At 46.5% G+C, this 71,834-nt stretch overlaps 2 protein-coding genes across 4 annotated transcripts; both read left to right on the top strand.

The window, feature by feature from the left end:
• Positions 1–17,012: 17,012 nt before the first annotated feature.
• Positions 17,013–50,907, top strand: LOC140206974 (NACHT, LRR and PYD domains-containing protein 12-like). 3 transcript variants are annotated; one of them, XM_072275286.1, is made up of 12 exons: positions 17,013–17,095; positions 27,627–27,719; positions 29,245–29,399; positions 31,439–31,610; positions 31,710–31,760; positions 40,000–41,737; positions 44,238–44,324; positions 44,480–44,650; positions 44,806–44,976; positions 45,130–45,297; positions 49,229–49,273; positions 49,967–50,907. In XM_072275286.1, the coding sequence occupies exons 2-12, from the start codon at positions 27,659–27,661 to the stop codon at positions 50,052–50,054; spliced, it is 2,907 nt and encodes a 968-aa protein (XP_072131387.1). In that variant the 5' UTR covers positions 17,013–17,095; positions 27,627–27,658; the 3' UTR covers positions 50,055–50,907. The 3 variants fall into 3 exon arrangements, with proteins under 3 accessions (XP_072131387.1, XP_072131388.1, XP_072131389.1); XM_072275287.1 differs by lacking the exon at positions 17,013–17,095 and adding an exon at positions 17,991–18,114; XM_072275288.1 differs by lacking the exons at positions 17,013–17,095; positions 29,245–29,399 and having other exon boundaries at positions 27,630–27,719.
• A 16,688-nt stretch (positions 50,908–67,595) lies between these two features.
• LOC140207683 (probable G-protein coupled receptor 139) lies at positions 67,596–70,757 on the top strand. The gene is made up of 2 exons (XM_072276242.1): positions 67,596–67,794; positions 69,151–70,757. Exons 1-2 carry the CDS (start codon positions 67,644–67,646, stop codon positions 70,059–70,061), a joined length of 1,062 nt encoding a protein of 353 aa, XP_072132343.1. The 5' UTR covers positions 67,596–67,643; the 3' UTR covers positions 70,062–70,757.
• Positions 70,758–71,834: the final 1,077 nt, after the last annotated feature.

The following is a 71,834-nucleotide window of genomic DNA, read 5'->3' as shown; positions in this document are numbered from 1 at the left end:
CAACTTCCTGTCCCAGAGCGTCTTAGACTTCGATATCCAGTATTCTCTGTATTCTAGACACAGTAACAAGATCGTCTTCTTAGTCTGCTATTGACTTCTCTGACCTGGGCACCGCTAATAAAGTCAGCATTTACAATAGATATGGGGTTTCACCGCTGACAGGCGCCGGGTCTCCGACCATCCGGGATGCGTAGAGGAGGCAGTGGATCTGATACCTCACCTGCGACAAGGATTGTACCCGTGGAATTCAGGACCCTCGTCCCGGGGTTCGGCTAGAATGGCGGAAGAGCCACTTGTCCATTTCCATTGCGGCCTCTCGGAGCAATTAATAGATGAGCTGGTTGCACGGGAGTTGCCCACCGACCTCTAAAACCACATGAGACTGGCTCTCCGTATTGACCGCGATCTTATGGAACTAGCCTCATCACCAATGGCTCCAGACCCCACGCGGGTAGAGAGAGATTCATTAACCTCCTCAGGAGACCGAGCGTCGGTGGAGGAAACAAAAACCTGCGTAGCCAATACGGTGAAGCCGACCACCAAGGCATCGAATATCAACTGAGTCGCCTCGCACCAGCCCCTCGTTCCATTGCCATAGCCCATCTCTCTCCCGCTGTCCTTCTCCACAATCTGTCGGTGGAGGAAACAAAAACCTGCGTAGCCAATAGGGTGAAGCCGATCACCAACGCATCGAATATCAACTGAGTCGCCTCTCCCCAGCCCCTCGTTCCATTACCATAGCCCGTCTCTCTCCCGCTTTCCTTCTCCACAATCCGTCGGCTCTACACGCCTGGGAGGCTTTGGTGGATTCCGGCGCAGCAGAGTACTTTCTGAATGGGACTATGAGTGTGCAGCTTGGACGCCAAACCGAATCTTTTTCTCACGCCACCGACATCGTGGCCTCTGACGACCCGCCCTTGGGATCTTGTGACAGCCTGGCGCCCACTCGGTTCGTGCGCCACCAGTCCATTCAATTCTTTTCACTTTGGGTTACTCTTGACTCCCAACTCAAGGCTGTCGCTTCGCCTGGTCGTCCAGTGCATTGCGGAGATGGAGACCCAGCTGCCGGGCTACCGGCCTGCAACCTCAGCTGATTTCACCCCATAAATCCGTGGAGACGGATGGGACTGTGGCCCGCACCAAACCTACACGGGACTGTCCCAACTTAGCTCTCGCCTGCAGTGATAGAGAAATAAACATCCTGTCACCTCACAGACATGACTGTGTAATCTAAATCTTTCGGGGCACCTCCCCGTTCCGTGGCACTTTGTTCTCCCTCAACCCGGCAAAGTTGTGTTTCAGAATAAACTCTTTGAGTTGCTAGGACTCAGCTCTCTTGTCGCACTCTGGTTCCCCCAATCTGAAACATCTAATGACTAAATACAAGACAGTTCCTCGTGATCTTGACCACTGAATGCCGGCGTTAAGCAGGCACGGGAGATATTGAATGATGTCATCAACAAACAAAAAACCGTCCAGCTCGAATTCTTCCAAATAATTTTGGTGACTTTAATCAGTCTTTAAAACCATTGACGCGAAACTTCAATCAGGCTTATTTGAAGAAATCTCTGCCCATACCCTTTCTCTTCACCATTTGCACCTTGGACTTCAACTACTGCAGAGAGTCTTGTCATCTTCAGAAGTTTTCAGATGACTCTGCCGTAGTTGGATGCATCAGCAAGGGAGATGAGGCTGAGTACAGGGCTACGGTAGGAATCTTTGTCATATGGGGTGAGCAGAATTATCTGCAGCTTAATGTGAAAAAGACTAAGGAGCTGGTGGTAGACCTGTGGAGAGCTAAGGTACCAGTGACCCCTGTTTCCATCCAGGGGGTCAGTGTGGGCATGGTGGAGGATTACAAATACCTGGGGATACGAATTGACAATAAACTGGACTGGTCAAAGAGCACTGAGGCTGTCTACAAGAAGGATCAGAGCCGTCTCTACTTCCTGAGGCGACTGAGGTCCTTTAACATCTGCCGGACGATGCTGAGGATGTTCTACGAGTCTGTGGTGGCCAGTGCTATCATGTTTGCTGTTGTGTGCTGGGGCAGCAGGCTGAGGGTAGCAGACACCAACAGGATGAACAAACTCATTCGTAAGGCCAGTGATGTTGTGGGGATGAAACTGGACTCTCTCACGGTGGTGTCTGAAAAGAGGATGCTGTCTAAGTTGCATGCCTTCTTGGACAATGTCTCCCATCCACTACATAATGTACTGGGTGGGCTCAGGAGTACATTCAGCCAGAGACTCATTCCACCGAGATGCAGCACTGAGCGTCATAGGAAGTCATTCCTGCCTGTGGCCATCAAACTTTACAACTCTTTCCTTGGAGGGTCAGACACCCTGAGCCAATAGGCTGGTCCTGGACTTATTTCCTGGCACAATTTACATATTACTATTTAACTATTTACGGTTTTATTAATATTTATTATTTATGGTGCAACTGTAACGGAAACCAATTTCCCCTGGGATCAATAAAGTATGACTATGACTACTACTATACGATGGGAGGCAGGGGGCGGCTATAGGATTGTTTCTAGTTCGCGAACCTGGTCCTGCTAAGGACTCATCGGAGGGTCTGAATGGTTGTCACGGACTTTACAAAAACAGTCGTAGGAGAGCGTTTGCCCATCAAGTCATTCAGAGTTTTCTCCATTCAGAATCCCTGGCTGAACCGTTTGCTGAGGGCCACACCTGAATCACTGACAAATGCTCGACAGCGCTGGCAGGGCTTGAATGCTGTCGCTTCTTATAAAGTGAAGCCAAGCGACCGAGGTAATCACAATGCCCTCTAAGCTTGCACTAGCCGTCAGACAAGGAGCACCTTCAAGAGCTCCGACAGCTTCCGATGACCCGATGATTTCAGTCTCATGCCCGACATGACAGCGTCATTCAGGAGGGTGAAAGGACGGTAAGCATTCGGTCCAGACTGAGTACGTGGCCGAGTACTAATGACCCGAGCTGATCAACTGTCTGGGGTTTTCACTGAGGTCTTTAATATATCGCACAGACAGTCTGAGGCAACTACCTGGCTCATGCAGGCTTTAATTATACTGGTGACTGAGAAGACTGTAGACATCAGCCTCAAGTACTCTCGGCTAGTCGCAATTACATCCACTATGATGAAATGCTTTTGTTAGGAAGCATATCAACTCCTGCCTGAGAAGAAACTTAGATCCGCTCCAGTTTACCTATGGTCACAACAGGTCCACAGCAGAGGCAATTTAATTAGCTCTTCAGTGAGCGCTGCAACACTGGGACAGGGAAGACGCATGCATCGGGATGTTCTTCATCCACTGCAATTCGACATCCAATACTGTCATCCCACACGTCTAATGAACAAGCTTCAGGACCTTGGCGTTACTATCTCCTTGTGCAATTAGATCTTCGAGTTCCTTATCTGCAGTCCCCGGTCAGTTCAGATTCGCAAAAACATCCCCTCCATAACCTGCATTAGCACAGGTGCGCCGCAGGTTTGTGTGCTTCGCCCCTGCTCTACTTACGTTATGTTGATGACTGAGGCTAATCACAGCTTCAATGCTATGTTTAACCCTACTGTATACACGACTGCCGTTTAACGAATGAATGGCCTTGATAAATCAGTATATAGGAGAAAGGTTGAAAATCTGTCTGAGTAGTTCTACGACAGCAACTCTCACTCAATGTCAGCAAGAAGGTGGAGCTGATTAGTGACTTCAAGAACAGGACACCGAAGATCGATGAGCTAGTATTTGTCGGAGGGTCAGAGGTGGAGAGGGTCATCACACTTAACGTCCTATTTTCATTTAGGAGGATCTGTCCTTTGTCCAGCATGTCTTCAAAAGTTATCGAAGAAAACCTGAAACATTGTCAAACTTCCATCAGTTATTTAATATATATTATTTCTGTTTTGCACGATTATTCATCTATTCGATAAACGTACACTGTAATTGATTTAAGTATTTATTATTATTTTTGTTTTTTTTTCTCTTCTATATCATTTGTTGCATTGAACTGTTACTGCTAAGTTACCAAATTTCAGGTGATAATAAAGTTGATTCTGATGCAGACCTGATTTTCCGAATTCCTTTCTATATTTGCCCTCCATTAACAATTTTTTTAACCCTTGAAGTTTTTTTTTTTTTTAACTCCACAAACATGGATTCGACATTCTCTGACCATATTGCACCTCTTGCTAATGATGTAATTCCATTTCTTACGAATGGAGACACACCACCGCCTATACGTTACTGACCTTCCTTTCGATATTCAGTATTTCCTTTAAACTTCCAACTATATCCTTCTTTCAGCCAAGACTCAGCCATGCCGTCAACATCATAAGGACCAGTCTCTAATGCGCCACAAGATCGTCGACCTTAATCCGAATGATAGGTGCATTTAAATACAGCACCTCCAGTCCTGCCTTCCTTGCACATATAATTTTTGCCTTTGTGGTACATCTTAACTCTTTGTTCTTTCTGCAGTTGGTCATATGGTAGCAACCGACAAAGTTTTAGCAAACCCATGGACTGTGCCGTGGCGTGTAGACCACAGTCAGAGCAGTTGTCTCCGTGAATATTGCGGATTTGGATCTCAGCTTAAAAAGCAATGGAAGCACAGGGCGAGGAAACATCTCCATTCAGCAGAAGTATTTTGGAGGGGAGGATGCAGGGATTGAAAGAAGCGACGTTTATAGATGCAAAATATGAGAGCCTGGGTCATGAACTGAGATGTACAACGCTTGAACAGAGTTTTGCCCATTAGACCACTCATCATTACAATTTCACAATTAGAAGAGCCGCAGTGACATAATCATTTGCAGAATTTTAACCGTTGAAGTTTTCATACCCACAATGCGCGACAACAGCATACATTTCAAATGGGTGCTACACATTCGAATGAAAGCAAAAGTTAAATATCGTTATATAAATGATCTTTGGAGAGGGACTCACCAGGAAGAGCAGTGATAGCGACGACGGGGTAAATCACTTGAATGATTTTTATTGACTGTGGCTCTGACTGTGGTCTACATGCCACGGCCACAGTCCACAGGTTTACTAAAGCTTTGTCTGTTCCTACCATATGACCAACTGCAGAACGAACAAAGAGTTAAGATGTACCACAAAGACAAAACGTATAAGTGCAAGGAAGGCAGGACTGGAGGTGCTGCATTTAAATGCACGTAGCATCTTTGTAGACCCATCACACCCTGCACATCTCCTGTTTCAACTCGTTCCTTCTGGTAGGCGCTTTAGATCACTGTATGCTAGGACAAATAGGTACAAGAACAGTTTCTTTCCGAATGCCTTCAGTTTTATGAACACTTGAATTTTAGTCTATTATAAACCAAGTCCACCTGTACATGCGCAGGTACACCTCATTGCACATAGTGCAGGACCGGCTGCTCACACAAATATTGTGAGAACTCATTGACGGGCGCTTGACCGCCGACGTTATCCATCCGGGCATGGATAGTTGTTATTGTTGAGGAGCACACCCGGACGGATAATGGTGATCTGATGCCCTCCACCAGGCAGTCCAAGTATAAGCCTTGCCCTTCACACAAACGGCCCACCGGCTCCGCCCGCTCGCTACCCGATGGCTGCGGTGGGCTGTCATGGGCCCTGCTGCGGGCTGTCGTGGGCCACCTCGATGCACAGGCAGCGGAGATCGCTCTGTAGCAGGCCGTGCGGCTTGCGAGGCACTGGTCGTACAAGTCGCACGGGCTCTTTCTCGTCAGTTTCCTCCTCCGCCTCGGAGACAGGAGCTCGGGTTTGCGGCGTGCGTGGCGACGCTGGAACGCCGTTAGGGCTGGGGGAGTTAAAGTAGCTCTACCATCTCCGCCTCGGCCATCGTTAATGTGATGTCGTGCGAAGATGCTGCAGAAAGCATTCCGTCGTCAGGGCCTTTACAAAGGCGGGGAGGGCAAGCTCTTCCTGGGCCTCAACAGGGAACTGCGAATAGCCATGCGAGCACAGTGGCGGATATCTTCTGCGAAAGTCCCCAGACTTTCTCCCAGACGACGCCGTCTACTGCCCAGCTTTTCTCTCGTTTCTTCCTCCAATGGCCTCTGCCCGAAACTCCGCTCCAGTCAGCGGTAGGCTGAGGAGGGATCGCAAGGTATCCCAGTCCAGGACATGGTGCACCGCAGTTTCGGTGAAGGTCCACCCGTTATACCATGAAGAAAATTTGACTTGCACGAGGCAAGGCTCCATTGAGGATGATACCATTGTACCTGGGGATTTTCTGGGTGGCGTTAACTTCTGATGCCCGTTGGGATTTTCTTGCTCCGGCGGCGTCTGTGGTCCGTACCATGTTGCCCGTGCTCCAATGGCTGCGGCGTATGGGGTTCCCCAGTTCGAAGCACGAGAGAGGCGGGTGATGCGCTCCATTGTGTCCTCCGGGTTGGAGAGCCCAGGTGGCTTGCCCTGTCGGGGTTCATTGGGAAGGCACGATGCTCAGTTCCCAAGTCTTCCGTCGGTTCGGCGTCCCCTGTACGGGATCCCGGCCCCAGGGTGTAAGAGAGGCATACTGTGCAGTTCCTCGACTTATTTCCCCGGTCTTCAGGTGCTCTCTCCGACGTTGCAGCCTCACCGTTAATTTCTGTTCCCACTCCTGACATGAATGTGGCGAGTAACATATTAACAGACGAGAAAGCTCCGTTGAGGTCAACTGCCGTTTTCATTGTGATCAGCACAGAAAGAGCTCAGGCTTGATGACCTGCGGAGAGAAATGTTCAGTCTCATATTGACTGGAGAGTTTACAGTCAGTGTTACCTGCGAACACGCAAGCGAATAACGGTGTTACACAAGATGAAATGTAACAATAAATGACCGAGAACTTCCCACCATAATTCCACGAACGCATTTTAAAACAGGAACAATAAATTGTTGCATCTTGACTCGGAGCAGCACATGAAGCGGTAATCGGCCCAGCAATACTCATCTGGACACAAAACGACAAAACCAAACCGCGACAGACAATTTGTGTCCTGATTCAGAGTACCGGCAAACGGCCAGCAATACTCATCTGGGCACGAAACAACGAAACAAAACAACAAAAGATAATTCGTATCTTGACTCGGAGTAGCGGGAAACGGCCGGCTATAGTCTGCTGCACAAGAAAACGTCAGAATTCCCGAAGCAACCCCAGGCACTGATAAAACTGAGAATCCAGTATTCTCGGCGACCTGGAACGTGCATTGTCGCACCGGCTCTGGTGACCGTCCCGCGCTGAGTCGATGTCCGCCGGAGTTTTTATGCTGCCGGTTCAGATGAGAAGCAGGTGCCTTAATCAAGGAACCCCGTAGAACACAGGGAAAAGGGAATTAGAATAAAATGAGGAGTCAATGGCCCAGACCGCGATTGTACCCCCGCCCCCATAGGAGCCTTCAGGCGTACCAACAGGCTTGACCGGACTGTTGACAACTCGGGCGGGTGGATGGGGTTTGGCAGGAGGGTATAACGTCTGATAGATACCGGTCTCTCTTTTGTGCAAATCAGTGAACGCTTTTCTTGCTCAATTACAGACAAATGTTCAGGACTGCTTACTTTTCTTAGCTGCACGAGTGGTTGGTTTGTTTTGGCTACTTACATCACTGGTCAGATTTCTTGCTTTATCTTCAGTAGAGAGTCACCGCATTCTGCTAATCACTCTGGAGATTTACTTGACGACTGAGCCATTCTTGTGACCGCATTACTATTAAGGAAACGGCCCCAAACCTTATGTAACACAGCCACAAAAACAGCGTCATTGTTGAAAGCTGACATCACTAATGCATTATTCTTTTTGTGACTTTCAGAATGGTCTGTACATACATTTTGGGATCATTCAGAGCCCCTTCTCCATACTTCTCAACGGCAGCCAATCCCTGGTTATAGGCATGTGTTTCCAGAAGTTTCTTCAGCTCCTCGCGGCCATCTTGGATTCGAGACACGAAGTTATACATTTATCCAAGTTCTCAGTTCTATCAGCATCTACTAAGTTCCTGAATTTCGTATGAAAAATCTCTAGATGTTACTCCATAAGTACTTGTTCATATTTATGAGCCACCTCATCCTTCATTTATTTACTATCCTTAAGAAGATTTCACAATTCTCTGGTTTCAATAGCACAATCATGTGGAGGCAGGGAAAGAGCCCGTTGTTTGCTGAACACATCTCCCAGATCGTGGTACACTGCAGGAACCTTGGAAAAGTCGGGGTGATTGAAGACAAGTGGAGTGACAGAACGGCTATCTTCCCAGTGGACCAATCAAAGTGGGATTTGTGGTGGCTTAACCGGGATACCCAAGAACGATAGGAGCTTGCGGAGAGGAAATCACGTTATATTTTACCTGATCCCGATGGCTCCCAGGCAGAATAAGAAACAGTGGTGGTGTGCAGTGAGTGACTCGGGCCAGAAGTCTAACGTCCAGTGACTGGGCTTCCAGAGGGGTACTCAACGGTTCCCGAGAAAGTCCGGCCTGGGAAGCTATATCTTCATTCAGAAGGTATCCCTCAGCAGTGGAGTCCACTGCAGCTCACAGAGGCAGGGATTGTTTGTTGTAACATAAAGTAGCCAGGATCTGCATCGGAGTTCTGGGAACGGAAGGGGCTATCGTCTGGATCACCAGTGTCCCCCTTTCTACTGGTGAACCTTCATTCTTTGGCCGATGGGGCCAAGTAGCATAGAAGTGGCCGGACTGGCTGCAATATATACACTCACCCGCTCTCAATCTCCGGAGTCGCCTAGCGGGAGAGAGGCGCTTCCGGCTCAGCTGCATGGGTTCACCTCTCCCGGGGTGGTGGAAACGGCCGGGCTGGGAGCCACCCGAGGAGTAGGAGGAGGAGAGAGGTTTGTTCTTGCGGGAGGCGGAAATGAGTGCCGTGGAGTGTCCAAACGTGGTGGACAATCAGATCTTTCCCTTTGGCTTTCTCGGAGACGATTGTTCAACCTGGTAGCTAGGGAGATCAACGCATCTAGGTTGTTGGTTTAATCTCTTGCCACCAACTTGTCTTTCACCCTGTCGCTGAGACCATCCCGAAATACCCCTTGGAGTGCCTTGTCGTTCTATCCCGAGTCGGCCGCTAACGTTCGGAACTCCGTGGAATACTCGGTAGCTCTGCGTGTGCCCTGACGGAGAGAGAGTAAACGCTTAGCGGCATCTTTACCACGGACGATGTGGGCAAACACGTTTCTCATTTCCATGATGAAGCTGCGGAAGGAAGAGCAGATCTCCGGTGGATTATCCCAGACAGCTGTAGCCCACGCTAAGGCACTTCTCCGCTCCTTCATATTGGAGTCTTCCCTCATCCGTGATTTCTATCGGGCTCACCCGGTCAAGCCTGGTGGCTCGCCTGGAGGCTCCCGTTCTTGGGGGGGGGGGGCGTATAGTCATGGTCCCGATCGTTAATCCCCTATCTTACTCCTAATTTCCTTTGATTATGCCTTGATTCCGACCATTAATTTCACATGTATTGCTAATTCGCTGAGATGACAGCACACCTGGTTTCTACCAAGAACTGCAGTATAAGAAGCCCGGCGTCACAACCACTAGACGCCAGTTCGTTTGTCTTTTTTCCTGTGAGATAATTACGTTCCCCGATCGCTCAGAACCGTTCGTTCTAAATCTAGCTCCTGTTTCGAGGTTTAACTATGGGACTCCGTTTCTGTGAGTCAAGACTCCGTGTCAAGACTCTAAATCAAGGCTCCGTGTCAATGTTCCGTGTCAGGGCTCCGTGTAAACATTCCTCCTGTTTGCTCTTCGACGTTTACGCCTGTGTAAGCATCTAGACTCAAGCTCCGTGTATGCACTTGGGTTCGCTGCCTACGTTCTTGTAACATAAATAGCGCTGGCCGCCGGGAATGCTGGGCCGAGTTTTCGACCCCGACCCTTGGAGAGGTACATAATATATTCATAATTTATTTAGAAAGGATTCGGTAGAATTAGCTAAAAAATAAAACTGGGTGAAATTCTAAACAAATAATTAAATAAAACCGTGCAGATTCTCTCATCAAGTTCGTGTAAAGGACAGAAAATGATAAAGTTTGAAAAGTTAACTTTGACTCCAGTACGTTAGGTACGTACGTGGGGAAGAACACATTTTGATGACGCAGGCACGCAGCGGAACAGAGAGACAGAGAAAGGGAGTAGGGGAAAGAAAGACAGAGAGAGAGAGTTTGTCCATCATGTCAGGAAACCTATGGGAGAGAGTTTTTAAACTGGTAAAACCGTTGTTCTGCGATAGGTCCATTCGCTCCACGTCATAAGTTCGGTCCAGTGGTATGAACAAGCGACTGAAGTTGTGGTCTTCGTTGGTTGCAGTGGATGCCCATGAGGCCGGGTCATTCCCCGCGCTTTGTACAGAGAGTTGAGGTACCGCCTTCCTGGACGTTGGAGTCACTGATGTGCCGACTTTCTGGGCATCATTGGTCCCGTCCTCCTAAAGGGTCCTTCCCTCATTTTCCCGCCATGCTCCAATTTCCTTCAAATCCTTACAAGAGAAAATCCGCAGATGCTGAGAATCAAAATAATACACAAAATGCTGGAGGAACTCAGCACATCAGGAACCATCTATAGAAAAGAGAAAACAGTCGACATTTAGGCCGAGACCCTTCATGAGGATTGGAAATGAAAAAGAAAGAAGTCTGCGTAAGAAGGTGGGGAGGAGAGAACGAAGTACAAGGTAGTAGCTTAAAGGTGAAATAGAGAGCGCGGCTGGTGAGGAAAAGAACTGGCAAGTCGATAAGTGAAAAAGTCAGTAGATGACAGGTCATGACGAAAGGGAAAGAGGAGGAGCGCAGTGGCAGCTGATCGGCAGGTAAGGAGATAAGGTGTGAGAAAGTAATGGGAGCGGGGAATGCTGAGGGAGAGGGGGCGGGCCAGTCACCGGAAATTCTACAGATCGGTTTGGAAACCTCCCAGACGAATTACAAGACGTTGCATATCCAACTTGAGCGTAGCCTCATCGCGGCAGTATGGAATGCGATAGACTGACATGTATGACTGTGAATGGGAAATAGAATTGAAATGGATGCCACCGGAAGATTCCACTTTTTCTGGTGGATGGAGCGTGTGTGCTCGGCGAAGCGGTCTTCCAAACTACGTTGGGTCTCACCCATATACAGGAGGCCACACCGGAAGCCCAAATACAATATATGTCTTCTATAGACCCACAGGTGAAGTGTCACCTCAGCTAGAAGGACTGTTTAGGGCCCTGAATGCTTGTGAGACAGGAGGGTGCAGGGGCAGGTTTGGCACATGTGAAGTTCACAATGAAAACCACAAGAAAGGCGTTCAACGGGGAGGGCAGAATGGATAAGGGAGTCGCGTAGGAGCGCTCCCTGCGGAAAACAGAAAGTGTGGAGGTAGGGGTGAGGGAAAGATGTGTTCGGTGCTGGGACCTGGTTCGAGATGGCGAAAGTTACGTAGAATTATGTGCTGGGCGCAGGAGCTGGTGGTGTGATAGATGAGGACCAGAGGGAACCTTTCCCTTGTGGGGCCGCAGGTGGATGGGCTGAGGGCAGATGGAAGATGGGTGGAAGAAATGCGGATAAGGGCAGCATTGCTGGTGAAGAAAGGAAGAAGGAGGACGTATCATTAGTTCTGAAATAAAAAGCCTCATCCTGAGAACAGATGCAGTGGAGACGGAGGAACTGAGAGAAGGGATGGAATAGGTATAGTCCAGGTAGCTGTGATAATCAATGGGTTTATATAAGGTATCAGTGGATATACAGCCTCCTGAGATGCAGGCAGATAGATCGAGAAAGGGGTTCAACGTGTCAGTAAATGGACTAAGTAAATTTGACCCCAGGTGCAGAAAACAGCACCAATGCAGCCATCAGTGCAGTGTCAGAGGAGTTGGGGAGCGATACCGGTGTAGGCTTGGAACATGGACTGTTCCACATTCCCGAAAGTGGGAAATGGGTAGGTCCAAGGTTCATTGTGCTTATTGCAAATGTTATTGTGTATCGGAGTGACATGACTTCAACACTTGTTTGGGCTTTGTTGAGATGTACCTGGAATATGGTGTAAAATCCCGCTCCCCACACTAACACGGGTTATACAGACCAAAGAACAAACTGCCGGAGGAGATCAGTGGGTCGGGCAGCATCTGTGGAGGGAAATGGACCGTCAACATTTCGGGCCGAGACCCTCCCTCTGGACTGAGAGTGGACGGGAAATAGTCAGAGAAAAGAGGTGAGGGGTGGGGATGGGGCAAGAGCTGGGGAGTGAGAGGTGGATCCAGGTGAGGGGGAGTTGGGAAGGTGGAAATAGTGACAGGGGTGGGAGGTGAGTGGTTGGGGCAACACGGGGCTGCAAATGATGGTGTCGACCCATTGTCTACTCTTGTGCCAAAATGAGGCCACCCTCGCAGTGGAGGTGCAGTTCCTTAACTTCTGGCTGGATGCCCTCAACTCATGGTATGAATATCGTTTTCTCCTTCCGGTGATCAAAACTTCCAGTCCCCACACTTGCCCAATTCACCAGTCTGACCATTTACTTCGTCCCACCTGCCTATTACTTCCCCCTGGATACTCTCCAACTTTTCTTCAGTCCTGAAGAAGGGTCACAACCAGAAATATCGGCTGCTTACTCTTTTCGGAAGATGCTCCTTGAACTGTTGAGTGCCTTCACTATTATGAGAGAATTATTTTCATAGAGGATTAACAAAGAGGTTAGAGGGTATATGTTATCTAGAGTACAATGAAGATTTACCAAACTAATCCCTAAAGTGTTGGGATCATCATATAAAAGAAAATCAAATGCGAAAACCCGTTCAAATGGAGAATCGAGGACTGACAGGCGAACGCACTGAAATACATAACATTATTAACCGGTGAATCGAGGGTGGACTGTCTGAGACTGAGATGAGGGGAACTGCCTCCACTCCGAGGGTGGTGAATATATGTAAATACCCACTACAGAGGGCGGTGAAGGCACAGTGAGGGACCTCACATAAAACAGAGGCCGGCATATATGTGGATACTGAAGGATCGAGGAAATGAGGATCGGACAGAAACACGTGGCTGAGATGGGAGAGCAGCCGTCATCTTGTTGATGGTTAGAGGGGCTGAACGGCCACCTCCTGCTGTTTCTCACTTGACGTTTCAGTGTTGCTGTCCAGTGAGGCCGGAGGAATGTGAATAGAAATTAGTGTTTGTTAACATAGAGTGATTTGAATAAAACCTGCACACCTCCGTTCTGGGTATAAATTCCATGTCAGGCAGGCATGGGGACTGAGCTCTTGACTCTATGTCCAGGGAGAATAGAAGGGGGAAGTATACAGAGCAAAGAGCTGAAATGTAGCTACTGTCAATATGAAATACTGTGGAAAATGCAGCATGTGGGTGGGACAGTACGTGAGGGGCGAGCAGCGGAGTCACCGGTTCAGGTGGAAGAACATGTACTCGTCACCTGATCCCGTTTCCCACTGTATTTTACTACAGATCTGCAGAATCTGCGGGGTTTTTTTCAATGTATGTGTAGTTTCATTTTCCGTCCATTCAGACAAGAAAGTGAGATCCAGATCTGTCACGTCCACTCATTGAAGCGCAACCAATGTTTCCCGATGTATGATCTTTTTTTTTAATGAGAGAATTAAGCTTTTTCCAATTATCTGGGCTTCTCAAAATTTTGTAAACTTCTGTTAAGCCTCCCCCTAGAAGTTCCAAAGCAGCAACCCAGGTTGTCTAACATTTTTACACAATTAAAATGGGCTATCGGTTTATCAGTTTTGTATTCTTTTTTTTATTTTTGCACTACGTACTTAATTTAAATATGCAATATATACATTTACTGCAATTCTTTTTTTTTCGATATTGTTATGTATTGCATTGTGGTGCTGCCAAAGAGTCATTTATATGCATTTATCAGAAAATGAAGTTTCTCTCCAGAATTTCCAAAGGAAGACCCTAACTGTCTAATATTTCCGCACAATTAAAATGGAGACTGTTTATTTTTGTCATGCTCCGAGGTTCACTGAAAGTCTTGCATTCGGTAAAATCCAGGCAGATCAATACATTACTACAGTATATTGAGGTGAAATCGGGATAATCAATAAAGTGTAACAAATCATTGTGGTTGCAGAGAAAGTGCAGTGCCGGTAAACATGTGGTGCAAGGTCACATCAAGGTACATTGTGAGGTCAGTAGTCCATCTCTTCACACTGGGAACATTCACTTCGCTTATAACAGCAGAATGGAAGCTGTCTGTGAACCTGGTGGTACGTTTCTGTATTTTTTTTTATGTTCGACCCGATGGGAGGGTGAGAAGTGAGAATGTCCAGATCTGTGGGGATCTTTCACTATGATGCCTGCTTTACTGAGGCAGCTGGCAGTACAGACAGAGGCCATGAAGGGGCGACTTGTATCTCTGATGTGTTCAGCTGAGTTCATGGCCAAAAATATCCATTTTAAATTCATCAGTCCACAGGACTTGTTTCCAAAATGCATCAGGCTGTTTAGATGTTCCCTTGCAAACTTCTGACGCCGAATTTTGGCCGCAATAATCAAAGATATGTTTGGAGAAAAAAGGGTGCAGAATTTCATGAAAAGTACACCTTTCCAACTGTTAATCACAGGGGTGGATCGACCATGCTTTGGGCTTGTGTTGCAGCCAGTGGCACGGAGAACATTTCATTGGTAGAGGGAAGAATGGAATCAATTAAATACTAGCAAATTCTGGAAGCAAATATTACACCGTCTGCAAAAAAAAAAGCTGACGATGAAAAGAGAATGGCTTCTACAACAGGATAATGATCCTAAACACACACTTCAAAATCCACAATTGATCACTCAAGAGGCGGAAGCTGAAGGTTTTGCCATGACCTAAATATCATAGAAAATCGGCTGATAAACTTCAAATGAGCAGTGCATGCAAGAGTGGCCCGAGAATCTCACAGAACTAGAAGCCTTTTGCAAGGAAGAATGGGCGAAAATCCCCTAAACAAGGATTGAAAGACTCTTAGCTGGCGACATAAAGTGCTTACAAGCTGTGATACTTGCTAAAGAGAGTATTACTATGTACTGATGATGCAGGGTGTCCAAACTTTTGCTTCGGGCCCTTTTCCTTTTCTGTTATTTTGTAACTGTAAGAGATGGAATTCGAAAAGTAATCTTCCTTAAAATATTAAAGAAATGTGTCATGTTTAATTTCATGCCTTTTGGAAATCAATTCATCTTTTACTCGCTTAGCAATTCACAGTAAAAAAAAATGACCAGGGTTACGCAAATGTTTTTATGCCACTGTATATCAACAAAGTTTCTTCAAACCATTGTCTTCATTGTGAAGTATTGCCTTACACCTTTTACCCCATTGAGTTTTTCAGGAACTGTGTTTTGTTAGCTAGAGCTACCAGAGGTTTAACTGAATCAAGACGAGGGGGGATAAAAGCAGTCATTACAATTTTAGTTCAACCGTTACAAAATGGCTGCTGTGTTAATCTTTGTCACAATGTAACTCGTAGCGTATGATGTTGAGTTTGGTATTTCCTTTTTCAGTTATCTTTTGGTGAGCCACTTCCTCCGTTTCCACAGTAACAACCGGCCAGAACTACAACTAGAGTTGCACAGCTTTATCGCTCTTTGGTCACCTCCCCTCAGCGTAGAGACAGTGGCCACAGGAACAAATGCAACAGAGAGATAGGGAAGAAAGGATACTGTGAGCATTGACTGTATGGAATGTCTTACGCCATGGGCGCAATGAACTGAAAACTAACAAATTGCTGGTTGTGGCGATGGTATTTACACAAATCTGTTGAACAGTTTTGGATGCCCCAAATATTTCTGCAGTTAGTTTATATCTGTGTATTAAATAAAGAGGACATTTTGCTGTTGCAGGAAATTTAAAGCAAGAAGAATGAAATATAGGAAACGCTCGGCAAGTCGGTTGCATGTTGAACAGCCCCAATTGCGAAACTGGGCCTTTCACCATTTCTCCTTTCACAGCTGTAGCTGAGTTCCAAACATTTTATATTTTATAACATTACATTCAAAACATTTTGTTCCTGCTACACTGAGGGAAACATGGCAGCAAACTGAGCTGGGTAAGATCCCATACAGCAGTAAGATTGTGATCAAATGTGCTCAGTTTCGCTGCTGGAGACAAGCTAAAGTGTATCTGCATCCTCTCCCAATCTACCACTGGTGAATCAGCCTGACCACCGACCCAGGCAGAGAGTTATTGGGTTCCAGTTCCATCTCAGGTTATGAATCGGAAATGGCAGGAACGCCACGGCAAATCACCGGCACCAAAGCGTCGCAGGGCTGTGGGTTATCATATTACGATGCAGCCTCTGAGAATATGGGCAGTACATGGGCTTCCGTCCAGGGTGGTTACTATACAGGGGGTGACGACTGAAGACAGACTTAGCGAATGGATGCTTGTGACGAGTTGGATGTGTGTGTCAGTATTGAGACCTCTGTAATTAATTACTTAGGATACTTATTTAATATATGGATATACATTGCATGGTCAGCAAGTTTAATATTAAATTCGGAAGTCTGCTTGAGATTGCAACAGATTACAATGATTTTTTTTAATATCTTGGTCAGATATGGAGACGGGCTGTGGAATGGCAAATGGTTTTCAACTTGGACAAGTGAGGGATGGTGCACTGTGGACAGTCAAACCATGGTGGGACTGCAATAGTGAATGGCGCGGCACCGGGTGTTGTGGAACAGAGCAACATGGGTTACAAGTGTAGGTTTCCTGAAAGTGGACATGAAAGTGCAAAGTTTGGAAAAGAAGTCTTTAATCATGCTGGCCTTCATCAGTTGTGGCACTGAGTTTTGTTTATTTACATTTATATTTTTGCACTACTTATCAGTTGTTTTCGATATTGTTGTTTATTGCACTATGTTGCTGCCGCAAAGGCAACACATTTCATGACATATGCCAGGGATATTGAATCTGATTGTGATATTGCCATGGGAGACCAAACCCATCAGTCATATGAGCCCGTTTAATTCGGAACTGCAGCATCTGCGGGTTTGTTTCTGAGGCCCCGCCCACCGCTCCAAGACGCGAGATCACATTGCGCATGCTCAATCCCGGGCTGGGCGGTGGTTTTCTTTCCGGGAGCCGGCGGACGGATCTCTGTTTGCGGGGCTAGTACATCAATTTTCCAGCGGTGAGTATTGAGGCCGGTCCCGAGCGGGGACGTCTGATGTGTGAGTCCCGTTCACATCTCTGGCGGGATCGATCAGGGTTGTTGGATTCACACACCGAGCCGCCTGAGATGAGCCACCGCTCAGCCCCTGGTGCCTTGGTTCTACAAGCGGGACGAGGCAGTGATGCCGAGACTACACCATCCGTTCAGTTGTAACTGGGGAACTTTACCTACATCACGTGGTCCGGTAGCGGATCCAAACTTCACCTGGATCGATGCCTGGGGTCCACAGTTATTTTACATCATTCTGAGACACAGAGCGGCCATTAGGCCTGCTGTATTTTTGTAGACAGAGAAGGTTAAACAGAGTAATTGGACTTTCGGGACACTAATCCCCGTCTATGTGTAGTTTAATCTTTAGTCCATTCAGGCGACGGTGAAATCCTGATCTGTCATGTCCTCTTGGGGGAATTTCGACTTTCTATCCCATGCTAGGATTTTCCACAATGCGTCCAGTGTTTCCCTATACATGACCCGATTATTATATTTATTTATTTATATGACTATGTTTCATCATATTTTTCATTTATATGGATTTCTTGAAAAATGAAGTTCTCCTCTAGATTTCCCAAAGGAAGTCCCCAGCTGTCTAATATTCCTGCTCAATTAAAATGGGGAAAATCTTTATTTTTGTCATATACCGAGGTTCAGTGAAAACCTTGTGTTCGGCATTATCCGTGCAGGTCAATACATTACTGCAGTACACTGCGGTGAAACAGGGCAAAAGAATAACAGAGTAACAACTCATTATGGTTACAGAGAAAGTGCAATGCATTTGGACATATGGTGCAAGGTCACATCGAGTTACATTGTGAGGTCAGGAGTCCATCTCATCAAATTGGGGAACATTCAGTTTGGTTAAGGATCTGTCCTTGAGCTTGCTGATATGTTTCTGTTTTATTTGATCTCCGACTCGATGGGAGGCGAGAATTGAAAATGTCCAAGGCTGTGGGGATGTTGGCTGTTTTACTGAGGCAGTGGTGAGTACAGACAAAGACCATGAAGGGGAGACTTGTTTCTCTGTTGTGTTCAGCTGTGTCACAGTTCTCTGCTGTTTTCTGTCCAGCATGTATCTCATCAGCTCAATGGTATACATATATCAGCAACGCTTCTTCTAACCGTCGTCTTGATTGTAAATCATTGTCTTCCACCTTTTACCTGGTCGAGTTTTCCAGGAGTCTTTTTTTTATGAGCTGGACCTACAGAGGTTTAACGGAATACAACAGGAGTCAGAGTAAAAGTAGCCATTACAATTTTAGTTTCCCCGTTATAAAATGGCTGCAGTGTTAATCTTTGTCACAATGTAACTCGTAGGGTATGATATTGAGTTTGTTATTTCCTTTTTCAGTTACCGTTGTTGAGCCACTTCCTCCGTTTCCACGGTAACAACTGGCCAGAATTGCAACATATGTTGCAGAATTTTAATCGCTCTTTGGTCACTGCCTCTGAGCATCGAGTCAGTGGCTCAGGAACAAATGCAACAGAATGATAGTGGGAGGAAAGGATGCTGTGAGCATTGGCTCTATGGTTGTGGCTATGGCATTTGCACCAATCTGTTGAACAGTTCGGCAGGGGGGCATTAGGTTCCAGTTCCACCTTAGTTTATGAATGGGAAATGGCAGGATCACCACGGCAAATCGCCGGCACCAAAGCATCGCAGGGTTGTGTGTTATTATATTGGGAAGGAGTCTGTCAGAATATGGAATGGGCTGTATAGGGGCATCCGTCCACTTGGTAACTATATAGGTGTTTATTGGAAACTTCTCAGTCTGCAGTGAATCTGCAGATCTGTGCGATTGTACATTAGTTGTGGGGAAATCACCGACTACATCACCCATATCACCCAGTGGGATGTCATATCTGTACAGCGGGATCGATGACAGGAAGAAGAGGGTGATGACTGAAGATAGATTTAGCGAATGGAGGCTTGTGACGAGTGGGATGTGAGTGTTAGTGTTGAGACCTCTGTAATCCATTATTCAGGGCATTTTCTTGAATATGAATGTGCATGACATGGTCAGCAAGTTTCATACTAAATTCGGGAGTCTGCTTGATATTGCAACAGGTTACAATGATTTTTAAGGAGATCTTGATCAGTTATAGAGATGGGATGTGGAATGGCAAATGGTTTTCAACTTGAACAAGTGACGGATGTTGCATTTTGGACAGTGTGACCATGGTGGGACTGAAGTAGTGAATGGCGCGACAACCTGGGAGTACAAGTGTACGGCTTTCTGAAAGTGGACGTGCAAGTGTAAAGTTTGGCAAAGAAGGCTTTAACCATGCTGACCTTCATCAGTTGTGGCATTGAGTTTTGGGTTATGGGCATTATATTGTAGTTGTATAAATTGTTGGTGAGGCTACAGCGAGTATCATATACAGTTTTGTTCACCCTGTTATAGGAAAGAGATTAACCAGCTGGAGAGCGTATTGAAGAGATTGGTGAAGATGCTGACTGGACTACAGGGCCGGGTGAAAGGGAGAGATTGACCAAGCTGGATCTTTATTCCACGGAGCACAGGACAATGAGTGTGACATTGTAGAAGTTTATAAAATCAGGAAGGAGCATAGATAATGTGGCTGGTCGTTGTGTATTCCCCAGGATTCAAGATTCAGGTTGTTTAATGTCACTCCAGTGTACAAATGAAAGGGAAAACAAAACACACCGGATCTGACGCAGGAACAAAGCACAAAAACACAGAAAGATAAAAACCACAATTATAAAAACACTCAATACATATGATAGCTTAAAGCATTGATCGCATGTCCATGAAATGATGATAGGCAGAGGGGTATCTGGACATAGGATGACTGACAGGCAATCTTAAAATAGTGGTGATGGGGGTGTGGAGGAGTGAGTTAGTGGGTGGAGGTGTTGATTTGCCTTACTGCTTGAGAAAATAACAATTTTTGGGTGTACTGGTCCTGGAGGTGATGCCATGTAGCCTCTTCGCTGATGGGAGTGGGAAAAAATAGTCCATGGGCAAGAGTGGGTGGGAACCTTCATGCCGTTGCCGACCCCTTTCCCTCATGCACTATACATAGAGATCTCTTTGCAGCCTCCCCAGAAAGTCGAGATGTTGGGGAGCGAGCTTTCCTGATTCTGTGAATTGTGTTCTGGGACCATGAGGTTTGAGATGCGCATGCCCAGGAGTTTGAAACTGCTTCCAGTTTCCACAGCTATGCTGCTAATGTAAAGATGTTTGCCAGTGGTGCAAGTTCTCCTGAAGTTGATAACAATCTCCTTTGTCTTGCTGACATTGAAGAAGAGGTTATTTGTATGGCACCAAGCCTTGAACTCTTTTCTCTTTATGCCATCTAATTGATATTAGTGTTGGACCTCTCCATTGTCGTGACAACGGCGAACTTGACCATGTGATTACCCGGGTATTTGGCCGTGCAGTCCTGTGTGAGCAGATTGTACAGCAATGGGCTCAGCACACAGTCTGTTTTGAGGATGATCTGGAGGGAGGAGCAGTTGTATATCCTGACTGTCTGAATCCGTTTTGGTTAGCAATTCCCACAGCCAGTTGCAAAGTGGTGTGTTTAGACGGAGAAGTAGGAATATGTTCACCAAGGTCTAGACATGTGTGCACGCTGCGGGTGTAGTTGGTCTGGCATGTTTTTGGTCCGGAAACCGTACAGTGGTAGCATCTTGACAGAGACCTTGCGTCAGCTGTTATTAGAGAAAGTGGCTGCTCACCTTGGGGTGTTGGGGGGGTGAGCTTTCGTGGCTGACTTATTCTGTGTGCCTGGAACTATTGTTTAAAACGTCGGGGGCGGGGGGAGGTCACTGGTACAGTCAACACCGTTTTTTTCCTAAAGTAGTCTTGAAGTCCAGTCAAATATGCCAAGGTTTGTTCCCCGGGGTCGGAGAGTCCAAACCGAAAGGGCACAGATACAAAAAAGCTGAGAGACCGAAGAGACCTGAGAAGTAATCTCAATACACAGAACTAGTGTGTATATGGAATGAGCTGTTCAGTGTCTGCATCGTTGGATATCTACCTCAGGTTCAGTATTCTCACCGTGTCTGGAAATATCCGCTCACTGTCGCCTATATGTGAAAACTCACTGTCGCCTGTATGTGAACAGTTGTATTTTAAAGAAACACTCAAGATGCTGGAGACCTGAAATGTTTGAAGCCATTCTGACACAGGTTGGAGTTGAAGCTTAACATTGTTCCTCTCTCCACAGATATTCTTTATGTGTTGAGTGTTTCTTGTATTTACAGTTTTTTTTTTAGAACATTACATTGGAATGATCCTGGGAAATGGACTTGTGTAGTAGGCTCAATTTAAATTTGTTCTATTACAGCACAGAAACCGGGATTTCGGCCCATCTAGTCTGTGCCATTCTTTGCCTTGATCCATCCACGTGCACCCAGACCATAGCCATCAATACCTCCCTCATCCATGTACCCATACAAACTACTCTTAAACGCTGCAAATGAACCTGCATTTATTGCTTCTGCTGGGAGCTGGTTCGCATTCACATCACCCTCTCGAGTGAAATAGTTCCCTCTCAGACTCCTCTTAAATATTTCAATTTTCACCATAAGTCCACGACCTCACCCAACCAGAGGGTCAAAAGCCATATGCATTCACCCTATTTATACCACCATATGATCATATAACTCCAGCATGGGTTACCAAACCTTTTTTTATGCCATGGACCATTACCATTAACCGAGCGATCCTAGGATCTTTCCTCATTCTCCTGCGCTCCAGGAATAAGCTTTCTAACCTGTTCAACCTACCCTGTAACACCGTCCCTTCAATACCAGCAATATCTGTGTCTGCCAGGGCTCCTGCATCCTCTACAGTAGGCTGCCACAAGGTCCAAGGGACACATTGTAAGGCCTTGGGGAATTGTCTATCCTAATTCACCTCAAGACGACAAGGTCCTGTTGTGTAATCCGTATACAATCCATGACTTGATTAACTTCCCACATTTCTATATTTGTCTCCCAAGTAAACATAGGCAGAGAGAATTCATTGAAAATCTCCCCCATCTCTTTCAGCTCCATGCCTAGATGAGCACACTGATCACCAGGAGATTTTTTGTGAAGGTTTGCAGAGAAGTAAGGAAGCCACAGGTTTTCTCAATAAATCATCCTGCCTCCAAATTGTCTATTATTCGTGGGAATGTGCTCATTACAGTTGTTGTTTACAAAAATTCTGGAATGAAAAATTGTATCTATGAGGATCATTTGGTGTCTCTGGACATGTTCTCGATAGAGGGATGGTGATTTCCGGATCAGGAAACTCAATGAAATCCTGAGCTCTGGATAGAGTGGATGAGGACAAAATGTTTTTAAAAGTAGGGGAGTCTCGGGTCTGAGATCACAATCTCAATCTATACAGTTGTATCTGGGGACCTTCCCTTCGATCCTGCTGTCCAGTAGCAGGATCTGAATTTCACCTGTATTAATGCCCGGGGTTGACCGTAGCTGCATGTCATTTGCAAACACAAGAATATGATGGAATGTTTAACCACTTAATTGAACAAAGAACGAAACGTCATGGTTATCACCACAATGCATTGTGCGATGTCTCTTATAAATATCCCAGAGTTGACATTTGGAACAGAGAGGCCGCACCCAAAAATGATCTTTGATTTTGGACCAGCTTCTGCTGGAAGTTCTGTAGAAAATGAACTACCAACAAATTTTCTTGATGTACTTCGAGGCAGGGTTGAAACAATCAGTGAAATTTTAAATTGATTGAGTGTTCGGTATTCATCTTTGTTATAAGGAAACTCAGAGCATGTGAGGTTGAGTCTGTTAATTATTTTTTTCATTTAGTTTTGCTGAGCCACTTCCTCCATCAGGGTAACAGCTCACCAGAGCTGCAAGAAGTGTTGAACATTTTTATCGCTCTCTGATCACTGCCCCTCAGCAGAGAGACTGACCTCCGGCGCGGCTGTGGATGTGAGGATATCTTGAGCATATGGAGTATATGATGTCTGCGTTGGAATGGAGAGATAACTAATAAATGTAGGGATTACATTCATACAACTCTGTTCCGAATGTCGCAAGCATCTTGCAATCAGTCAACAATTCTGCATCATGTACTGCATCTTTTTTTCTTGTACTGAAATTGCAATGTTTTATTTGCAATTTTATATCAAGACATTTTGTTCCTCTTACACCACGGGAAATACGATGGGCAATTGCGCTGCTCCAGATCCCACTCAACAGTAAGAAAATGAACGCATGTGCTCAATTTATCTTGTGGAGATAAGTTAAAATGTATCTCCCCACCCGCTGGTAACCTACGGCCCGGGATTCCTGGCTTATTAAGGTATCATCAGGTTCCAGATCTATTGTGGGATGGAGGGGAGTGTAAGTTTTGGAACTGGGAATAGCCGAGACACTCAAGAATTTAACCGACACTAGGAGTCCTGGCATGGGGACTCCAGCAATATAGAACTGGCAGTGGTTGGGCTCCAGCCCAGGTTTGTGCTTCGACAGATGGGGTAAATGTTTCTACTTGTGCAATGAAGCAGAAGTCTCTGGTCCGGTGGCTGGATATTGGTGGTAGTGAAATAACTGACTACACCTACCAGTGTGAGATATGGTGAAGATGTACTAGAGGGGCCGAGTGGCCTGCTCCTGTTTCTGTTCTCTGTGAGTTTAAAGATAAGACATAAACAGACATTGCTTGGGTCTGCAGGATGTCCCAGTGGGTGTTGTAAGGACCGGTGCTTGGAGCCCAGTTGTTTCCAAACTGTGGCAACAATTTTGTAAGTAATGCTGAGGATTGATAAGGCACTGGTGAGGCCTCACCTTGAGTATTGTGAACAGTTCTGGGCTTCTTATGTAAGAAAAGATTCGCTGACAATGGAGAGAGTTCAGAGAATGATCACAAGTATGAATCCGGGAATGAAAGGGTAATCATATAAACAAAGGTTAGTGGTTGTGCGTCTATGCTCGCTGAAAATTAAAGGGATGAGGGGGAAATCTCATTGAAACCTTTTGAATGTTGAAAGACCATTCTAGGTCAAGGGCAAAGTCTAGGACAAGAAGGCACAGCTTCAAGATAGAGGGGCGTCCATTCAAAAGAGAGATGCAGAGAAATTTCTTTATCCAGAGGGTGGTTAATTTTTGGAATATGGTACCACAAGCAGATGTGGAGGCCAAGTCTTTGTGTGTATTTAAGACAGAGATTGATAGATTCCACATTGGACATGGCATCAGAGGTTACGGGAAGAAGACCTGGGAATGGGGCTGAGGAGGGAAAAAAGGATCAGCCATGATTAAATGTCAGAGAGGGCCCGATGGGCCAAATGGCCTATTTCTGCTCCTATATCTAATGGTCTTACCTTTGTTATTGTTATATACCAAAGTTCAGTGAAAATCTTGTATTGCAGATCATCTATTCAGATCAACACATTACAACTGTACATTGGGGTGATATAAGGTAACAGTGTAACTGGGCTTGGAGGTTAGTTGTTCTCAAAATGTGTCAACAATTTGTCTGAGGGACAAATTCAACATTTCCAAGTCATTGACAGAAAATGTATATTTATCTATTATAAATTATGTAAAATTTGTATTTCCAGATTATTAATGACACAGAATCGCATAATTTGTGTTCCGTGTGTTATCTGAATGTACTTGCCTGTGATGCTGTTGCAAGTCAGTGTTCCTCTGTACCTGTACCTTCCCATACTTGCGCAGTTGGTAGTAAGTTCAGCAGAATCTGTGAAATCTCAGTGAGATTTGATTCATGATGATCATCTTGGCATCTCGTAAGTAAAATGTTAAAAATATAGAACACAGAAATCTACAGTACCTATCTAAGAGTCTCTTAAAAGACCCTATTGTATCCGCCTCTACCACTGTCGCTGGCAGTGCATTCCATGCACTACCAATCTCTGTGTGAAAAAACTATCACTGACATCTCCTTTCTACCTACTTCCAAGCAGCTTAAAACTTTGCCCCCTATTTCGACCCTGGGCAAAAGCCTCTGGCTATCCGCACGACCAATGACTCTCATCTTATACAACTCATCAGGTCACCTCCTGTCCTCCGTCGGTCGAAGGAGAAAAGGCCAGGTTCACTCAACCTATTCTCATAAGACATGCTCCCCAATCGAGGCTGCATCCTGGTATATCTCCTCTGCACTCTCTCTATAGCACTCAATCCCATGGTGATGAATGCCAACACACTATAATAACAACGTCAACCTGTGCAGCAGCTTCCAGTGTTCTATCGACCCGGACCCCGAGATCTCTCTCATCCTCCACAATGTCAGGAGTCTTGCCATTAATATTATATTCTGACTTCAAATTTGACCTACCAAAATTAACCAATTCATATATATTTGGATTGAACTCCATATGCCACTTCTGCCTCCTACCGATGTCGCGCTGTAACCTCTGACAACTCTCCAGAATATTCACAACACCCCCATCTTTTGTGTCATCAGCAAACTTGCCAACGCACCCTTCTACTTCCTCAGCCACGTCATTTATAAAAATCACGAAGAGCAGGGGTCCCAGAACTGATCCCTCCGGAACACCCCAGGTCACCATCCTCCATGCAGTATACGAACCGTCTACAACCACCCTTTATCCTCTGTGGGCAAGCTAATTCTTGATCCAGAAAGCAATGTCTCCTTGGATCCCATTCATCATTACTTTCTGAATGAGCTTGACATGGGGAACTTTATCAAATGCCTTACTGAAATCCATATACACTATATCCACTGCTCTACCTTCATCAATGTGTTTTGTTGCATCCTCAAACAATTGTCAGGTTCGTAAGCCATGGCCTGCCCTTAACATAACCGTGCTGACCATCCCTTATCAGATTATGTTTCTTCAAATGCCCATGAATCCTGCCTCTCATGATCTTTTCCAACAACTTGCCTACTACTGAAGTAAGACTCATTGGTCTATAATTTCCTTGGTTATCTCCACTCCCTTTCTTGAACAAGGGAACAACATTCTGAACTTCCAAACATCCTATTGATGATGCAAGGATCATCGTGAGTGTCTTAGCAATCTCCTCTCTCGCTTCCCACAGTAAAAGTCTCGGCGACTTTTCTAACTTAATACCTTTCAAAAGACCCAGCACGTCCTCTTTCTTAACACTCAAGCGGTTCAGTCCTCTGTAAGCCATTCCCACAAGTGCCAAGATCCTTTCCACTGGTGAATACGGAAGCAAAATTTTTTAGATGATCGGCAGATTGAGAACCATCTGCTGAGAATATAGCCGTGTAATCTAACCAAATCAAGTTGCCGTTGCTGGCGGTCCCACCGATTTGTTATAGTTGCATGATGTCCCTCAGCTCCAATAATGATTGTTACGAATGTCGGTGATATGCATTCGATCCCTTATTAGCAATCAGCAAACATACAATCTTGAGGCTTTGAAACTGAAGTGTACCGAAGTGTAAGTTCTGCATATTTGAGTGGATAATAATGGAGGTATGACATCCGTCAGTACCCAGCTATGTACTGCACAGAACAACGCACAAATATGTACCTGATTCCCTTCGCGTTTACCACACCCCTGCTGATGCGACTTGTTATATAAAAAAAATCATAAATACGCCACACAGAATACAATGGAGATAGAGAACAGATACATGTCTCCTACACACAGGCTCAGCTCTGATAGAGTCTCCCACCTAAAATATTAATAGTCTGTCTATTTTTTTTTGAATAATACTAGCATTTTGTCATATTTATGTTAAAGATTGTTATTGTCATCTTGATTTTTTTGGATGTATGGCGGGTCTACATTGTAATTAACAGGGTGCCATGTAATTGTCTGATAATAGCCAGGTGATATGCTCAAAGTAATCTTGACCGCAGTTTAAGTGCTAATAACGGTTGTAAAGTCCGGCTGGAGATACTATGGTGGTTCAGGACAAGATGTCGTGACGCTGTGGGTGAATTTGCATTATTCAGGATGTCAGAGTGTTTCTATGTAGACTCAATCCATAATATTGCCATAGGTATCAATGCCAGGCGACGTTAAACTGAAAGGAGACGGTGAGAGTCAGGTGTGACTGAGAAATCTGTATAATTCAGTGACGAGAGGAATACATGTCCCATTGGTCAGCAGAAATGCTTCACCCCACACTGTTGTAACACTTGTCCATTACACACTATAGCGCCACCAATGGTAGGAGGACCAAATCAGTGGGTGCTGTCTGCTCAACCTGCCTTGCCATTCCATTGACACATCGCTCCCGGTCCAGAAAAACAAGATTGCTACCAAAAAGGGAACTGCCTGCAATATAGCCAGTAGATACCCTGGAGAATCTCGGCCCAGTGTACAATCCATGCATAGGGCAGGAATGGGTATTGCGTGACTGTGGAAGGATGGGCGCAGGTGGATCAGACCATATCAGGGCTTCAGTGGACAGGCCCATGATGTTTAGAAGTGTTTGCCTCAGTTGAAAATCAAGACAGTGTTCTCCTTTAAACCCCAATGAATGTTTGACCCTCCTGTTATTTTTATTTTTTTTTATTACAGAGCAGCAAAAACTTATCACACCCGTCCTAAAGATGGGTCAAGGTGCGAGCAGTGAAGAAGTTCCAGTGACGTCAACATCGGGAAAGGGCACGGGTATGTTGGTGAATTATTTTAATTTATGAATACTCTGCAGATTCTGCGTCTGGGTTTAATTCATATATTTGTGAAAACTGAGCAGAGAGATAAGAGAGAGTTAACATCTCTGGGGAAACACAGTCACACATGGAAGGAATACATGTACCGTCTGCTCCTGCTCCTCGAATAGATTGTGATGCACATGAACATAGCGAGTTATTCCAGAAGACAAGACATTCTGCAGATGCTGAAGGTTTTGGGCAACAAGAAGACACACAAAATATTGGTGAACTCAGCAGGTCAGGCAGCATCCATGGAGAGGAATAGCATATGACGTTTTGAATCAGGACCACAAGGAATAGAAAGTAATGTGGCAATAACTAGAATATCTGTTCCCTCATTTGCAGTCCGATGAAGGGCCTTGGCCCGAAACGATGATTGTTTATTCTCATCCATCGATCCTGCCCGACATGCTGAGTACCTCCAGCATTTTGTGAGATATCCCAGAGGTTTACTGAGGAAGCGGTTGACCAGGCAGGCAGACAGTAACCTAGAGCAAAGCGGTGCTGTTGGGCAGTACCAGGAGAGTGAGGGTGATGGGTTACTACATTGTCAGAAATAAGTAGAGTCCTTTCCAAACAGGGAGGTATATTCCCGGGGACACGAAAGAGCAACCTTTCACAGATGGAACTATACCCCTGGCGCCCCCCCCCCCACCTCCCGGCCCAAGCCCGATCCTTCCCCGACATCTATATAGATTAGATTAAGAGCACACTCAGTCCTCTTTTTATTGCCATTTAGAAATGCATACATGCATTAAGAAATGATACAATATTTCTCCAGAGTGATATCACAGAAAACAGGACAAACCAAAGACTAAGAACGACAGAACCACATAATTATAACATATAGTTACAGCAGTGCAAAGCAATACCATACTTTGATGAAGAACAAACCATGGACACGGTAAATAAAGTCTCAAAAGTCTCCGAGTCCCCGATAGCAGGCGGCAAAAGGGAGAAACTCCCTGCCATAAACCTCCAGGCACGGTCAACTTGCCGGTGACTTGGAAGCAGCCGACCACAGCCGACACTGAGTCCATCCGTCCGAACACTTCGAACTTCTGACCAGCCTCTCAGATGCAGCCTCGCGAGCGCACCCTCTGCCTAGCGCCTTCGACCTCTCCCGGGTCGCTGAAACACGCAAAGCCGAGGCTTTCGGGGCCTTTTGCTCCGGAGATTCCTCATACCACATAGTAGCAGCGGCCATGAAGCGGGCATTTCAGAAGGTTTCCAGATGTTCCTCCGTGCTTCACGTCTTTCTCCAAAAAATCAAAATTGTGCACGGTCCACTACTTGACAGATAGCAGACATCACCACCGAAGTGGCCGCGCGCGCTGCCGTCGAGCCACCCTCTGCTCCTCCTCCTATATATATTGGTCTGTGTTTGGCGATCTTTAGGTTGCAGAGAGAAAGTTACTAACCAACGCGGAGTCAGTAATTTCTTTAATGCTCCTCATTTTCCTTCACACGTCCGATCTCAGTGATTACCGAGCTCCTGGCAGGTTGGGACGATTTCCAGCTGCTGCAGTTGACGGACTTCTACCGGGACAGGCTGCAGCAGGCGATGGAAGGAGGGGTGCACGGAGTGAGCCTGGCGTTAACGGCCGAGAATCAGTTCAGCGGAGAGGAACATCGGGTGAGTGGGAGGGAGGATATTGTACATACAATCACAAACCTGTGAATCTGAACCAGTGATAGAAAGCGGTGAAAAAACCCTGCGAATGGTGGGAGCTGCTCGATGTTCAGAGTGAGTGAGAAGTAACAGATCTGTGGGCTTACAGTAGAAAACGTCGATTTTTACAGTAGGTAGGTCGCATCCGGAGTTTCTCCGATTAGCGGACGATTTCCCTCCACGCCTCTCTGAGGTAGTGGGGGAACCGCGTACGAGGCAAGTTACACAGTAGTTTGCCATTGCCTTCTGCCGGGTGAGTTTCCAAAGAGATCACCAGCTCGTAACCCAGCACGGATGGAAAGCGTGCAGGGGTGCCGGTTGGATTCGAACTCGGGACCTTTTATCCCGAAGTCCGACGCTGATGCCATTACGCCACCGGCATTATGACAGGAAATTTCAGTCTGGGAAGAATGTACAGCGTGACAACAGGATGTCAGTGAGAACTGGGACATCATCAGTGAATGCCACAGAAGCTCTATTGTGTTCTGTTCTGGGTGGAGATAATTCTGATACAATCCGTAACTGCAAACAGTGTGGATTGGGGAGTGCTACCATTCTGTAATGTGTAATCACTGAATAAACTTCCACTAGAAAAGACAAAGGAAAAGCATTGGGTGTCAAAGGAACACTCACAATGCGCTGGAGGAACTCAGCAGGTCAGTCAACATCAGTTGAAAATATTAGTCGATGTTTCGGGCCGAAATCCTTCGTCAGGACTGAAGGAAGAACTTTGGGGAGGGTTTGAAGAATGCTTCTAGTTGAAAAAAAACAGTAATTTTAAAGACAAAGGGATGGGGGAGGGGAAGCAGGGAGGTGATTGGCAGGAGAACAATGCGAAGTAGTAGAAGGAGGTGGAACTATGAGGGAGGGGATGTGTAATAGAGGTGGAGGAAGGGAGGGCGAGGGAATTACTGGAATTTGGAGAATTCTATGTTCATACCAAGGGGCTGGAGACTACCTAGACGGTTATGAGGTGCTGCTCCTCCAACCTGAGTTTAGTCTCTTCATGGCAGTAGAGGAGGCCATGTATGGGCATATCTGAATGGGAATGGGAAGCAGAGTCGAAGTGGGTGGCTACCGGGAGATCCTGTCTGTTGTGGCGGACGGAGTGGAGGTACTCGACGAAGCGGTCCCCCAATCTGCGTCGGGTTTCACCGATGTAGAGCAGGCCGCCCCGGGAGTACCGGATGCAATAGATGACCCCAACAGCTTCGTAAGTGAAGTGTTGCCTCGACTGGAAGGACTGCCTGGGGCCCTGAATGGTGGCAAGAGAGGAGGTGTAGGGATAGGTGTAGCACTTACGCTTACAGGGATAAGTGCCGAGTGGGAGATCCGTGGGTATGGACGTGCTGATAAGCGAGTCGCGGAGGGATCGATCCCTGCGGAAAGCGGAGAGGGGTGGAGAGGGAAAGATGTGCTCAGCTGTGGGGTCCTGTTGAAGGTGGCAGAAGTTGCGGAGGATAATGTGCTGGATCCAGAGGTAGCGAGGACAAGGGGAACTCTGTCCCTGTTGTGGTGTCGGGAAGATGGGGTGAGGGCCGAAGTGCGGGAAATGGAGGAGATGCGGGTGAGGGCATCAATCGGTAATCCGCTGTCATGCTGGCAGTGAAGGAATGAAGATGAATCACATCATCTTTTCTGCAACTTCTTTGAGACTACTCACTCTGTTATAAAATCCCTTCTGACTTCTTTCTTCCTCTGTGATCGTTATTTTCTAATTTCTGTTTTACACAGTCAAATACGGTAGGGAATTATTTATGCATTTGGAGCCACGTCAATGAAGCGGTCACAGACCAGCCAGGATCTCATTGACTGGTGGACCAGGTTCACGGTGAATGTCCCTTCGTGTGCTCTGCACTCAGAATGTACAGTCCATGTCCAGACAGGATCAGCACCCGTCCGGGTGACTGCTCAGTGTGATCCCGTTACAGAGCACATCATTTACTTCTCATTCTCTGTGTGAATCTGTCAGTCCCCAATATGTTCACTGTTATTCTTCACAGAAAATCTCTGATCTCGCTGACAAGGGAGAGCGGGCGGACAGTTCTAAACTCCTCCTGAGCATGGTGATGGAGAAAGGCTCCCGCGCCCGGAGGGTGATGTGGGAAACCTTCGTGAAAATGCGGATTGGTGTCCCAAAGTTGGACAGGATACTGAACGAAATACAGGAACGTGGTGAGATAATATCACAGATAAACTTATTTTTGGATTTAAGCACTATCCACTTCATAATTTTACACATTTCAATTCCTCAAATTGTTTAAATCCGAACAGGTTGTGTTCCGGTCCATCGACTCGTCCCCAAGATTCCCAGAGAGCTGAAAGGTAAGCATAGATCCAGCTGTTTCCACCAAATGTTAGTATTGTGTAGACACATATCGTTATTGAGCTACGGAGATTTGACCGGGTAAATGTTGGCTCCATAACACAATGCACATTAAGATGCATGGGAACTGTTTGTTGGAGGGAGAGTTTTCACAGGACAGTATGAAGAACAACTCAGAGAGCTGGGGAGATTTCTGAAAGGGATCACACCTCTTTGGGTCCTGGAACGACAGATACTTCCACCGGGGTCAGAATGGAGAAGAGGACGATCTGGAAGAGTGAAATTCTCCGAAATCTCTTCACTCCGAAAAGTGAAATCCTTCCAAGAAAGCCATCCAACCCTGGAACAGCCCTCATCCTGTATCACTTTTTCTAATTTCCTCAGATAGTAGAGGTCATTATTTTTTATTTTTAGAATCCGTAGTCCATTGTAGTTCTCGTCACGGAATAACAATGACAGCATTGATTTAATGAGAAATCAGGTAACACCTCAACTAGTCTGCTCAACCACAAAACAGCAAATGAATCCCACTCTGTTCACATCTCCACCCTCCTAGTGCAAACACTGCGACAGTTATCCGGTTTAATTTCCCACTCAATAATCCTGGGGAGTCCATCAGGAGGCAGTGTTATTGAGTCTGAGATGGGGGACAAGATCCTCAGCTCAGTCCACAGAAGCTGAAATTCATATGTGTTGGTGCTGTGTGATGGACACTGTGGTGGTAATTAGGACAGAGAAACTAAGAATGTGCGATTGCGGCAATTTGCCTGCTAACTTATTCTTCACTGTTCTTCATGTTGTTTGCCAAGGGAACAGGGATGATAGTGAAATTCCCACACCCATTTCTGAATAGGAAATATATTCTCTTCCTGATTATTGAAGAAAATCATTTCTACAATTGTCACATTCTCTAAAGTAACTATTTCAACAATCAATGTTTTCCTACGTTATCTATCTCACCCAAGTACATTGAATGGAGAGCCCACACTCTCCTAGCAGGGTCCTGACAGACCGTGAGACCCCATATGCTCTCAGCGGTGTCCTGAGCCTGTGAGACCCCACCCATCCGTGACAGGGTCCCGACACACTGTGAGACCCCACACAACCCTTACAGGGTCCTGACACACTGTAAAGCCCCACACACCCCTAGCAGGTTCCTGACACCCTGTGAGACCCCACACACTTCTGTCATGGTCCTGATACCCTGTGAGGCGCCACACATCTCTGGCAGTGCCCGACACACTGTGAGACCCCGCACACCCCCGACAGAGTCAATACACACTATAAGGCCCCACACACCCGTGACGTGGTCCTGACACACTGTGAGACCCCACACACCCCTGATAGGGTCACTAAACTCTGTAAGGCCCCACACACCCCTGGCAGGTTCCTGCCACCCTGTGAGGTCCTCACGCCCCTGCAGGTTCCTGACAAACCATGAGACCCCACACAACGCGACAGGGTCCTGACACACTGTGAGACCCCACAAATCCCTCACAGAGCCTTTGACACGTTGTGAGAATCCACACACCCGTGACAGGGTCCTGACACACTGTGAGACCCCACAAATCCCTGACAGAGCCGTTGACATACTGTGAGACCCTACACATCTCTGCGAGTGTCCTGACGTGCTGAGATCTTGCACACTCTTGACAGGCCCTTCGAACTCTGTGAAATCCTGGACACTCTTGACAGAGTCCTAACATACTTTCACACGTCCTTTCAAAAGTTTGTGTTCAGCTGTAGTGTAGCTGCAATGAACTGCTCCCACACTTCATCCAGACCCTGCCTTACATTGACATCTGCCTTTCCTTAATTCAGGACCTTAATACTCAGGGTATCTCCATCCCTTTCCATAACTGAGACAGATGGTCTTTATGTCCAGAATACTTTCCCACTGACACTCCAAACACTTGCCCAGCTACATTATCCCCTGCCTAGTGGGGTCGAAGGAAGATACAGATTAGACTAATAACTAAATAACTAATTACTAAATGTGTGCAAGATAGTTCTTTGCAGCAATACATAGATGCACCAACTAGAGAAGGGGCAGTGTTAGATTTTCCTGTTACGGAATGAGGTAGGGCAGGTGAGGGAGGTATGTGTTGGGGAGCACTTCAGGTCCAGTAATCACAATACCATTAGTTTCAATATAATTATGGAGAAGGATAGGACTGGACCCAGGGTTGAGATTTTTGATTGGATAAAGCTAACTTTGAGGAGATGCAGAAGGATTTAGAAGGAGTGGATTGGGACAATTTGTTTTATGGGAAAGATGTAATAGAGAAACGGAGGTCATTTAAAGATGAAATTTTGAGGGTACAGGATCTTTATGTTCCTGTTAGGTTGAAAGGAAAAGTTAAACGTTTGAGTAAGCCATCGTTTTCAATGGATATTGGAAGCTTTGTTCGAAAAAGAGAGGGATCTACAATAAATATAGGCTGCTTGGAGTAAATACGGTGCTGGGGGAATATAAAGAATGTAAAAAGAATCTTAAGAAAAAAAATAGAAAAGCTAAAAGAAGATATGAGGGTGCTTTGCCAAGTAAGGTGAAAATAAATCCCAAGGGTTTCTACCGTTATATTAACAGCAAAAGGATAGTGAGGAATAAAATTGGTCCCTTACAGAGTCAGAGTGGACGGCTGTGTGCGGAGCCAAAAGAGATGGGGGAGATTTTGAATAATTTCTTTTCTTCGGTATTCACTAAGGAGAAGGATATTGAATTCTGTAAGGTAAATGAAACAAGAAGGGTAGTTATGGAAAGTATGATGATTAAAGAAGAGAAAGTAATGGCGCTTTTAAGGAATATAAAAGTGCATGAGTCTCCGCGTCCGGACAGGATATTCCCTAGTACCTTGAGGGAAGTTAGTGCGGAAATAGCAGGGGCTTTGACAGAAATATTTCAAATATCATTAGAAACGGGAATGGTACCGGAGGATTCGCATATTGCTCATGTTGTTCCATTGTTTAAAAGGGGTTCTAAGAGTAAACCTAGCAATTATCGGCCTGTGAGTTTGACGTCAGTGGTGGGTAAATTGATGGAAAATATTCTTAGAGATAGTATATATAATTATGTGGATAGACAGAGTCTGATTCGGAGCAGTCAAAATGGGTTTGTGAGTGGAAGGTCATGTTTGACAAAACTTACTGAATTTTTTGATGAGGTTACTAGGAACGTTGACGAGGGTAAAGCGGTCATGTTGTCTATATGGACTTTAGTAAGGCCTTTGACAAAGTTCCACACGGAAGGTTAGTTAGGAAGGTTCAATCATTATGCATTAATATCGAAGTAGTAAAATGGATTCAGCAGTGGCTGGATGGGAGACGCCAGAGAGTAGTGGTGGATAACTGTGTATCAGATTGGAGGACGGTGTGTAGCGGTGTGCCTCAGGGATCTGTACTGGGTCCAATGTTGTTTGTCATATATATTAATGATCTGGATGGTGTGGTGGTAAGTTGGATTAGTAAGTATGCAGATGATACTAAGATAGGTGGAGTTGTGGATAATGAAGTAGGTTTTCAAAGCTTGCAGAGAGATTTAGGCCAGTTAGAAGAGTGGGCTGAAAGATGGCAGATGGAGTTTAATGCTGATAAATGTGAGGTGCTACATTTTGGTAGGACTAATCAAAATAGGACATACATGGTAAATGGTAGGGCATTGAAGAATGCAGTAGAACAAAGGGATCAAGGAATAATGGTGCATAGTTCCCTGAAGGTAGAATCTCATGTGGATAGGGTGGTGAAGAAAGCTTTTGGTATGCTGGCCTTTATAAATCAGAGCATTGAGTATAGGAGTTGGGATGTAATGTTGAAATTGTACAAGGCATTGGTGAGGCCAAATTTGGAGTATTGTGTACAGTTCTGGTCACCGAATTATCGGAAAGATGTCAGTAAAATTGAGAGAGTACAGAGGAGATTTACTAAAATGTTGCCTGGGTTTTATCTCCTAAGTTACAGAGAATGGTTGAACAAGTTATGTCTTTACTCTTTGGAGCGTAGAAGGTTGAGGGGGGACTTGATAGAGGTATTTAAAATTATGAAGGTGATAGATAGAGTTGACGTGGATAGGATGCAAAAGCAACAAGTTTGTTGTAGTAGGTAACTTTAACTTTCCCCTGTGTTGCTGATGACCTAACATTCTCTGTCCCGTGTTTCCTTACTGCAGGAATATTTTAGGAATTTCTGATAGTGGGATTTGTTCTGGGAATAAGGTATGTAATGTGTGAATTAGAGGAGAGGCCATACTGCACCTGGTATTTGGATGTAATGTCATAGTCCGGTCCGTGAATTCCGTCTTCCGGTTCACGTCCGGTCCATAGTTCCTTGCTCCGGGATTTCTGGTTCCACCCAGTTTCTGTTGTGGGCACATGTTTCTCGTTTTGGGACTCAGACCTAAATACCTGTGCTAACCAGGGATACCCGGCTGGACTGCTCTGTTCCCCTCCTTGTCTGCACCCCCACCCCCGCCTGACTCTCCGCCTGGATACCTCACCTGACTCTCTGCCTGCTCACCTAGCCTGGATACCCCGCCTGTACCGCTGAAGCCTTACCGCCGGAGCCTTACCGCCGGAGCAAGACTGGAGCCTTGTTAGGTCAAGATAAGGAGCTGTCTTTGGTTTTGTGGAATTGTGTCTCTGTGTCCACGCCCTCGCTAGAGAGTGAGGTGGGGGGGGGGGGGTCCGGCCGTTTGCCGCCACCTTGTGTTGGGATCCGTCTCTTCATGTTCAGTGTTCTTTGTCTGAGTCCCTGCCCTACGTCCTGTTCCCAAGGAGGGGTCCCGGCTCTGTGTTATGTGTGTGAGTCCCGGCCCCACGTCCTGTTCCCAACGAGGGGTCACGGCTCGGTGTTCATTGCTCCTGTCTCTTCTAGTCCAAGGCTCCATGCTCCTGAAGTCCCTCGTCCAGTCAATACCTAGTCCAGTCCTATCGGAGTCCTGTCCATGTGCCTTTAACTGTCCTTATGTCTCGCCCTACCCAGGAGTTCCACACCAAAGTCATGTCCAGTCCTATAGCCTCGTCTTGTCTTTGCCTAGTTCTGGAGTCCGAACCCGAGTCAAGTCCCAGGTTCTGGGTCATTGCCCAGTCTCTGGCTCGGAGTCCATATCCAAGCCTCGAAGTACTTTAGCCTCAAGACCAAGACCCCAGCCGGGAGACCTGAAGACCAAGACCCTAGCCGGCAGCCAAGCTCAAGATCCAAAACCCCAGATTCAAGACCCCAGCCAGCAGCCAAGCTCAAGATCCAGGACCCCAACCAACAGCCAAGCTCAAGATCCAAGATCCCAGACTCAACCCTCAAGCCTGTCTCCAAGCCTCTAGCCTCAAGAACCAGCCTCCAGACTGGAATGATGTTATGTCCATGCCTGCTTCTGGAGCCCAAGCCCGAGGCAAGACCCTGGTTCTGGGTCCTTCTCAAGTCTCTGGCTTGGGGTCCAAGCCCCAGTCTACGTTCTTGTCCCTGCTCCTTGTCTGTATCCTGTCACATCCCTAATCTAGTCAAGTCCTGTTTCTTGTACTTCAGTGTCTGTCTCGCATTTGGGTCCGTTCCCAGCGCCCCCATTGTGACATGTAAGCCTACAAGTTGCTTAGGTTTCAGTGGTGAAACCTTTGGGAACAGTGAACACGACTCCTCTTTATGAATAAGGAGAAGGCTGCAGCTTATAGAAACGTAGAAAACTTACAGCACAATTCGAGCCCTTTGGCCCACGATGCCGTGCCGAACATGTATTTATTTTTGAAATTACCTAGGGTTACCAACAGTCTTCCATTTTTTTTTTCTGAGCTCCATGTACCTATACAGGAGTCTCTTAAAAGGCCCTATCATATCCGCCTGCACCACCGTCACCGGCAGCGCATTACACGCATCCACCACTCTCTGCATAAAAAAAAACATCTCTGTATCTCCTCTGTACATACTTCCAAGCACCATAAAATTATATGCTCTTGTGTTAGTCATTTCATCCCTGGAAATAAAGCCTCTGACTATCCACACGATCAATGGCTGTCATCATCTTATACACCTTTATCAAGTCACCTCTCATCCTCCGTCACTCCGAGGAGAAAAGACCAAGTTCACTCCCCCTATTCTCATAAAACGTGCACTGCAATCCCGGCAACATCCTTGTAAATCTCCTCTGCTCCCTTTCCACAGTTTCCACATCCTTCCTGTAGTGAGACGACCAGAAATGAGCACAGTACTCCAAGTGGGGTCTGACCAGGGTGCTATATAGCTGCAAAATTACCCCTTGGCTTCTAAACTCAATCCCAGGGTTGATGAAGGCCAAAGCACCGAATGCCTTCTTAACCACAGGCTCAACCTGCGCAACCTGGTCCTATGGACTTGGACCCCAAGGTCCTTCTGATCCTCCACACTACAAAGAATTGGGTGTGCAGTATTGGGTGTGGGAAAGATAACTTGGGGGAAGGCAATTAAGTGGCAAAGGTTTAGATTGGCAGCAGCTCTTGTTGGACAAATCCCCAACTGGCATGATTATATTAGCTGAGCAGTATTTGGGTCCGGCGTTTTCCAAAAAAGGACTGAAGTCAACGACGGCGGTGCCTGTGGATCTTGAAGAGAGATGTTGTACATTTAGTCTGAAAGGGAGAGATGAGTTTCACGACACTGCAATGAGACACTGGATTGTGGAGAATGAAGAGGTGTGTCAAAGAATCCATCGAGATATAGATCAGCTGCAGATGTCGGTGGGCAAATATCAGCTGGAGTTTAATCCAGAGAAATGTGAGTTGCTGCAATTCAGAAGACCAAATGTATGGGGGAAGTATGGAGTAAATGTCACGATCCTGACATTATTCATGTTTGCAGGGATCTTGATGTCCATGTCCATAGATCTGGAGACAGGTAGGATGAGTTTATGGGGACATCATGCTGGCACCAATGTTGTGGGCCGAAGGTCCTATTCCTATGCTGTTCTATGCAGGTCCTGTGACAGCTGAAATCCTGTAACACCTGCTACCGAAATTCCTAGTCTCTACTCTCTTCTTTACCACCAGATTTGTAATCAACATGGTTTTCAAACTTGTATTTAAATTCATAGACCAGTAGCATCTCCCCTTTCTCCCCTTTCCACAGACGTTGTCTGACCTGTACTCACATCTACACTCCCGTCCTTCTACAGCTGTGCTGCAGAGGGCAGGCCAACATGCTGCGTAACTGTGGCAGACTGGAAGGCTCTACAACGGGTCATCAAAACTGCCCAACGCATCACCAGCACCCCCAGCCTACCTTCCATCAGGGACGTATATACAGAAAGGCTCCGGAAAAGAGCCAGCAGCTTCAGGAAGGATCCCACTAATCCTGCCTGTGGTCTGTTTGCCCCTCTCCCATGAGGGAGGAAGTGACGTAGCATCCACAGCAGGAGCACCAGACTCAAAACCAGTTACTTTCCTCAAGCAGTAAGACTGATCAACACCTCCAATCACTAAGCCACCCCTCCACAACTAACAACCCCTACCCCACCACTAGCACGGTTTTAAAATTTTCAGTCAGAACCACCTGAGGTCAGAGTGACTCCTGTACCGTATATATTTATATTTTTGTGTTTTTCATTGCATTCTTTATCTGAGTTTTTTTTGTGCTACATCAGATCCGGAATAACAATTATTTCCTTCTCCTTTACACGTATCTATCTTGAATCTTAAATTTGTTAAGTATTTGCAACAAACACTTGTTAAGAGACATGAGACTGCAGATCTGCCGTCTCAAATCATTTTCCTGAGGAACTCAGTGAGCTGAGCAGCATCTGTGGTAATGGGGGTGGGGTGGAATTGTCTGCGTTTTGCGTCAAAATGCTAACTGCCTCAACCTCCTGAACAAGACATTGACATTTTCTCTCCCAACCATCCACCCACAGTGCATGTACTGATCAACAAAGCTACTTCTTTGTATTTTGAATCAGTGACGGTGAGAGGGGAGGCGGGAAGCTGTGATTTCCCGACCCGTTCCTTTGACAGAATGCCCACTACCCTAATGAGAGCTCTGGAAGTAGTGGGAGTTGGAAATACTCACCTTCACATCACAGTTAATTTGAAATGTGATAATCAAGTGTTTATCAAATCAGCGCCTCACTGTCTCGTTCAGGGTCTGTTAATTGTATTTGTTTTACTGTTCATTTATTGATCAATCCAATTAATGCAATGGTTTTGAGCTAACTCTTGTGTACTTAAATACTGAGTTCTGAGTTGAGACATCTAACAGATTGATCACTGTCTGTTCCCATGGAAGACCTTCAACAGAAACACAAGGAGACTCTGCGGGCACAGACTGAAACACTGAGAGTGAACACGATCCTGATGAGGGAGAAGGAGAAGGTTTTCCAGCTGGTTGATCGATATGCTGAGCTCACGGTCATTTCTACGATTCGAGATCGGACACTGGTGGAACATGAGCTGCTGACAAGAGGCAGAGGCCACGAGGAGTGGAGACAGAAACATCTCCGCAGAAAGCTGGAAAAAATCCGGACGGATCAGATGTTTCAGAGCAGCTTTGCCCAAAGTAAATCCAAATCTGGAAGTTCGGCAGCAGTGGCCGGAGTCCAAGGGATTGGGAAAACAACAATGGTCCAAAAGATTCTTCATGACTGGGCCACGGGGAAAATATACCAACAATTCCAGTTTGTCTTCAGTTTCAAATTCCGGGATTTAAACTCCATTAACTGTAGAATAAACTTGAGGGAACTGATTCTGGATCAGTATCCTTACTTTGGGAATATTCTGAGAGACGTCTGGAAGATCCCAGAGGGATTGTTGTTTATATTCGATGGTTTGGATGAATTCAAACACAAAATTGATTTTGCTGACAGTCGGAGAGATACAGAACCCAAGCACCAGTGCCCAGATCCCGAGTGGTGGTGTGAAGTGTCGGATATTGTGTACAGTTTAATCCAGCACAAGCTGCTCCCAGGGTGTTCAGTGCTGGTGACCACCCGCCCCACTGCGTTACATTTATTGGAAAAAGCAGAGATCAGTGTCTGGGCTGAAATCCTGGGATTTGTTGGTGATGAACGGAAGAAATATTTCATTAGGCATTTTGAAGATCAGGCAGTGGCGGCAGCTGTTTTCAAACACGTGGAGGAGAACGAGATCCTGTACACCATGAGCTACAACCCCTCCTACTGCTGGATCCTCGCTCTGGCACTGGGCCCCTTCTTCACCCAAAGAGTCAGAGACCCGCAGCGAGTTCCCAAGACCATAACCCAATTATATTCCTACTATATTTACAACATCCTGAAAAACCACGGCCGTGAGATTGAGAACCCCCGTGATGTGTTACTCAGGGTTGGTCAGATGGCCTTCAGAGGACTATCCGAGAGGAAGGTTGTGTTTACGGATGGAGATTTGATCAACTACGGTCTGCAGCCTTCCCAGTTCCTGTCCGGGTTCCTGATGGAGATATTGGAAAGAGAGGTTTCTGCCCGGTGTGTAGTGTACACATTCCCACACCTCACCATCCAGGAGTTTGTAGCTGCAGTCGCACAATTCCTGAATCCACATCCCGGGGATATCGTGAAATTCCTCACTGAAACCCATAGAACGAGAAGTGGTCAGTTTGAGTTATTTCTCCGTTTTGTTGCTGGTCTCTCCTCCCCAATGACAGCTCGGGGCCTGGAGGAGTTTCTGGGTCCATTTCCTCATGAAACAACCTGCAGGGTGATTGACTGGGTGATGGAGGAGGTTAAACACCAGAGTGGAAACGTGTGCAGTGCAGCTGATAAAAAGAGCCTCTTGAACACATTGCACTACCTGTTTGAGTCACAGAATCGTTGGCTGGCTCAGGCCACACTGGGATCTGTGAAAACACTTTCATTCAGTGGAATGCCACTGACCCCGATTGACCTCGCAGTCCTGTCTCATGTCATCGGAACCTGTGATACAATAAAACACCTCGACTTACAGGACTGCAACATTCAGCGTGAAGGAATCCAGCGGCTCGGACCCGGGCTGCACAAGTGCCAGCTGTTGAGGTAATTTGATTTATCTCTCACTCTGAACTCTGAACCTGTCCAATTGTGTTGTTTCAATGTACAGGGATTGGGTAAAACTGTAGTAAATTAGATTGTGAAGAATTATGACAAATAACAGGGGGTCGCTCAGTAAGTCTCCAAGCTCAGAAGTGTTTTGTGCTTCCTTGTGAAGGAATGTTGGGGACTTCATCAGATCAGTGAACAGCAACCATTGGTTTAATGGTAGCAAATCACACAAATGACCATGTTTCTCGCTGCCTGCGACACGTCCATTGACAATGTTCATTCTCACTGTTACTGACACCCAGACCGACACTGACTGCAACAGGTTGGTCTGAAATTCACACCCCCTTCCCGGTGAGGGACAGCAGACTGTCAGCACACTGTCTCAGTGAAAGCAAAGAAATGCCATTGTGAGATTGCCCTCCCCTGCCCTTCCCTGTGTGTAACTATCACCTCAGTTCACCTGTGTGAGTTTGCTCACTACCAGATACCCACATGCAGGGGACACATCTCCTCTCACAGTTTGAGGCAATAGTTCAGGCACACCCCTCAAAAGCAATCTATTTCTGCATCCCCTCATCCAGTGGGATTACCTTTCCCCATCGGTATCCTCCTGTGGGACTCTCAACCCATCCTCCTGTTGGATCTCTCTTCCCCAAACCCCTTCCTCCTGTGGGATTTCTCATCCACATCCATCATCCACCTCTGGGATCTCTCTTCCCCATTCCCTTTCCTCCTATGGGATACCTTGTCCCTATCCCCCTTCCTTCTGTGGGATCTCTCTTCCCCAACCCACTTCCTGCTGTGGGACCTCTCATCCACTTTTCCCTTCCTCCTGTGGGATCTCCCTTCCCCATTCCCTTTTCTCCTGTGGGATTTCTCATCCCCACCCCCTTCCTCCCGTAGGATATCTCCTCTGCATCCACCTTCCTCCTGACAGATCTCTCTTCCCCATCCCCTTTCCTCCTGTGGGATCTCCCTTCCCCATTCACCATTCTCCTGTGGGATCTCTTTTCCCCATCCCCTTTCCTCCTGTGGTGTCATACTTCTCCATCCCCCTTCCTTCTGTGGGATCTCTCTTCCCCATCCAACTTTCTCCTGTTGGGTATATTTTCCTCATCACCCTTCCCCCTTCATGCTCTGGGACCTCTCTTCACCATCCCCCTTCCTCCTCCGGTATCTCCCTTCACAAACCCACACAGTCAGTTGGGATCTCTCATCCCCGTCCCCCTTCGTCCAGTCGGATCTCTCTTCTCCATCCCCCCTTTCTCCTGTGCGATCTTTCATCCATATCCCTTTTCCTCCTGTGGGATCTCTCTTCCCCATCATCCTTCCTCCTGTAGGATCTCCCTTCTTAATTCCTCTTCTTCCTGTGAGATCTCTCTAACACGTCGCCCTTCCTCCTGTTCGGATCTCTATTTGCCATCCCACTTCCACCTGAGAGACCACTTTTCCCCATTTCCTTCCCCATCCTTCTTCTTCCTGTCTGATCCCACATACCTATCTCCCTTCCTCCTGTGGGATCTCTCATCCCCATCCCCCTTCCTCCTGTGGGATCTCTCTTCCTCATCCCCCTCCTCCCGTGGGATCTCTCATCCCCACGTCCTTCCTCCTGTGGGATTTCTCATTCCCATTCCCTTCCTCCAGTGGAGACTGTCTTACCATCCCTGTTTATCCTGTGGGATCTCTCTTCACCATTCCTCTTAGTCCTGAGGGATTTCTCTGCACAATCCCCCTTTTTCCAGGAAGAGCTCTCTTCCTCATCCACCTTCTTCCTGTGGGATATCTCTTCCCCATCACCCTTCCTCCTGTGGGATCTCTCTTTCCCATCCCCCTTTCTCCTGTGGGATTTCTCATTCCCATTCCCTACCTCCTGTGGAAGCTCTCCTACCAATCCACCTTCCTCTCGTGGGATCTCTACCTCATCCCCTTTGCTCCTGTGGTATCTCTCATCCACATCCCCCTTCCTACAATGGGATCTCCCTTCCCCATTTCTCTTCCTCCTGGCGATTTCTCTTCCCCATCCTCCATCTTAATTTGCGACCTCTCTTCCACATCCCAATTTCTGCTGTGCGATCTTTCTTCCCCATCCTACTTCCTCCTGTGGGATCTCTGTTCCCCATCACCCGTCCTCCTGTGGAATCTTTCTTCCACCATCTCCTATCGACACTTTCCCATTCAGAAATCTTCCAACTGTGGGACTTTCTCCAGTCCTTCAATCCTGCCCCTTTCGATCCTCTCACATCAGGAACACTTTTCTAAACGTCGGGGAATAAAACAGAATATATGGAGTTTACGGGATCACACCGACAGACTAAATTACCTACGTTCGGTGAATACCCCGGAGCTGGGCAGTGAGGGACATTGACAGTGATGGGAACTCCGATCAGTGATTTACTGAAGGGTTTAGTGTTTCCTGAGATATCAGAGTGAGAAAAATTTCCTCAGACCAACCGTTTGAATCACTCTGTTCATCAATTTGTCTGTTTGTGTTTAGACTTCGGCTGAATAAACTGGGAGATTCAGGAGTGAAACTGGTGTCTGCGGCTCTGAGGAACCCGGACTGTAAAATACAGAAACTGGGGTAAGTATCAGACTATGGGGGATTGTGCTTAAAGTCACTGAGCGTCTGACACTGAACATTAATGTGATCAGTAATTGTGTTACTGATAAACGCTGAGGATTTGTACTGTCTCCTGTCTCTGTATGTCCTTCACCCTCACGCTCTCTCATCTCCAGGCTGAACCATGTCGGTCTCACAGATTCTGGTGCCGAGGATCTCGCGTCCGCTCTCAGTGCAAACCCATCGCTGACAGAGCTGATCCTAAATGGTAATAAACTGGGAGATTCAGGAGTGAAACTGGTGTCTGCGGCTCTGAGGAACCCGGAGTGTAAAATACAGGAACTGTGGTAAGTACCAGACTCTGGGAGATTGTGTTTACAGTCACTATGTGTCTGACACTGAATATTAATGTAATCAGTGATTATGTTACTGATCAACACTGGAGATTTGTACCATCTCCTGCTTCTCTGTGTACTTCACCCTCACTCTCTCTCATCTCCAGGCTGGGGCGTGTCGGTCTCACAGATTCTGGAGCCGAGGATCTCGCCTCCGCTCTCCGTACAAACAGATCACTGACGGAGCTCTACCTGAGTGGTAATAAACTAGGAGATTCAGGAGTGAAACTGGTGTCTGCGGCTCTGAGGAACCGGGAGTGTAAAATACAGAAACTCTGGTAAGTACCAGACTGTGGGAGATTCTGTTTAAAGTCACTGAGTGTCTGACACTGAATATTAATGTGATCAGTAATTGTGTTACTGATAAACATTGAGGATTTGTACCATCTGCTGTCTCTCTGTGTCCTTCACCCTCACTCTCTCTCATCCAGGTTGGCGAGGGTCGGTCTCACAGTTTCTGGTGTCGAGGATCTCGTCTCCGCTCTCAGTACAAACCGGTCACTGACGGAGCTGGACCTGGGATGGAACTCGCTCACAGATCGATCTGTCCCCGCTCTCCGCCTCCTCATACTGATCCTCCCGAGTCTGGAGTGCATCGAGTGAGTGTTTCGGTTAATGTTCAATGTGATAAAATATCAGTGGATCCATGGGTTTTCCGCGGATATTTGTCTGTGAGTATCAGAACCATAGAAACTACAGCACAGGACCAGGCCTTTTGGCCCTTCTTGGCTGTGCCGAACAATTTTTTTGCCAAGTCTCACTGACCTGCATCCGGATCATATCCCTCCATACACCTCTCATCCGCGTACCTGTCGAAGTTTGTCTTAAATTTTAAAAGTGAGCCCGCATTTACCACTTGATCTGGCAGCTCATTCCACACTCCCACCACTCTCTGTGTGAAGAAGCCCCCACTAATGTTCCTATTAATCTTTCCCCCTTCACCTTTAACCCATGTCCTCTGTTTTTATTTTCGCCCCTAGCCTCAGTGGAAAAATTCTGCTTGCATTCACTCTATCTATACCCGTCATATTTTTAAATACCTCTATCAAATCTCCCCTCATTCTTCTACGTTCCAGGGAATAAAGTGCTAACCCATTCAACCTTTCTCTGTAACTGAGTTTCTCAAGTCCTGGCAACATCCTCGTAAACCTTCTCTGCACTCTTTCAATGTTTTAATATACTTCCTGTAATTTGGTGGCCGAAACTGCACACAATACTATAGATTAGGCCTCACCAATGCCTTATACAACCTCACTATAACATTCCAAAGCTTGTACTTGTAGCCCCCTGGTAAGCCTCAGGCTCGCTCAACGCGCTTTTGTCTAGGGGAAGCAGCCTTCGGCCCCGCCAGACTGGGTAATCAATGAAGTTTGTGTGATGTACCCCACCCTGCCAATTAAATGATCAAATGATTTCACTTTATCGATATTAATGGAACTATGTAATTAATAGATATAAAATATAGAAAGGAAAGTAAAAGGCGCCAAACTTATCAAAGTTCAACCACTTCATGCACAAGAGTTGGAGCTCAAGTAACAGGCTCCTGTTTCCAGCATTCGATCCCCTCCGACCTCCTTGACCTGTCGCCTGGGACAAACTACGGTGGTCGACCAGACGCTCCAGATGAGTCTGTCTTCGTCTCCTCTCCTCGCCGAAGACCCTGAACATCGGATTCCCACTCGGAGTCCGTTCTGTCGGCCAGTTTACAGCATCGCGTCCACTCTCTCTGGTCCCCATCGCACCTTCTGCACCAAAGCCCACGCATTACAATAGCTTACAGACACACAAGAAAGAATAACATCTACTCTAATTGGTTAGCAAATAAATATAACTCTTTTTTATAACCCAAACAAGCTGATGGAGTGAGAACTTCCTCAGCGGTTAACATATCAAAGAAACGCCTTACATATTCAATACTTTGAATAATAAAGACCAACGTACCAAAAGCTCTCTTTACGACCCTATCTTCCTGTGATGCACTTATAGGGATTTTGTTTTGTATCTGTATTCCCCGATCACTCTGTTCTGCTGCACTCCTCTGTGCCCTACCATTTACCCTGTATGTTCTACATTGGTTTATCCTTCCAAAGTGTAATACCTCACGTTTGTCTGTATTAAACTCCATCTGCCATTTTTCAGCCCATTTTCCAGCTGGTCCAAATCCCTCTGCAAGCTTTGAAAACCTTCTTCACTGTGCACTACACCTCCAATGTTTGTATCATCAGCAAATTTGCTGATCTAATTTACCACATTAACATCCAGATCATTGATATAGATGACATAATAACAATGGACACAGCACTGATCCCTGTGGCACACCACTAGTCACAGGCCTCCACTCAGAGAAGCAATTCTCTACTACCACTCTTTGACTATTTTCATAGAGCCAATGTATAATCCAATTTACTGCCTCTCCATGTATCCCAAGCGACTGATTCTTCCTAACTAACCTGCTATGCAGGACCTTGTCAAAGGCCTAACTGAAGTCCATGAAGACAACATCCACTGCCTTCCCTTCATCCACATTCCTGGTAACCTCCTTGAAAAACTCCAATAGATTGGTTAAACATGACTTACCAAGCACAAAGTTGACTCTCCCTAGTAAGCCCCTGTCTATCCAAATGCTTGTAGATCCTATCTCTTCGTACTCCTTCCAATAATTTACCTACTACTGACGTCAAACTTAGCGGTCTATAAAACTTACCTGGGACAAGCTGTAGTAGCTGGATCCCTGGCACAGATCACTTTTAGATCCTTTTTTTTAAACAATGGAACAACATGAGCTATCCTCCAATCCTCCAGTACCTCACCCGTAGATCCCGACATCTTAAATACATCTGCCAGGGCCCCTGCAATTTCAACACTAGTCTCCTTCAAGGTCTGAGGGAATACTCTATCACGTCCTGGGGATTGTTCTACACTGATTTGTCTCCAGATAACAAGCACCCCCTCCTCTTCAATCTGTATAGTTTCCACAACCTCACTACTTGTTTGCTTTATTTCCATAGACTCCATGCCAGTTTTATTAGTAAATACAGACGCAAAAAAAAAAAAACATTGAAGAACTCCCTCATTTCTTCTGGTTCCATACATAGCCGACCACTCTGATTTTCAAGAGAACCAATTTTATCCCTTACAATCCTTTAGCTCTTAATATACCTGTAGAAGCTCTTTGAATTATCGTTCACCTCGACTGCCAAAGAAACCTCATGTCTTCTGTTAGCCCTCCTGATTTCTTTCTTAAGTTTTTTTTGCACTTTTTATACCCCTTAAGCACCTTATTTGTTCCCTGTTTCCCATACATGTCATACATCTCTCTCTTCTTTTTTATCAGAGTTCCAATATCCCTTGAGAAATAAGGTTCCTTATTCTTATTCACTTTGCCTTTAATCCTGACAGGAACATACAAACTCTGCACTCTCAAAATTTCTCCTTTGAAGGCCTCCTACTTGCCAATCACGTCCTTGCCAGAGAACAACCTGTCCCAAACCACGCTCTTTAATACTTTCTCATTTCTTCAAATTTGGACGTTTCCAAGTTTAGAACCTCAGCCCGAGGACCAGATCTATTTTTATCCATGAACATGTTCAAACTAATGGTGTTATGATCACTGGAACCAAAGTGTTCCCCTACACACAATTCCGTCACCTGCCCTAACTCGTTTCCTAATAGGAGATCTAATATTGCATTCTCTCCAGTTGGTACCTCTATAAGTTGATTTAGAAAATTTTCCTGAACACATTTTACAAACTCTAACCCGTCTGGACCTTAAACATTATTTGAGTCCCAACCAATATGTGGAAAATTAAAATAGGGATCAAGCCACGCCCCCAGCAGTCTGCCTTCCCCACAATACTCTTTGCATTGAAATAGACACACCTCAGATGATGTTTACCACCACACACAACCCTTCTATTTGTGACTTTGCATGGACTTCTACCATCATTTATTTTCACCCCACTCCACTACCTGCGCTGACACTCTGGCTCCCATCCTCCTGCAAATCTACTTTAAACCCTCCCCAAAAGTATTTACAAACCTTCCTGCACGTATATTGGTCCCCTTGTAGTTCAGGTGTACAGGTCCCACCTCCCCAGAAGAGGTCGCAGTGATCCTGAAATCTGAAACCCTGCCCCCTACACCAGTTCCTCAGCCACTTGCTCATCTTCCAGAGCATCCTATTCTTACCCTCACTGGCGTGTGGCACAGGTGGCAATCCTGAGATTACTACCCTCAAGGTCCTGCTTTTCAACTTCCTACCAAGCTCTCTATACTCACTCTGCAAGACCTCCTCACTCTTCCTTGCTATGTCATTGGTACCGATATGCACCACAACATCTGACTGATCACACTCCCACTTCAGAGTGTCATGCAAGCGATCAGAGACATCCTTGACCCTGTCACCCGGGAGGCAACAAACCATCCGGGAGTCTCTGCCACGACCACAGAACCTCCTATCTCTACCTCTAAATATCGAGTCCCCTGTCACTAACGCTCTCCTCTCTTTCCACCCTCCCTTCTGCACTGCAGAACCAGACTCAGTGCCGGAAATCGAGCTCCCGCAGCTTGTCCCAGGTAAGTCATTACCCCCAACAGTATCCAATGCGGTATACGTGTTGTTCAGGGGAATGGCCACAGGGCAACCCTGCTGTGCCTGCTCTCTCCTCTTCCCTCGCCTGAAAGTGACCCAATTACCTGTGCGCTGCTCATTTGGTGTAACTACCTCCCTGTAGCTACTATCTATAATCTCCTCATGCTCCCGAATGATCCGCAGGTCCTCCAGCTCCTGCTCCAGTTCCCTGACGCGGTTTGTTAGGAGCTGCAGCTGGATGCACTTCTTGCAGGTGTCGTTGTCAGGGACACCGGGGGTCTCCCTGACTTCCCACATCCTGCAAGAGGAGCATTCCAACATCCTGCCTGGCATTCTCCCTACCTTCAACAAACAAAACAAAACTTACCGGAACCGACCCTCGCCTCTGCCTGTTGAGCCAAAGCCGTCTGACTTTGCTCCCTCTCACTCCGCTGACCGCTCTCAACTTTGCCCGCTGTGTTATATGGTGGCATTTGTTGCTCTCCATCACGCCCCTGCGCAGTCTAACGTCTTTTTTCCCGAGCAGTGTAAAAACAATGGCTACTCTTCGAGATTCCTTTACACCTTCACTCTCAGCCTTTTGTTTCTGGTGTTGTTGAAACATTAACCCCAGTCCCCCATTACTGCCATTGTTGTGTAATCTGTTTATTTCATCTTTATTCTTCCATTTTTTTCAGTCTGACCGTGAATCGGTTCAGTCGGACCGGGGAGAAGGAATTGAGATCTCTGCATGAAATCAGACCCAGACTGAGAGTGGATCTGTAAACATCTGAATGTGTGAACATCCTCGCCGCGGGATGGGAACATTTTGGCCGATTTCCCGCGCTCCACTTTGACTCCTCCAACCCCTTTAACTTCTCCTTCCCCTATAACTCCTCCCTCCCCTGTAACTTATCCCTCCCTTTTAACTCCTCCCTCCCTTTTAACTCCTCCCTCCCCTTTAACTTCTCCCTCCCCTTTAACTTCTCCCTCCCCTTTAACTTCTCCCTCCACTTTAACTCCCGCCCCCCCCTTCAACTCCCGACCTTACCTATAATGGTCGCGCACCAGTGTAATTCTCAACGGTTCTAACGGAACTGGCTCCAGTCTCGCTCTCTGTAACGTACAGAGCGGTCCCGCAGTGATATATTTCCACCTCCTGTCCAGCGGCGCAGCTTCCGCTGGATGTGCGGTTTTGAGACTCCCACACGTAGGACCCCGGGTCATTACACAGTCAAGAAGAGTCTGGGGGCCGGAGCTCTGTCTGGGACAGCGGTGTCCCGGGGTGGGATTATCCCGCGAGAGAATCGTTTTGCCCCCTTTGCTGAGGACGGTGTATTCGACAGTCTGGCCGATATAAGCATGTTAAAAGAGAAAAATACCTCGGCAGTGACCCTGGATCTGCAGCATTCTCGGACACAGCCCTGAAGTGTGATCTTATGATCATCGGTTCCCCGATGCAGAGTGACGGTGAGAAACGGGACTGATTATTCAAACTGTCACTCGTTGTCGCCGGTTAGTTAATTGTGTGTGACTGTGAGTGATTCGGGAGCAACTTATTTATTATCACACGTCAGCAGCTCAAACATTGTTTAATTTATATTTGTCATGATGAAATCAATAAATCGCTGTAACTTCCGGTCCTTGTGTCGAACTTGAGTTTTATTTGAGGTTTCTGCTGCCCCTGGCACCCTGTGCACTGTAACAGTGGGTCGGAGCTCCTCACACTGACACAGTAGCGTCTCAGCTCCAGGCTGAGGGAGGTCGGACTGGCAGAGTCTGGGTGCCCAGGATCTCATCTTCACCCAACCCCCTTTCTGGCTAACTGACCCTCCCCTGACACCACACAGACAGTTAAAATCGATGTGATTCCACCCCGCAAACTGTTAATATCAGACGTGAGTCCACTGAGGTCCCGAGTATGAGAGGGATGGGGGACGGAATACCGGAGTTAAACACGGAGTGAAACTCCCTCCACACCGTCCCATCACACACTACCGGGGTCAAACACAGAGTGAAGGTCCCTCCACACCGTCCCATCGCACACTCCCGGGATCAGGCGCAGAGTGAAGCTCCTTCCACACCGTCCCATCACACACTCTCGGGGTCAGACACACAGGCACCCCCCCCACACACACACACACACAGGAGATGAAGCTCTGTGGAGACAGAGAGAAGTAGTGGAACGGCGGGGAGGAATACAGTGTGCACGGAGGGTGGCGGGGGCACACACTGGCAGGGGAGTACAGGTGAATATTAGAACCCTAGCGATGAATAGTCACATCTGTTTTCTAGGTTCGAGAAGTAGCCCAGGATGAAATCGAAGATGAGGATAATTTTGCAAAAACGGAACGCCGTCCCTTCCAGTCCGCTCACACGGGCCGCGCTGTCAATCAAACGCCGCCCTTTGCCATTCATCCCCACCATCCGCATTTCTAACGGTCACACCCCTTCCCATTCACCCCACCGTCTGCCTTCCAGTTCATTTCCAACAGGACTGGCCGCGACGCCTGAATTCCGTGTTTGGCAGAACTCAGGGCTGCCTTTACAGAATTCGACGAGAGCGCCGATGGGTTTATTTGTGGCACGGAAAGAGGAGGGTCGTGAGGACATTTAAGAGTTTGTAAAACTGACGATACTCAGGAACTGAAAATGGTTTCCTGGGAGAAAGTGATGGACTGATTGACAATGGGTGGAATTAAGATAGCCGCGGTCATCTTGTTTCTCATGGCCGACAGGGAGGGAGTGATGCACTGACAAGAGAGTGGAAATGACAGGTAGAGTTAAAATGACCGACAGGGTGGGGATGGCGCACTGATTAAAATTTACCACGGGGTTGGGGAGTTATGTGCTGATTAAAAATAGGATTCTGGATTAAAGCCAAAATATAAAATTATTACCAGGGAAGGAGTGACATAACATTGTCACCAGGGAGGCAGTGACGCACTGAGAGAAAGGGGAGGGCAGGAATAGAGTAACTCACTGACCTGTCAGAGGGAGTGGCGGCCCGACCTGAAATAGTCCCCGATTCCTTTGTTACAATGGCCGGCAGGGAGAGAGTGACAGACAGACTTCAAAGGGCCTACAGGGAGGGAGAGACGCACCGGGTAAAGTGGTCGAAATGGTGACAGTGGCGCATTGAGAAGACGGAGGGGGTAATGGGTCGATTTAAAATGATCGATTGGGAGAGAGTGACGCTCCGACATAAAATGGCCGGTACTTCGCCTAAACTGTCTGACGGGACAATTTAGGGTTAGTGATATCTTGTTTAAAGTGAGCGCCGGGAAAGGAGGGAGTGAGACGCCGATTGAAAACGGCCGTCACCATCGTTAATGTTGTTGAGAAAAAGGGGGAGGTGTGGTGAGTGAAGGAGACCCCGTTCGGCCGGGTTGAAACGGGACCAAGGAGGGAGCGACGCCTTGGTTAAAGTGAGCGGCAGAGAAGGAGTGAAGGACACGTTGACCTCAAATGGCCGACGCTTCACTGGAAATGTCTGCTGGGGAGGGAGTGACGGCTTTGGTAGAAGTGAGTACAAGAGAGGGAGGGACGCGCTGATTGAAGATGGGCGAATGCTTGGTAAATGTGGCCGCCAGGGATGGAGTGAGACCTTGACTTGCAATGGCCACTGTCGCACATAGAATCTATGGCGAAGGAACATGCGGTGCCCATGGATACAATCCGGGGATAGAGTATGTGATTGATTGTAATAACAGTGTTTTAATTTGTGTTTTATATAGTATTGGATATTATGTATATGATTCAATTCGAATAATGTTGTTATTGAATGAATTAATGTATATATCTCAGATATTCACATGGAAGAGGGGTGAGAGGTTTGGGAGGAAGAATAGAGATGGGACGAGGAGTGGACTGATGAGACGGTGAGCGTGGCGAAGTCAATGACTCAATAAGGGACGAAAAGGGGAGGGTTGAATGTCCCTGTCATAAACTAGAGGCCGACATGGATGAGGTAAAGACGGAGTCAGGAGGAGTGAAACGACAGTGGTGGAAGGAAACTGATGGGACGGGGAGGGAGGGGAAGTGATGAAACGGGGAGGGAGGAGAAATAATGGAAAGGGGAGGGTGGGGAAGGGAAGTGACGGGACGGAGAGGGAGAGGAAGTGACGGGACTGGGAAGGAGGGGAATGATGGGTCAGGGAGGGAGGGGAAGTGATGGGAGTGGGAGGTAGGGGAAGTGATGGAAAGGGGAGGGAGGGTAAGTGTAGGACGGGGATGAAGGGGAACTGATGGGACGGGGAGGAAGGGGAACTGAGAGGACGGAGAGGGAGGGGAAGTGATAGGACGTGGAGATAGGGTAAGTGATGGGACGTGGAGGGAGTTGAAGTGATGGGACAGGGAGGTAGGGGAAGTGATGGAAAAGGGAGGAAGGGGAATGTAGGACGGGGAGGGAGCGGAAGTGATGGGACGTGGAGGGAGGAGAAATGATGAAACGGGGAGGGAGGAGAAGTGATGGAAAAGGGAGGGTGTGGGAGGGATGGGACAGGGAAGGATGGGAAATGATGAGACTGGGACGGAGCGGGAGTGATGGGACGGGGAGGGAGGAGAAGTGATGGAACGGGGAGGGAGGAGAAATAATGGAAAGGGGATGGTGGGGAAGGGATGGGATAGGAAAGGAAGGGAAGTGACGGGACGGTGGGGGAGGGGAAGTGATGGGACGGGGAGGTGGTGATGTAATGGGACGAGAGCGAGGGGGACTGACCTAGCTTCCTCAACAGTGGAGGATAGGTGGGTGGTGACATCTCCTTCGCATATTAGATGGAGGGCAAGATAAGGGGAAAAGGGGGAGCGAGGGGCCGGGACTCGGACAGGACTGATGGGACGGAGAGTTGAGTGTCGCAACGGAGGGACATGGAACCAACTCACTCAACGATGGAGAGAAGGGATGGGGCGAGGGAGCGAAATTTCCTATCAGAAAATGTTCACCACCCAGGATGTGGTGGGTGGCCGGAGAAGGGGAAAGGGCATAGAGAAGGGAGGGTGTCATGAGTGATAAGGTGAGTATGCGAAAATTGGCATCGCAAAATGGCAGCCACCCAGCATAATGTGCACACAACATCGAGGTGGCGGGGAGAGGAAAGCGAGGGGTGGGATGGAAGAGGTTTGCGAATGATGGGATGGGAAATGGGGTGACAAGATGGTGAGTGTAGGGGAGTGACACATTTAGTGGTGGAGCAAGTGGAGACAGGGTCACACACTGGCACAATATGGCTGTCGGCAAGAAGAGCGGGGGCGACAGTGAGGGAACGGACAGGAGGGAAGGGGAGCTGAGATTGAACAAACAGAGAGGGAAGCGAGTGGACGGTGAGGAAAAAGGTGCGACTCATTCGGCGAAGCTGCAAGAGCTGTCGTCCGTGGTGTCCAGCACAAAATCGCCACCAGCAGGGTGAGAATGGCGGTGATAGAGGGGAGAGCGAGGGACAGAGAGCGGAGTGTTCCAGGCGTGACGGGATGCCGAGGATGAGAGAGAGTCTTGACTGGGGCCCGTCAAAGGCAGGAGTGGGCGCGGGATTGCTGGAGAAGATTGAAGGCCAATTCTGGTGGTTCGGACTGGTTAGCGTGGATCACCACCATTCTCTGCGGGGTGGGACGGAGGGCGGAGGGAAGTGGTAGGGATCAGATTGAGGAGGGGAGGGAAGAAAGAGAAGGTGAGGAGAGGAGACGAGATGAGTAAAACCATCATCGTCTCTGCGTCATTCATTACCCACTCCTCAACTTCTTTCCCAGTCCGCTGTCTATCGCCTCTTTTCTCTCCATCTCTTTCCCCATCTCTCTCTTCCCAACTCTCTCTCCACCCTGTTTTCCTTTCTCCTCCTGTCCTTCATCTCTCTCTCTACCTTTCGCGCTCTCTTGCTCCCTCCAGTCTCTTTCCACCCTCTTTCACTTACCCCCTCTCTCCCATCTCTCCTACTTATGTCCCATCCTTCGCTGTCCACACCCCCGTGCACAGGGGGATCCTGCTCACCACCAGGTGCTCTGCAGTGCAGTACTCGATATTCCTGGAGTTGATGCTGACCGTGAGACCAGCAAAATCACCGTCATCCAGCTCACAAACCTCTACGAAGGGAGGAGGAGGGAGGTGAGGAAGACATAATTTGGCGGAGAGATATAAGAGGAGGAGAGAGCCAGACGGAATGAGCGGAGTAGAGAATGAGAGAGAGAAATGGGGTTAGAGTGAGAGCTGAGACACATGGACGGGAGAAAAGTGAGAAACAGATGAGAAGGGAGAGAGCGAGGGGTAATGATAGATGGCCGGGGGAAATGAGGGACACAGTTGGGAGTGGGAGAGAGAGGGGAATGGGAGTGTGGGGTAGGCAGAGGTGGGAGACAGAGACAGGGAGGAAGAGAAGGGGGCATGGGTGAGGAAGAGAGCGGGAGGGTGGAAGAGAGATGGGCGTAGAGAAGGGGGAAAGAGTAGAGGTGGGAGAGAATAGTCGTTAGAGGGAGGAGACGTGAAAGACAGATTGGGGAGAGAGAGGTGAGACAGAGATGGAAGAGTGAGAGTGGTGGAACATTGGCTGGAGAAATAGTTGGGGTGGGGCGAAACGTGACAGGCATGAAGGGGGACGTCGGAGAGAGGGGGGAGAATGGTGGAACACCGACAGGGGAGAGAGAGGGGAGAGACACAGGTGAGAGGCTGAGAGAAGTGAGAGACAGAGAAGGGTGAGGGGGGAGAGGTGGTGTGAGACGGAGAGGGTTAGGGGGTGAAAGGGGGAGAGAGGGTTGAGAGGGGAGAGGCATAAGAGGGGAAGAGACGAAGAAGGCAAATGGGAGGTGAAAGACGGAGAATAGAGGGGAGGAGAGGCAAGAGATAGAGAAGGGAGAGTGTGTGGGAGAGAAGTGGAAATTTTAGAGTGTGAGAGAAGGGGGTGAGTTCCGTGGGGGGGGGGGGTGAGAGGGTGAGAGACGAAGGCGGCAGATATAGTGAGAGGGAGAGTTGGCCGGTAAGAAAGAGGAGCGGGGGCATTTGGGGTGAAAGGTGTAGGTAGAGTCGGTAGCTGCGGAAGAAGAGCATTGGGAGGAGAGAGGGACAGTGTAAGTGAGGGAAATGCGTTTAGAGGAGGGGTGAATGGAGAGAAATCTGTATTAACTCTGTCTTAGAACTTTAGCCTTCGATTAACGGAACGCACCTAATTTTGGTATGTGGTTCCCTGAAAGTGGGGTCACAGGTAGACGGGGCGTTGAAAGTGGCGTTTGGCATGCCAGCCTTCGTCAGTCAGGGCACCGCGTACAGAAGACAGGATCTCACGTCGCTCAGAGATTCTTCAGTGAGATCGCGGAAAGCTGGAAGGCAGGATGAATCTCCTAAAGCATGCTTGAAACATTTTACCGTGTGAGAAAGATATGTTGCACGATCATTGCTGCTATCGGTGTTCCCCGTAAGAGCACAGGCGAACTAAGGTTTGCAGTTTTGTGTGTGCAGCCTCTGGACTCGTTCAGTTACCGACAGCCTTGTGATGCCGATGTATCAGCGATATTGGAACAAAGTCAACCGGCAGTTGTAGCCGATGTAGAATGTGGATCGGAGAGCGATTCATTTTTGTGAATTCATCGCTCGCAATGCAAAGTCGCTATCAAAGTAAACGTCGATAATCCAGCGCGCTCGTCACGTTTAAAGGCTGCTTGTTTTTATTCCATATCAACAGAGGAACATGCTTTCAATTCAAACTTCAAAGTATTATACTGTGTTTACTAGAAATTACTGCAAATGTGAAGGGGACGCGGGACCGAATCGCCTTTGAGTTACCGGGGAGAGTTGTCGCCATCACTTGTAAGTTAGACTCAGAACCACCAGGGAGTCAAAGGAGGGTCTCTGTGCGTTTCAGTGTACCTGTATATGTTTCCGAGCACTGTTAAACGTGAAGTGAAGCGGGAGATAAGAACCAACTCAGTGGTGTCCTTTTGAGAACAGACGGTTAAGGCTGATGCGATACTCCGCTCTGGATCAATAAGCATCGAAGCATTTAGAATCATGTTGCTGTAATTTGGAGCCGTCACTAAAGCAGCAGATGTTTTGAAATACCTGTATTATTGTTTGATGATGTAAGCACTAACGTGCAAAATACTTTGTCTCGTACCCCGTGACGGGTTAAACCAGCGGTCCCCAACCACAGGGCCGCAGAGCATGTGCTACGGAAACGATGTGATTTGGCGATATGAGTCAGCTGCACTTTTCCTCATTCCCTGTCACGGCCACTGTTGAGCCATTACGCATGCGAGGTCATTACCCGCGCATCATCCATGTCAGCGCGGGAGGGAGATCAACTCCTCGAGCTTGCAAATGACGGCGGGCTGAAAAGTATGTTTGACATAACATCTCTGCCGACATTCCGGATCGAAGCCAAGGCTAACTATCCTGCGATAGCCACGGAAGCACTGAAAACATTGCTTCCATTTCCAACATATCTCTGCAATGAATGCAACGAAAACAGAACTGTGGAATAGACTGGGCATAAGGAACCTCCTTCGAGTATCGCTGTATCCCGTCACCCCTCGATGGCATCGTCTTGTTGCAGGGAAACAAGCCCAGGGCTCCCACTAATTCAGCGATATTGGTGTGTTGCAATGATTTTATATGTTCATACGAGGAAAATATGTTTTGTGTGTTTAATATCCAAACGTTACTTAAAATGTTATGATGCTATTGAATTATAAGTGACCTATATAACCATATAACAATTACAGCACGGAAACAGGCCATCTTGGCCCTTCTAGTCCGTGCCGAACGCTACTCTCACCTAGTCCCACCGACCTGCACTCAGCCCGTAACCGTCCATTCCTTTCATGTCCATATGCCTATCCAATTTTTCTTTAAATGATAATACCGAACCTGCCTCTACCACTTCTACTGGAACTTCATTCAACACTTCAAGCTCCCCTGTCCTCCGCTGATAATTGACTTCTCACTATGTTCATGCGACGAATATATGCGCTGTGTGTTTAATATAAAATTCGTTAGATAAACTCTTTTAGAAATTGAGTGTATTAGCTATTTAGCACCTATATTCCGGTCGTGATTAACACCCCCCCATCCCCCGAACAGAATCGCCAAAAACAATTTGCAGAAAAGAAAAATGGGCAGGTAACATGCATGCGCACTGGTGCCCGCGCAAGGCTTCATGGTCATTGTAGTCTTCGGCTGGGTAAACAACGTATTTGACTAACAACACACATCAAAGTTGCTGGTGAACGCAGCAGGCCAGACAGCATCTCTAGGAAGAGGTACAGCTGACGCTTCGGGCCGAGACCCTTCGTCAGGACTCTACTTTTGTCCGTTGGCAACCCTACTCTCCTCCCCCGCTCCCCGCCGGTCAGCCGGTCCGCAAGAATATTGTCAATATTAAACCTGTCCGCAGTACAAAAAAGTTTGGAGACCCCTGGGTTAAACAACCAGCAGAAATGGAAGACACCTTGAAGTCTGGTATTGCTATTAACTAATGGTAGTTATTAGTAACTACGCAATATAGTAATATAAAATCAGATATATCGAACAGGTTAGCAATGATATATATATATATATGTGTGTGGTTGTGTGTGTGTGTGTGTGTGTGTGTGTGTATAAAAATATAAACACCAAGCTTCTTCAAACCTAGGGGTAACTGGATACAGTCTTACGGTAATGGTAAGGTTCAATTCAGTTCATGGTATTGAGTTGAGTAATGATGGGGAGAGAGAAGTGTTCTGGTTGTTCGAGTAAGCTGACGCCATCCATTCTTCCCGTTGTCCTCCGAAATCCTTAAGAAGTCACCGAATATGACCACAAAAAGGGGACCGTTTTCTGTGGTGGAGTTATCAACCCAGGCGAGGACTGGGCACACTAATAACTTCCCACCGGTGACACCTTTTCCACATTGCGTGAGCCACTGCTCGATTCTCCTGATCGATCCTCCAAAAACCCACCTTTCTGTGGGCACAGCAAAGCTCATCCAGTGTCCAAAGCCATGTGTCTGTCTAACAACCAGCTGACCTTGTGTTTATCTCACAAAGCTGAACACCAGCTGTCCATCAAGTAGCTCCTCGCTTCTCTCTCTGTAGGAACTCAGAAGCTGACAGTGTCCTTGCAGAAACCCCAAACAAACTGTGAGCAGTCTTCGCCCCTCTCTCTCTTAATAACAAGATGTTTGTGTTGGACAGCTCTCTCTCTCTTTTTAAAGGTACAGTCCATAACGGATGATTAAGGATCCAGTCATATCTCCCTCCTTTAAGGAAAAATTTTGATGAAGCAAAATTTTTAGTTTAACTGTAGATTGCAGATTTGAAATAATACATATATAATTGCCACATAACAGATCAAAACGTGTACTATTTCTAACTTAAGATCTGGATAAACAATCAGCTATAATGTTGTTAGTACCTTTCACATGTTTGAATTTTCGCTCATATTCTTGCAGGATTAGTAACCAGGTTAGTAACCTTCTGTTCTTATCCTTCATCTTAGTTCAAAAAGAAACAATGGATTATGGTCCGTATAAACCACAAGTGGGTTCTGGGCAGGACAAACATAGACTTCAACATGTTGTGAAGCCAGGATAAGTGATAGCAACACACATAAAAGTTGCTGGTGAACGCAGCAGGCCAGGCAGCATCTCTATGAAGAGGTGCAGTCGACGTTTCAGGCCGAGACCCTTCGTCAGGACTAACTGAAGGAAGAGTGAGTAAGGGATTTGAAAGTTGGAGGGGGTGGAGATCGAAAATGATAGGAGAAGACAGGAGGGGGAGGGAGGGAGCCAAGAGCTGGACAGGTGATTGGCAAAAGGGATACGAGAGGATCATGGGACAGGAGGTCCGGGAAGAAAGACAAGGGGGGGGGGACCCAGAGGATGGGCAAGGGGTATATTCAGAGGGACAGAGGGAGAAAAAGGAGAGTGAGAGAAAGAATGTGTGCATAAAAATAAGTAACAGATGGGGTATGAGGGGGAGGTGGGGCATTAGCGGAAGTTAGAGAAGTCGATGTTTATGCCATGAGGTTGGAGGCTACCCAGACGGAATATAAGGTGTTGTTCCTCCAACCTGAGTGTGGCTTCATCTTTACAGTAGAGGAGGCCGTGGATAAACATGTCAGAATGGGAATGGGACGTGGAATTAAAATGTGTGGCCACTGGGAGATCCTGCTTTCTCTGGCGGACAGAGCGTAGGTGTTCAGCAAAGCGGTCTCCCAGTCTGTGTCGGGTCTCGCTAATATATAAAAGACCACATCGGGAGCTGCGTCGGGTCACGCAACTCCTTTTCCACAGTAAAGTAATTTTCTTGGTGTACATTAAATTTATTTGAGAAATAAGCTACTGGGTGTTCAATGTCATCCACACCCTTCTGTAACAGTACTGCCCCAGCAGCTTCGTCACTAGCGTCAGTCGCTTTAGAGAATGGTTTTGAAAAATCAGATGCTTTGAGTACAGGATGATAAAACAGGATGATTTACAGGCGTTCAAATTCCTCCTGGCAAAGGTCACTCTACAGAAATCTTTCACTCTTCCCTTGGAGTTTCGTTAAGGGGAGAGAGTTGTCTGCGAAGTTCTTACAAAACGTACGATAATACCCAACCATATCCAAAAACTTTCTTAAAGCTTTCTTGCCCGTTGGAACGGAAACCTCAGCAATAGCTTGAACCTTGGTCTATGCAGGACCCAGCTGGCCCTGGCCTACTACAGAGCCCAGATATGTAACTGTGGCATGTACAAATTCACTCTTATTGAGGTTCACGGTAAGATTGGCCCTGGAAAGTGTGTCAAGTAGTTTTTCTACCGCTGCAATATGCTCTCCCCACGTGTCATTCCAGACCACTAAATCATCAATATAAGCCCCTGTGTTTTCTGAACCCTGAATTACTGAATTCATCATCTTTTGAAATGTCCCTCGAGCATTTATCTTTCCAAAGGGTAAAACATTGTATTCATGCAGTCCAGACGGCGTCACAAATGTAGATATTTCTCGAACCCTCCCTGTTAAAGGAACACCTCAGTATCTTTGAACAGGTCAATCTCTGTAAGGTATTTAGCCTTTCCCGCTTTATCAATACAGTCATCCACTCTCTTTCCTTGTTTCTTTTTTTCTTGTTTCCAATTTCTTGTTCAACCATTTTACTTTTCTCAAAGTTCACTCTGCAAAGATGCTGTTTCTAAATTCATTCTTTGATCGTCTCGGCTGAGCTTACAATGACGCCATGCACTGCAGCTGTGCACTGTTTTGTAATGTCAGGGAATACATCTTTATACTTGCTAATGAAGCCTTTCAATTGGTTTTGCGGTGCAGTCTCTAACTGATGGACCTTGTCAGTAATGTTTCTTTTTTTTTTCAAAATAAAGGAATTCTCGTCTTGTGGATACTATATTCAACTTGTGAAAATTATCTGGTATCTGATTACCAGCATTAACGACTCCATTTTTTTTCATAACAGTATTCACAGGTGCTATCCTGTCAAACTGGTGTTCCACTTTAATTTGAACGTTTTGAAAATTCTGCTTTGCAAGGCCACAAGCCTTGTTAAGGCTTTTTCGAAATTTCAAAACATAATCCAGCACACTGACACATCTTTTCGAATGAATGCACAGTTCTCTGAGTAGTTCAAAGGTGCTTTGGGCCAGTGACCGAAAATAAGCTCAAACAGATTAAACCTCAATGTTTCTTGAATTGAGTCTCCAACAGCAAATAAGAGTAGGGGAACGCCCATATTTCAGTTTTTCCCATTTTGCACACAATATGTTTCAATAATGGTCTTATGAGTGGATTGTAACTGTTCCAAGGCTTCCTTGGACTCTGGGTGATATGCAGATGACACAATGTGCTTAGCTCCCAGTTCTCGAACAATCCCCTGGAATGCTCTCAAAGTAAAGATACTACCTTGGTCAGATTGAATTTCTTTGGGCAGACCTACCAGTGTGAAAAAAATTGATGAGTGCTCGTACCACAGTATTGGTCTGGATGTTTCCGAGAGGCAAGGCTTCAGGGAACCTAGATGGAGCACATCTAATTGTTAACAAGTACTGACGACCAGCTGCAGTCTTTGGCAATAGGCCAACACAATCCACTATGACCTTAGAAAAAAGATTAACCAAAAGCAGGTTTCCTTTTAAGTGGTGCTACCTGAATAACCTGATTAGGTTTCCCCACAGCCTGGTAGATATGGCAGGTCTTGCAAAAATTCACAATATCCTTTCTAAAATGAGGCCAGTAGAATTCCTTCATAATTCCGTTCACTGTCTTTCTCACTCCAAAATGTCCCTGTAAAGGCACACTTTGAGCCATGTTTAAAATTTTAGCCCTGAAAGCTTTCGGTGCACAATAGCCCAATATACACTTGCAGACACAGTGGCTTCCACTTCCTCTTCCTGTGTGGGTGATTAGCAGCAGTTTTGCTCGTTAGCTGAACTGCTGGATAAACATCACCTTGAATAGGTGTCAACCTCCCCGCAATGTTTACTGAACTCAGCACTTTCACCAGACTTACAGAAACCATGTGTATATTATGAAAGACCCCAAACATTCCATTATTTTATTGCTAAAAACTTTATCTAGTACTGTCTCCGTAGTAATCCCTACAAATGGCTTCTCCAAACCAAAACAATCCTGTTTCTCCACATAACAATCGTGAAAAGCAACTTCATAACCTTGAAGGTGTTTACATCCAAATGTTAAAGCAAAATTCAACAGTGTAGCACATAATTCTTTAGCAGGCCATTGTCCTGCAACCAGGGTCAAAGGTCCCGAAACCAAACCAACTTTCACAAGTACCTTTTTTCAAATCCAGTCACAACACTTTCCTCCACATATTTGGTAATATTTACCTCTCCTATTTTCATCTCATCACTAACTTTCAGAACTCTGTCTAACACAAGTGACTGAGAATCCTTAATTTCCACTGGTACCAAGGTTCACCCCTTATTCATTGAAACAAGACCATCTGAAACAAAAGGACTACATCCTTGTCAACCGAGTCAGACATCTCAGACGTTAACTGAGCTTCAACACAAGGTTCAGTACCCTTTAAATCCACAGGGACTTCAACAACCTGAACGGAGGCAATCGGGACAGCTACCTCATCCTGGGCTAGTCCCAGTTCTAAATTCTAGGCTACCCTGAACTTCCCAGCTACTCTCTGGGACACTCTCATCTGGAGTAAACTCAACATCGTGGGTTAAAACAAACTCGTCTGTTGTCTTAGCAGAGCCTCGGAAGGTGGCGGTATCCTCTGCATCTAGGTATGCCTTTACATCATCTGGAACACAATTTTTAAATTCTTCAATCAACATAAGCTCTTTCGAGCTGTAAAAATCAGCAGGGTCTAACACTAAACCTCCCAGCTACCACATCTCCCACTCGAACTGTCTCTGTTTTTCTACCTCCTCAGCCTCGAACCGTTTTAATTGAAATTCCTGTTCCATTTTTTAATTTTTCCAACTGAAGCTGAAGCTCAGCCTCAGTAAGTTTACATTCTGCGAACATTTTCAACACATCCTCAGTAAATTGCTTCATCGAAAGACAATATTCAACTATGTTTCATTGAATTTCTACCTTAATCATACCCTTCTTTACCGTCTTAAGTTCCAGTTCTGGAACACTTTTACATAACTCATCCTTTCTAGCTCTCTTCAAAACAACAGGGTCTGCTCCTGCCAGAAAATCCTGAACATCCATGTCTGCTGTTTTTTCACAGAACACAAACCGAAAGTGATTTTCCCCAACCTATCCCAAAAAGCCCACACACAACTTTTGGAATGGCTCCTACCAATTTGTTCATATCCCGAACGCAGGCCCAAATTTTGTCACGTACCCCCTAAAGTAAAGTTCAGTTCAGTTCGTGGTATTGAGTTGAGTAGTGATGGAGAGAGAGAGGTGTTGTGGTTGTTCGACTAAGCCGATGCTGTCGATTCTTCCTGTGGTCCTCCGAAACCATTTAGAAGTCACCGAATGTGACCACAACAAGGGGACCGTTTTCTGTGGTGGAGTTATCAGCCAAGGCGAGGGTTGGGCACACTAATAATTTCCCACTGGTCCCACCTTTTCCACACTGCGAGAGTCACTGATCGCTTCTCCTGATCGATCCTCCAAAAAACCCACCTTTCTGTGGGCACATCACAGCTCATTCAGTGTCCAAAATCTTGTGTCTGTCTGCCTACCAACTGACCTTCTGTTTACCTCACTATGCTGAACACCAGCTGTCCATCAAGTAGATCCTCCCTTCTCTCTCTGTAGGAACTCAGAAGCTGGCAGTGTCCTTGCAGAAATTCCAAACAAACTGTGCGCAGTCTTCGCCTCTCTCACTCTTACTAACAAGGCGTTTGTGCTGTACAGCTCTCTCTCTCTCTCTTTAAAGGCACAGCCCTTAAGGGATGATTCAAGATCCGGTCACGACTTAAAATCATCAGCGTGATAGGCAGAATCCTTAGAAAATGAAATTGGAATTTTCTGATCGGATTCCTTGATATAATGTGAAAGACACCCGAACAAGGATAGTCGCAGAATTTAAAAGGCGCGAACTTAAGCGGGGCTCCTGTGGCGGGGGGTGGGGGTGGGGTTGATAAACGGGTGTCTCGGAGAAGGGGGAGGCATGCGAACAGTGTAAATGAGTTTGCTTTGAACTGTGAAAATGGACCGACGCAGAGCGGAGCTTCGCTGTCCGATGACAGTACCAGAACACAGGTGACAGGAACGGGGCAATCACCATCTCTGAGAAAGTGGCCGAATTATCCCGGTTTTACACGTCAGTCCAAAACCTGATGGTTCAAGAGTTATATAGTTTCTCCAAACGCCTCGACGTTCAGTTGAAGAGCCCTCCTTCCCAAACACTGATGCTCTCCCCACACCGAGTACCGCACCATTTCACCCAGCATGCATTCGTTTAACCTCCCGCTTTACTCTTTTTAAACCTCCAGAAATAGGTTGCCTGCAAAGTTTGCTTGTTATCAATTTCCAACTTATTTCTGCTCTGAGACTCAAGCAGCGGCAACACAGTAATTCACCTTTTTTTTTCTGTTCCCCCAGTGAATTTAGTGGCGATTGCGATTCTGTCCCGGGGATAAGTTCGGCATTTCCACGTTCACCGCTCGCTACCTGGTGGCCATTGCAGCAGGGGGTTTACTAACCATCATCTTTTGGGTCATATTGTGGCGGATAACTTATTATTATTTCCCCGGGACATTCCTGGACATCACCCCCAAATGCAGTGCGATCTCTGCCCTGGGATTTGCAGCCAGGGAAAGTTATGTTTGGCTCACTGTCACTGTTACGTTTGATCAGCTTGTCACCATCTGTTGCTAGAAGCGTAAAGAAAAGTAATCATCCCGGTTTAAACTAATCGAAGAAGACCGGCTGGTCGTTCTTTCCATGGTGATGTTCTCCTCTGAACTACAGTGATCTTCTCCACACTCAATCGTTCAAGTTTCTTCCTCAGCTCATTTCATCTACATTTGCTCATTCACAGCCTGGAAGCCGAGATTCCAGTCTTACCCATCCATCAACCAAATATCTCTAGCGTTATCATTTGCAACCACCTGCACATATCAGGGAATTCAATTGGCACACTGTCTCAGTGATGAAGAAAATTCCTTCAGTACTTTTAAAAAGTATCTACTGCTTTCTTAACGTATACGACGAATAAAGCCTTCTCGCGCTTCAATCGGGGTACAGGTATAGGTTATAACCGACGTTTCAATCATAACCGCTACCATCTTCTTCAAGAATAATGCTTGGATATGTCTTGCCAGGTGATACTTTTACCTCTCTAGTCGGCCCTGCTGATTGATTACACCTCATCCAATCAGGTTTCCGCTCTCATAACATCTTTACAGTCAAATTCCTGTTCCGACTTCGTCTTTGTTGAAATACCTTTCCACTTGTTTTATTTCAACGGCTTCCTTTATCAGACCGTCCCAAAAGCCATTGTCGCGACAGAGTAGTTTTGCACTGTCGAAGTCAATCCTATGGCCATTGGAAATGCTATGTTCTGCTACCGCCGATTTCTCTCGGTAACTCAAACGGATAAAGCTTCTGTGCTCCTTGATGTGGGGTTCCACTGTGCCGACATACTCTGCTCCGCATCCACTCGGTACGGAATCCTACACAATCCTGCTGACTTGAGTCCCAAATCACCTTTGACCCGCAGATGCTGTGCCTTGAGTTTCCTTGCGGGTGTGTGGATGGTATTAATCCGGTATTTCTTCAGGAGCCTGGCGATCATTCCTGAAACCGTGGAAATATCGGGAAGGCAGGCGGTAGCGATGAGTTCCTCTCGTTGTTCGGTTTCCTTGGTTTTCTGTCACTCTTTTTAATGGTCCGATTAATTTTAATCACCCAGTAACCATTCTGTGGGAACGTCGTGCTTCAACGTCGTATCTCCTCGGGGAAACACCCCGAGTCTGAAATAGTAGAAAGGACCGCTCTACGTTTGGATGCGTGATGATGGCTGTTATTGTTGAGGGCTGGAGCAGAAAAAAGCTGACAGGAGAGGGGAGTGGATCAGAGGAGAACGGAAAAAAAGGCGGCACCAGAGAGAGATGACAGGTAAGCGGGGTGAAGAGTAAGAATCCAGAGTGGGGAAATGAAGAAGAGGGAAAGCGGAGTGAAAAATATCAGAAGTTAGACAAATCCATTTCATATCATAAGACTGGAGGTTACCTAGGCGGAACATAAGGTGTTAGTCCCCCAGCCTGAGAGTCACCCCGTCGTGGCAGAAAGGGCTGTCACGGACCGACATGTCTGACCGGGAATGGGGATTGGAAATGAAATGAATGGCCGCTGGGAAATATCGCTTTTGGTAATGGATCTGAGGAGATCTACGAAGCATGAGTTAATTTAAGAATGTGCTTCGGCCAGAAATGTCGACAGATTATTCACTCCAATCATGCTGCCTAATCTGTTGAGTTCCTCCAGCATTTTGTATGTATTGTCATTAATTTGATTAACGGATTGCATGCGTTCAGAATCTTCTTAAGCCTGGATGCGATATTAGTTTAAGTCTCTTCATGATATTTCACGAACGTACAGGCAACGTATTCTTTATTTTATATTTCTCTTGCAAGACCGATAGCCGAGGCAATTCCCAGAGTAACACAGAGCAGTCCAACGACAGTACAGCTTTGGCCTATGTTGACAAAGGCTACAGAGTCCAGAAATGGACAAGATCAATAATAACAATCATGAAACCGAGAGGTAAGCCTGAAACTGTTTCACAACAACATTTACTGACTTCTCGAATCGTCATTTCTTTGTCTTTGAGATTTTGCAATTTCCCGTCAAGCTCTCCATACCTCATCACAAGTGGGATTTTACTTGAATTGCATCATGTTCATTTTTACTCCAAGTGTTGGGGGAGACGTCAGCTTTGTGTAGTAGTGAATATTCAGTGCGCTGGTGTGAGTATAAATGAATGACCGTGGGGATTCATCAGCTCAGAGTTTCTTCAGCGAGATCGCGAGCCTCTGGGCGACAGGCTGCATATCACACAGCATGCTTGAAACATTTTACCGTGTGAGAAAGATATGGTACATGATCATTGCCGTTATTGGTGTTCCTGGTAAGACCGGAGGCGAAGTTAGTTTTGCAATTCTGTGTGTGCGGTCTTTGGACTCGTTCTGTTACCGACAGTGTTGTGATGCCGGTGTCAAGATTGTGTTCGCGGTTTCCTTACAGTTTAATCAGTGGCCTGGATTGGAAGTAAATTTGAATTTGAAACAGATAGAGAATGGAAGTTCGGGGACATGGATACATTTTACGGATTCATGGCAGGCAGTTTCGATTTGTCAAAGCAAAGCCGTTGTGAAACTAAATTTTGCGCTTGTCACCTTCGCAGGATATATGGTGTTAGGCCGTATCAATAGCGGAACAGATTTTAAATGCACATTTAAAAGTATCAAGCTCTGTTTTAGGAAATTGATACAAGTTTGAAGGGAATGTGGGAAGCGAAATCCTGGTGAGATTGACGGAGAAAGGTAGACGTCACTTCCGTGTGAGACTCTGAACCATCGGAAGTTTTGAAAATACAAAGAAGGGACTGTGTGTGTTTTAGTGTACCAGGTTTTGCTTCCACGCCACTTTGGCCATGAAGTGAAGAGGGAGTTAAGAGCCAACACAGCGGTGCCCTTTAGTGGTCAGACGGGGTAAGGTACATGCGATACTCCGCTCTGGAAAAATCAGCGCTGAAGCAATTAGAATAATGCTGCAGTAATTTCGAGCAACCCCTAAAAGAGAGAGATGTTTTGTAGTAATTTATTTGGCTTTCCTTTGGAAATTGGATGGTTTAAGCGCTAACGTGCACAATACATGAAACGATCAGCAGGTCAGGCAGAATCTTTAAACGGGAAATTGAGAGCTTTCTGATCGGATGCTTTGACATAGTGTGAAGGAACCTCGGACAACAGTAGTGCACCCTGTGGGGTGGGGTGACAAATGGGCAGCCGAGGAGGGGTCGAAGTCTTACAGCGGGGGAAATAAATTTGATTTGAAATTTGAAATTTGCAACTGACAGAAGCGGAGGGGGAGGGCCTTCGTGGTACAGACAGAGTGCCAGAACATAGGTGACGGGAACGCAGCAATCACCATCGCTGAGGAAGTTGCGGAAATAACCTGGCTTTACACATCTGTCGAAAACCTGATGGCGGGAGATTTATATTGATGTCTTCAAAGCGCCCTCGGCGATTAGTTGACAATTCCTCCTTCCCAAACACTGTTCTTCTTCCACTAAAGAGTACCGTGCCTTTTCACCCAGCATACCCGCGTTTGCGACATCTGCACCTCCCGCTTTACACCTTTTAAACCTCCCGAAATGAGTTGTCTGCAAAGATTGACTAATCTCTATGTCCAGCTTATATCTGTCCTGAAACCCACGGAAAAACGAGACAGTAATACCCTTGTTCTTTTTGTTGTTTCCCAGTGAATTTAGTCGCGATTCTGATCTTGTCCCGGGGAACGTGCGGCCTCTCCACCTGCACCACTCGCTACCTGGTGGCCATGGCAACGGCGGATCTCCTAACCATCATTTTTGCGGTCATATTTTGGCGAGTCAGTTATTATTACTTCCCCGGAACTTTCCTGGACATCACCCCCGTGTGCAGTGTGATCTCCGCCCTCGGACAAGCAGCCACAGACTGTTCGGTCTGGTTCACTGTCACTTTTACGTTTGATCGGTTTGTCGCCATTTGTTGTCAGAAGCGGAAAACGAAATATTGCACCGGGAAAATTGCAGCTGTGGTTCTGACAACAACCGGCGTTCTGCTCTGTTTTATTAATGTGCCCTTCGTCTTTAAATATCGTCCTGTGAAAGTGATTGTCAATATACCCTGGGACTGTATTCCAAAGCCCGGCTCCTTTAAGGATCCTGGATGGGTGGGCTACAGATGGTTTTCTGAAGTTGTAATGCCATTTCTTCCTTTCGTGTTAATACTACTGCTGAACGCTCTGACAGTCAGACACATTTTAGTGACTAGTCGCGTCCGTAAGGGGCTGAGGGGTCACAGCAAGGCGGAGAACCGCAGTGACCCGGAGATGGAGAGCAGGAGGAGGTCTGTGATCTTACTTCTCACCATCTCCAGAAGCTTCGTCATCCTGTGGTCGGTGAGTGTTGCCGAATTCCTTTATTACACCATCGCCGGACTGGATCAGAATAATTACAACGATTCGGAATACATCCTTCAACACACCGGATACATACTGGTGATATTAAGTTGCTGCACAAACACGTTTATTTATGGGGTAACTCAGTCCAAGTTCAGACAGCAATTCATCAGCGCAGCGAAATATCCGCTCACGTCAATTATTCAACTAATTACTAAGCAAAATATCTAAGTTCTACTCAGAGGCGGGTCGCAGTGTTTTTCGTCTTGACACTCAGAATCGGCTGTCTTAGGGCAACGTGGTAGTGCCGAGAATAAAACTGGTTTAGAGCCCATGAGCGACATAGCACGGGAACAGACCCTTCGGCTCCCGCAGCCCGCGTATCCCACCTCCCACCTAAAATTAAACTCGTCTTACCTTTTTAAAAAAATATTTTTCACCACATTCCCGCTCTCTTCACAGCCCCACCCCTTTGGATAATGAGAGAGCGGGTCTGGATCAAAGGACATTGAAGACCAAATCGGCTGAAATGCAGTCCATTCGTTACTTCAGTCGTTTGCATAAGGATGAAATGAAAACAAGAAAATGAACGGCCTACACGAATTTACACTAAACCTTGTACTTGCTCTTTGCATTATGTAAACCTGGTATGGAGAATTTTTTTACACAGCAGATCTCGTGCATTCTGCTTATAATTGTGTAAATTTCTACGTAAGAACCCAATGCCTACTCTGCTTCGAGGAAAGAATGTCATCTCACTTCCTGAGTTTTAATGAATTTCCAGCCGAATAAACTGCACGTTGAATCTCCACTGCACTCACTCCAGTACAATCGCATGTTTAGTATGATTCTTTTTCTCAGGTACTGCTGGTAAAACTTCAGATATCAACAGAGATAAGCACACTCATTTCTCAATTGTTATAAACTTTCCGACTATTCTAGTGGTCTTTAGTATAGTCGCTTTTGGGAGATTTACATAAATAATGCTATCGTGTAGTGTCTTTGGGATGATACCAGTTGTAGATATTACCATTGGGTCAATGTTTACCCCCTTCGTGTACCATAGACTTCCAATTTCCTCTTTCAGATCAGCATATTTCTGACATTTTCACTTATTGATTTCTGTAAATTATGTGTTATTTGGAATGGCTACATCAATAAAGTACGTTGTTCTTGCTTGTTTATCCTGTGATATTATACCCGGTCGGATATCATGGATCTGTCGTCATGCATTTGTAGGACTCTCTCTAAAACTGTATCAGGACTATATTTGTAGAAATATATAGCACCTTTCATGAGTTTGTACAGTATTTAAATCAACATTTTGGGGAATGATTCTTGCCACTAGATGGTGCTTATGTCACTAATAAGATTGCATAACTTCTGCTTTCTCTCGGCATGTTGTATGTTTATGGTTTTGAATTTGTTGACCTTTCATTGTGTACTTTTGATATTTTTCGTGCACCACCGGATCTGGGCTGCCCAAGGAGCCACTCTTTTTCCAGGAAGATGTCTCCAACTTCCAGTGTGGCGTCGGATGCTTTCTTTTCGACGCCCAGTCTGCTCAGATCGTGAGGATGTCTTCCATGGAGGGTCATGTCCATCTATGGTGACAATATCTTCATATTTCTGGACTGAGCTTTTATTTAAGTTTCGTGTTGTGTACCTCTTACCCAGAATGTCACATTCGCGCATCGAGTGTTGAATCCTGTTTTCGTTGATAACAACAGGATTACAAGATTGAATGTTGGTATGACAGAGGGAATGGAAATCTGCCAACACCCTGTCTGAATGTGTGCAGCTCCCTCACCTTCCTCCCTCCTCTTTCCACAGTGACGCTCACGTTCTCCATCTTCCCTTTCCATCTTCTCACTCCTCAGCACACCCTCCTCTCTCAATCTCACTCCCCCATCTTCTTCTGCACTACGAGCCTCCTTTCCCCTCCCACTCTAATACTATCCGTACCTCCCTCTCTAAATTCTTTTCTCCCATCCCATTCATTCG

Source organism: Mobula birostris, chromosome 13 (genome assembly GCF_030028105.1).
Source record: "Mobula birostris isolate sMobBir1 chromosome 13, sMobBir1.hap1, whole genome shotgun sequence".
NCBI lineage: Eukaryota > Metazoa > Chordata > Chondrichthyes > Myliobatiformes > Myliobatidae > Mobula > Mobula birostris.
Note: the sequence above shows the minus strand (reverse complement) of the source record. Positions and strands in the feature narration are given on the sequence as shown.

What these genes read in the sequence shown, in the direction of transcription:
- LOC140207683 (XM_072276242.1), top strand. Translation starts at nt 67,644, where the DNA reads ATGAATGACCGTGGGGATTCATCAGCTCAGAGTTTCTTCAGCGAGATC. An exon ending in TGCCGTTATTGGTGTTCCTG is followed by an intron (nt 67,795 to 69,150) that starts GTAAGACCGGAG and finishes GTTGTTTCCCAG; the next exon opens with TGAATTTAGTCGCGATTCTG.
- LOC140206974 (XM_072275286.1), top strand. Translation starts at nt 27,659, where the DNA reads ATGGGTCAAGGTGCGAGCAGTGAAGAAGTTCCAGTGACGTCAACATCG. An exon ending in CACAAGTGCCAGCTGTTGAG is followed by an intron (nt 41,738 to 44,237) that starts GTAATTTGATTT and finishes GTTTGTGTTTAG; the next exon opens with ACTTCGGCTGAATAAACTGG. An exon ending in TGTAAAATACAGGAACTGTG is followed by an intron (nt 44,651 to 44,805) that starts GTAAGTACCAGA and finishes TCTCATCTCCAG; the next exon opens with GCTGGGGCGTGTCGGTCTCA.